Genomic DNA, 51,711 nt, shown 5'->3' with positions numbered 1-51,711 from the left:
CTACAACTCGGGGGCGCTACCCCCGAACCCCCGTCTAATCACAATGAATTCAAACAAGCCTGCACTCCGCACTTCCAAACTTATATGGTGTCTCATTATTATAATATTGATCAATCAAGTTAATTCAATTACACTAAAATAACCAACAGTATCTGTCACGACCACCCTTTATTTTTAATAAATACGGGCGATCGTGATTAAAGGAATTCAATAAGGAGACGAAGGGAACTAGGGTTACAATAACGAGTTGGACCAACAATTAATATTCAAAGAAAACGACCAAGAATTTGACATAAACTAGTAAAATCCCAAGTATTCAATATCCAAACAATTTAAGTTGCAGGCCCAATAATGATAAGTAAAAGAAATGCCACAGCGGAAACGACCAAGAGAAAGAGTGACGTCATGTGTGAAGACACAACGACACTCATAATTCAAAGATAAACAATTCATTCTCCAATTAACTTGCTCAACACCACCATACTCTCGCCGCCGCTCAACCTGCACATAAGGAAAACACTTGCAGGGCTGAGTACTATAATAATACTCAGTGGGCTCATGCCGAAAACATTTGCAATACCAAATATTATTTATCATGCCATATGTAAGTAACCATCGGGGTTTAGCTTTAGAAAGGCCCGAGGCACTCAAAATCATTTCCCATAGTAAAAGTCGACTGATCAGTCATTTTCCCATAGACGTTAGCCATATCTGCGCATACATGACAAGGAATGTGGCCACAAACCAAGTCACTAGACCGGCCAGCCCGTACGCTAGCACACGATCTACCATAGGTGTACACTAGTCCAAGTAGGGTTTGCGGCCCTACGAGGACACGAATTCGATTTAGATAATAATGGCATAAAGCCATATCAGATAGGCACGTTAAAATCAAACAAGGCATGATAAACACAATTTCATTCCCATCAATAAAACATTTAGGACATTGTCCTTATTTAAAAGAAAGCCCACCTCAAAGCGCTTAAGTCTCAACTATATCCTTTCCCTTGGAATCAAGTTTCGCGCGCAAGATATCACCTTTAAATATTGGAAATAGCACATATATCAACATGAGAAGTCAAGCAAAAGCTAAGATGCATGCACCCTAAAGCTTCAATTATTCCACCGATATGATTATGAATTCTTCCCAATTAAATCTTGATCTTTTCAATTAATTTCGCCCGCTCACGTCCCAACAAATTTTATTAACACTGCCCAGAGATTAAAACACCATGTAGTCTAATAAAAGAGTCAGTATATCAAGCCCAAGAGATTTAAAAAGAGTCGACCACTGCCTTAAAAGAATCGGCCCAAATTAATTAAGCACACCCATTCAACCAAAGAAAGAAAAATGGTTTAATTAACACAAATGAAAATACTCCCTTCCCAGACTACACGTACAGTCATCCTTCCATTTTCTTTTGTTCAACACAGATAGCCCCCTTTATTTAGAACTATCATTAACAAATGAAATAAAATAAGTGGAAACTTATTCCTATGAACTATTATGCCTACATGTAAATACCACCTGCTCCATTTAAAAGAAAACATAAATTAGATTAAAATAATGTTAAAAGGATGGTACATATATTTTTCTCAAGAAAGAAACAAGAGAGCATATATCTCCTTCCAAACCCGTCGCCTCTCTCTCTTCTGCAAATTCTCAACCAAGAACATCCCAGTTTTTTTTAAAATTTGCAACACTTGATTTGAAGATTACAGAAGCACCCACCAATTAACTCTCTCTATCTCTCCCTCGATTTCTCTTACAAGAAGACAAAACAAGATCCCAAAATTTGTCAAGCAGGATCGCGTCGTGGTTCGCTCGCTTCGTCACCGTTCAGGTGTAGTCCATATCGAGCAGCTGCTGGTCGGCTCCAATTCGCCGCCCCGCGCACACCACTGTCGTCGCACGGCGTCGCCGATTCCACCCCGATTAGCCCCCTTAAGATAAGTTCTTAAATTTTGATTAAGTTGATTGTTTTACTTCGGTTCTCAAGTTTCGATTGACGCAAAAATTGATATGCTTGATGTTTGGAGAATTAATAGAAAGGGAGAGGTTTATACCTTCGCTGAACAAATCGACTTTGACAGAAGATCGAAGCTTCAGGTTTCCCCCTTTCCTGATTTGGTTCCAAATTTCTGTCAAAAAAGGTTCTGGTGTGAATTTACCTTACGAAGAAAAACAAGGGGGAAACGTGAAAAGAATGATTACCGTGGTGAAATTAGGATTTGGTTGGGGAAAAGATGAGCTCCTTCTTCCTACTGCTCCCTCCGCCGCTTGAGGAAATTTTGAGGTGCAAGTGAGAGTGAGTGACTGTGAATTTGTGTGAGGGAAAGGGATTAGGGAATGTGTATTAATATACCGTTCAAAATGGTTCACAATTGAGAGTTGATTGTGGTTTAATTTTGGAAGAGATTTGCAGAGGAGGAACGGTTATTGAGCGTGGGAGAGGGAACGTAAAATAGGTAATTGATTCTCCAAAAAATAATAGCAATTAAAGGTTGATGGATGGTTTATTTTTGGAGCAGATTGAATAAGTGAAGGAAAAAAATACTTGTTAGTTGATTTCACAATTAATTTGGACTCTAATTGTTGCTATGGACTAATTCTCAAATTGTTGAATTATTTGCTGATTGGGAGAAGAAATACGGCAGATTTGGAGAGGAGAAACTCTGCGCTGGGATCTTCTAAATTCTTGGAATCATTTAGTAGGATTTAATTTGTTTGGGCTCAAAATCATTTGTATTTTATTTAAATTGTATAGCCCACAATTTATTTTCTATCAGACTGGATTTTTGTATTATTTATTCAATTTATCGGATCCAACACGAAATTGAGTCCAATAAATATTCCTCTCGGAAAGGAATTATTTAAATTCGCATTGTGATTTACTTCACAATTTCTAGCTCTCATAACAAATGATCAATTATTAAAAAAAACATTTAATTTCACCCCACATCAATTATTCAACGCAGTCACGTCACATATTCAACAAAGTTGACTCAGTCAACCCAAAATCATAACTACAACCAAAATTAGGTCACCAAAGGAATCACATAACAATTTCACTCGTCATTTAATTCACGACATTAAAAGAAATAAAAGCAATCGTCTTAGGGTTTGAAAATTAGGGTTCAAAAAGTGGGGCGTTACATCCTACCAACCTTAATAAAAATTTCATCCCGAAATTTGGTATCCATAAGGGAAGAGTTCAGGGTACAGTTCTTTCATCTTGTCCTCATTCTCCCATGTGGCTTCTTCGTGCCCATGATTTCTCCAAAGTACTTTCACGTAAGCAACCGGTTTATTTCTCACTTTCTGGACCGTTCGGTCCAAAATCATTTGGGGTCTCTCTTCGTAGCTCATGTCTGGGTTCAAAGCGACTTCTTTGTAGTGAATCACGTGCTTTGGGTCGAACACGTATTTCCGTAACTTCGACACATGAAAGACGTTGTGCACGTTTCCAAGGCTTGGGGGTAGCTCCAAACGGTATGCAACAGGACCCACTCCTTCAAGGATTTCATAAGGCCCAATAAATCGCGGTTTTAAATTTTCCCTTGACACCAAAACGCGTTATCCCTTTCGACGGGGATACTTTGAGGAAAACTTTGTCGCCAACTTGAAATTGCAAGTCGGTTCGCCGGGCATCAGTGTATGACTTATGTCTGTCTTGAGCTTCTTTTATCCTTTCACGAATTTGTCGAACAATTCCAACCATCTCTTCAACTGCATCGGGTCCAAGTACTCTTCTCTCACCAACTTCGTCCCAGTAGAGCGGGGATCTACACTTTCTCCCATACAAGGCTTCATACGGCGCCATGTTTATTGTTGCCTGGAAACTGTTGTTGTAGGCGAACTCAATCAGTGGTAGTGCGGACTCCCAACTTCCTCCTCGGTCGAGCACCACAGCTCTCAACATATCCTCGATGGTTTGGATCGTTCTTTCGGACTGCCCATCTGTCTGTGGGTGAAACGCTGTGCTAAAATTCAATCGAGTTCCTAGCTCACGTTGTAGGCTGATCCAAAATCTTGAAGTGAACTTCGGGTCACGTTCAGACGTGATCGTCACTGAGACTCCATGCAGTCGCACTATTTCCCTTATATAAATTTGAGCTAGCTTGTTTGATCCATAGGTTATGGGAATCGGTATGAAGTGTGCACTCTTGGTGAGTCGGTCTATAATTACCCAAATGGCGGTGTTCCCTTTAAGAGACCTTGGCAATCCCGTTACAAAATCCATGGCGATGTGCCCCCATTTCCACTCAGGAATCTCCAGCGGTTATAGCTTTCCATACGGTCGTTGATGTAGAGCCTTCACCTGTTGGCAGGCTAAGCAGCGCTCCACAAATGCCGCTATATCCCTCTTCATACCATTCCACCAAAAGGACTTCTTCAAGTCTTGATACATCTTCGTACTCCCCGGGTGAGCAGTGTAAGGAGTCTCATGTGCTTCACTCATGATTTCATTTTTGAGTCCTTCGTCACTCGGTATGCGAAGTCTCCCTTCGAAGGTGAGAGCATTGTCGGATTCCTCATGGAAATTCCCAGATTCGCCAGTTCTTACTTCGACTCGAATTTCTTCTAATTTCGCATCCATTCGCTGGGCTTCAGCAATTCTTGTTCTTAGATCAGGTGCAATCACCAAGGTGGCAATTCGGCCTTCCACCATTTCAGGTGCCCTTACCACTTCCAAACGCATCTTGCTAAATTCGCGTATCAAGCTTTCCTCTTTGGTGAGAAAAGTGGCCAGTTGGGAATGACCCTTCCGGCTCAAGGCATCTGCCACTACATTTGCCTTGCCGGGGTGGTAATTGATGCCACAGTCATAGTCCTTCACCAACCGCTGCTAGCTCCAAGTCGTGGGTTGGATAGTTCAACTCGTGTGGCTTCAATTGTCGTGATGCGTAGGCAATCACTTTGTTGCTTTGCATCAAAACACATCCAAGTCCCACTTTCGAAGCGTCAATGTAGACCACGTAGTTCATTCCAGGCTCTGGCACCGCTAAGATTGGTGCAGTGGTCAGTTTCTCCTTCAAAAGTTGAAAACTTGCCTCACACTCCGGGGTCCAATTGACTTTTACCCCCTTCTTGAGTTGTTGGGTCATTGGTCTCGCTATCTTGGAGAATCCCTCTATGAACCTTCGGTAATATCCTGCTAAACCCAGGAAACTTCGAATCTCGTTTGGTGTCGAAGGTGCCTTCCATTGTTGTACCGCCTCAACCTTGGCGGGATCCACTCGGATTCCTTCTGCCGACACAATGTGACCAAGAAAGTTGACTTCCTTCAGCCAAAACTCACACTTGCTGAATTTGGCGTATAGCTTCTCGGTCCTCAACGTCTCCAAGGTGATTCGCAGATGCTCCTCGTGCTCTTTCTCATTATTCGAGTAGACAAGTAAGTCATCTATGAAGACCAAGATGAATTTATCCAAGTATGGGTGGAATACTCGGTTCATCAAATCCATTAATACTGCAGGTGCATTTTTCAATCCGAACGGCATCACAACGAACTCATAGTGACCATATCTTGTGCGGAAAACGGTCTTCGGTATGTCCTCCCTTCGTACCCTCAATTGGTGGTATCCGGACCTCAAGTCCATCATTGAGAACACACCGGCTCCTCGGAGTTGATCGAATAGGTCATCTATCCTCGGTAGTGGATACTTGTTTTTGAGGGTCATTTTGTTCAACTCTCTATAGTCGATACACATCCTCATCGACCCATCCTTCTTCTTAAAAAAAAGTACAGGAGCGCCCCACGGTGAGACACTGGGTCTAATGAAACCCAGGTCCATAAGCTCTTGAAGTTGTATCTTGAGTTCCTCTAACTCTTTAGGCGTCATTCGGTATGGTGCCTTGGACACAGGTGCCGACTCTGGCTCTAGGTTGATTGTGAACTCCAATTGTCGATCTGGCGGTGGTCCAGGCAAGGCTTCGGGGAAAACATCTGGAAATTCTCGTACAACGGCAACATCTTCCACTTTCCTTTCTCCTTTCTCATCTCCTTGTAGATAGACAAGATAAGCAGGACGCCCTTTTCTCACCATCGTACTAGCTTGAAGCGCGGAGATGATAGTGTTAGGGTTTTGTATATTAGAAATCACCTTTCGAGTGATTGGGTACTGTAAAACTCTAATGGTTATTTTCCAATAAATGCAACAGATTATTTTTGTCATAATGTTGTTATGTTTTACATTTAATGGTTGTTTATTGTATATTTAAATGTATGAGCAAACGTAACAAAGTCTAAGTCTTTGTTTTAGTAGACCGGTTGTGGGCGTCGTCCAATTTAAGGTAACACGGTCAGTTCTAAACAAAGAAAAATAAGAATTTCACAACCTAGATAGGCCTAGACTACCTATCGCGAAAGGTTGCAATGTCAGTCCGATTATTTCTAAACCTTATTGAAATAAGATGACGTTGGTGTGGTATAGCACTGAATGGATCTAACAGCAAGACGAGTCTTTATGCTATCTACTGAAAGACGAGGTCTTGAGAATTAATTTCTTAATCAATGTACGTTAGCATTGAGCATACGATATTGAGTATCCACTACTTTGACTTACCAAAGGTGCGGGTTTTTCGTAACCCAACGATCTAGGTATATTGGGTAGTGGTGATCATTATCTAGAGGTGCTAGGATTTCTATTATGTTGAAACGTGTGCGAGAAGAGTCTCGTTTGATAACATCCACAAGAGGAGCTCGAAACGAGGTTTTATTATTCGGAACCTAGCTAGTTGGAGTTTGATTACTTTATGAATAATAAATAAGAGTTTCTTGCTAAGTCCACTATTGGAATTCGAAATATGTTAATTAATTAAGTCTATAGCAGACATTAATTAATTAATGGATGTTTCCATCTTAAGCGCGGGAAATAAATCAAATACAATTAAAGGAAACCCGGAATACTTGTAATTTCGGATTTGGAAGGCAGTGCAATATTACTTCTGTAGTGGCTGCTCGTAATATTCCAATATAAGCTTATATTAAATTATGGGTTCAATTTAATTAGTAAAAAGCTAATTGGGTGAGGCCTGCTCCAGATTCTTCCTTAGATCCCTGACTGGGCCCAATATGTGACTTATATAAATAGAAGAATAAAGGAGACAGAAAACACAACAATTTATTCATAAAATTTTCGTCCCCCTCCTTTAAGAGAATTTTCGAAAATTGTGCTCTCCTCCGTGAGCTGTGTTCTGTCTTCCATTATTCGAGTCCTAGTACGTTGGTGAGGTTTGCCCAAACAAATATCAGCGTATAGTCCGAGAGACCAGTCAGAAGATCCGAGGTCTTGTATTGAAGATCTTCACGTGGAGACGGAGCAAGCCATCATCGATTCTTGATTGAATCAACGAGGTAAATTAGCTAATTCCGTAGTAAGCATGTTTTAGGAATTTAATGTGCTAAAGCATGTTTTAATTCAAGTTATGAGCATGATACATGTGATAATTACGCGAATAGATTTTGTCTAAATAATCTGCTAAATAGATCAAATTCATGTGATCCGTTTTGTCAAGCACGCTTCCGCTGCCAGCCCCTTCAGTTGGTATCAGAGCCAGTCTTTGGCTCTGATTATTTGGATTTAAATTTCGCAAAATTCATGTATGCATGTATTATTTGATTGCGAAGCATGTTCTTGGTGTTTTGTTTAATTTATTATGCATGGTGAACTCAAGAACCATCGAATCAAGAACTTGAATTACTCGATTGTACGAGACGTGCGATCGGTAGATTAAATACCAACAGAATTTAATTAAGCCTTCAACTGCCTCAAGGCTAAGGATAATTAAAGAAAAACCATAACCCAAATATCTAAGCTATAATTATGAACTCAACGTTTGTATATGGTCTCCATCAATTGGTCTGCAATTCATGAAGCCTTTTTCTAATATTATCGCCACCTGCTCTGTGGGGACAATAATCCTAAGAAAATAGCAAGTTCATGAGGGCGGACTTCTCAAATATAAATAGTATGAACTAGAATGTAGTTTCGAATATTATCGCCACCTGCTCTGTGGGGACAATAATCCTAAGAAAATAGCAAGTTCATGAGGGCGGACTTCTCAAATATAAATAGTATGAACTAGAATGTAGTTTCGAATATTATCGCCACCTGCTCTGTGGGGACAATAATCCTAAGAAACTGCGAGATTCAGAAGTTCACACAGAATTTATGAGATAGCTTGATCTTGTTAGCAGCACATAAGCATTGTTATGGGAGTGTGTTGTAGAAATGAGACTCTATAATGCTAAAGAGATGGTCTTGCTTAGGCAACATTAGGCGGCCATGCCACTCTGTGGAATCTGGACTATTCGTCGGTGTTGTGACCAGTAAAATTGTAAGACTTTAATGCGTATTGACTTCCTCTGGAGGGTACAAAATTTTAATTTTACAGTTGTAAGATTTTGAAAAGTTTTATTGTTAATCTAATCAAACTTCTTACATAAGTTTATGACAATAGTAAAATACTCTGTTTTGCAGTGCAAATCAAATCGTCAATATGTCATTCAATCCTCTTTCCGCAATTCTCAAAGAAAATAAACTCGAGGGCCAAAATTACATAGAATGGAAACAAAATTTGGACATCGTTCTCACAGCCGATGAGTACATCTTTGTGCTCACCACCCCGCGACCTCCAGTGCCGGCGGCTACCGCTGTGGCAGGAGTCAGAGATGCACACAGACGGTGGCATAAGGCGAATGAGATGGCTAAGTGCTACATGTTGGCATCTATGTCTTCAGTACTCAAGCATCAGCATTCAGCCATGGAAACAGCCGTCGAGATCATGCAGAATCTCAAAAATCTTTTTGGTACTCAGAATCGAACGGCTAAGTCTCAAGCCTTTCGGAGTATCATGTCGAAGACAATGAAGGAAGGCTCGTCTGTGAGGGACCATGTCCTCGAGATGATGGGCCACCTCAACCAAATTGAGGTCTTGGGAGGGACAATCGATCCCGAGTCCAGGTAACTATCATCCTTCAAAGTCTTCCCCCTAGCTTCCAACAGTTCAAGCTCAACTTTGAGATGAACAAAAGGAATTACACCTTGGCGGAGCTGTTGACTGAACTTCAGTCGGCAGAGGACCTTATGGTCCAGGCTAAGGCGGCCATGATGATTTCGGCGCCTCGTTCCTCTGGCTTGAAGCCTAGAGCAGGAAAAAGGCAGGCACCGAACTCAGGACCGGCCAAGATAGCTAAGGGAAAGAAGAAGAAGAGGGCTAACAAGAAGCCTACGGGGAAGTGTTTCAAGTGTGGAGAGAAGGGGCATTGGAAGCCAGACTGTCCTAAACGGGGCAAGGCTACAGGTATGCACCAGGCTCTAGTTGTCGAGTCTTGTTTGACTTCGACATCAATTTGCACTTGGGTTATTGACACAGGAGCCACTGATCATATTTGTTTTGATCCTGACTTATTGCAGGTGACAAGACGGCTACATGATCGTGAGATCGAAGTCCAGCTGGGCGACGCTACCAAAGTGGCGGCCGTTGCAGTGGGAGACATTTATTTGCGTTTTAGTAGTGATAGATTTTTGATTTTGAAGAATGTTTTGTTGATACCTTCTTTTAGAAGAAATTTAATTTCAGTTTCTAAATTGGTTTATGATGGATATTTGATTTCTTTTAATGACAAATGCGTTATTAAGAAAGATGGTTCTTATATTTGTCGTGGTATCATGGAAAACAATCTGTACACAATCACTTCTACACAGTTTAATAATCGCAAATCAGAACTCAATACAACATCAAAAATTTCAAATAAACGAAAAGAACCTTCAAGTTCAATGAACGAAATGTACTTGTGGCACCTTAGACTTGGTCATGCCAATGAAAGGAGGATCCATTCTCTTGTTCAACAAGATCTTATCAAAGGTCTAGAGGAGGAACCTTTTCATAAGTGTGAGTCATGCTTAGAAAGCAAGATGACCAAGAGGCCTTTTAAGGCTAAGGGCAATAGGTCCAAGGAAGTACTTGAGCTCGTTCATTCCGATGTATGTGGACCAATGTCAACTGAGGCAAGAAGTGGTTTTCGATACTTCATCACATTTATTGATGACTTCTCAAAAATTGGATATGTCTACTTGATGCGTCACAAGTCAGAGTCTTTTGACAAGTTTAAAGACTTTAAGACTCTTGTGGAGAAGTATCATGGGAAGAATATCAAATGCCTACGATCTGATCGTGGAGGCGAATACCTCAGTGCCGAATTCTTGGACTACTTATCGGAAGTGGGAATTCAATCCCAACTGACTGCGCCGGGCACGCCCCAGCAGAACGGCGTGGCTGAAAGAAGGAACAGGACCTTATTAAACATGGTTTGATCGATGATGAGTTATGCACGTCTGCCTATTTCGTTTTGGGGACAGGCCTTGCTTTCCGCAAGTCACATTTTAGACAATTTACCATCAAAATCCGTACCTAAAACTCCATATGAGTTGTGGACTGGGCGTAAGCCCAATCTAGCACATCTCAAGGTTTGGGGTTGTCCGGCTCATGTATTGGAAAAGGATCCAACTAAGCTAGGATCTAGGACGGAGGTATGTTTGTTTATAGGATACCCCAAAGGAACGAAAGGTTATGAATTCTTCAGTCTCCGAGATAAGAAAGTCATTGTGAGCACTCTCGCGACATTCTTAGAGGAAGACTATGTAATGAATCATAAACCCAGCAGTGAAGTGGCTCTTGATGAGCTAACTTCAGTCACAAGTTCCATTAACCAAGAATAAGTACCAAGTGTACAAACAATTCCCGAAACTTCAACTTCTACTCAAAATATTGTAGTGCCGCGCTGCAGTGGGAGGGTCTCAAATGAGCCCGACAGATACATTGGTTTGGGAGAATCTATGGATCACTCCTCGGACAGCAATGTATTAGATCCCTGGAACTTTGCGGAGGCGCTGGCAGATATCGATCATTGCGAATGGGTAAAAGCAATGGATTCGGAACTACAATCTATGATAGACAAAGACGTCTACGATTTGTCCGTCCTACCCGAAGGTTGTACTGCCATTGGGAGCAAGTGGATATATAAACGTAAACGTGGACCCGATGGACGAGTTAAAGTCTTCAAAGCAAGACTAGTGGCCAAGGGGTATACCCAAAAGGAAGGCATCGATTATGATGAGACCTTCTCCCCAGTGGCCATGCTCAAATCGATCCGGATACTGTTGTCTATTGCAGCTTATATGGATTGGGATGTATGGCAGATGGACGTTAAGACTGCATTTCTAAACGGCAGTCTTGAGGAGACCATCTACATGGAACAACCCGAAGGATATGCCATAAAGGGCAAAGAACACATGGTTTGGAAGCTTAAGAAGGCCATTTATGGCCTCAAGCAAGCATCTAGATCGTGGAACCAATGTTTCGATCAAACTGTTTGCAAGTTTGGATTCGAAAAGTGCCCAAGTGAAAGCTGCGTGTATAAGAAAGTTGATAAGGGGAATGTGGTGTTCTTAGTTTTATATGTAGATGACATTCTTCTAATTGGAAACAATAAAAAGATGTTGTCATCAGTTCGAACATGGTTGTCAAACCAGTTCGAGATGAAGGATATAGGAGACGAGGGACACATCCTTGGGATCAAGGTTCTTCGGAATCGAGATAAGAAGATGTTGTGCTTATCTCAATAATCTTACATCGAAATAGTACTTAGTCGTTTTAGCATGCAGGACGCCAAGAAAGGTTTCTTACCTTTTAGACATGGCATCCATTTATCTCAAGAGATGTGCCCTAAAACGCCGTCTGAGATACAAGCAATGAGAAGGATTCCATATGCTTCGGCAGTTGGAAGTCTCATGTATGCTATGCTTTGTACTAGACCAGATATTTGCTTTGCTGTTGGCATGGTGGCAAGATATCAGTCGAATCCGGGCCAAGGACATTGGACTGCCGTAAAGAACATACTCAAGTACCTTAAACGGACTAAGGACTATGCTCTAGTTTACAATGCAGTCAAGCTCTGTCCTTTGGGATATACTGACTCAGACTTTCAAGCTGATCAGGACTCTGGCTCTAGGTCGATTGTGAACTCCAATTGTCGATCTGGCGGTGGTCCAGGCAAGGCTTCGCGGAAAACATCTGGAAATTCTCGTACAACGGCAACATCTTCCACTTTCCTTTCTCATCTCCTTGTAGATAGACAAGATAAGCAGGACGCCCTTTTCTCACCATCATACTAGCTTGAAGCGCGGAGATGATAGTGTTAGGGTTTTGTATACTAGAAATCACCTTTCGAGTGATTGGATACTGTAAAACTCTAATGGTTATTTTCCAATAAATGCAACAGATTATTTTTGTCATAATGTTGTTATGTTTTACATTTAATGGTTGTTTATTGCATATTTAAATGTATGAGCAAACGTAACAAAGTCTAAGTCTTTGTTTTAGTAGACCGATTGTGGGCGTCCTCCAATTTAAGGTAACACGGTCAGTTCTAAACAAAGAAAAATAAGAATTTCACAACCTAGATAGACCTAGACTACCTATCGCGAAAGGTTGCAATGTCAGTCCGATTATTTCTAAACCTTATTGAAATAAGATGACGTTGGTGTGGTATAGCACTGAATGGATCTAACAGCAAGACGAGTCTTTATGCTATCTACTGAAAGACGAGGTCTTGAGAATTAATTTCTTAATCAATGTACGTTAGCATTGAGCATACGATATTGAGTATCCACTACTTTGACTTACCAAAGGTGCGGGTTTTTCGTAACCCAACGATCCAGGTATATTGGGTAGTGGTGATCATTATCTAGAGGTGCTAGGATTGCTATTATGTTGAAACGTGTGCGAGGAGAGTCTCGTTTGATAACATCCACAAGAGGAGCTCGAAACGAGGTTTTATTATTCGGAACCTAGCTAGTTGGAGTTTGATTACACTATGAATAATAAATAAGAATTTCTTGCTAAGTCCACTCTTGGAATTCGAAATATGTTAATTAATTAAGTCTATAGCAGACATTAATTAATTAATGGATGTTTCCATCTTAAGCGCGGGAAATAAATCAAATACAATTAAAGGAAACCCGGAATACTTGTAATTTCGGATTTGGAAGGCAGTGCAATATTACATCTGTAGTGGCTGCTCGTAATATACCAATATAAGCTTATATTAAATTGTGGGTTCAATTTAATTAGTAAAAAGCTAATTGGGTGAGGCATGTTCCAGATTCTTCCTTATATAAATAGGAGAATAAAGGAGACAGAAAACACAACAATTTATTCATAAAATTTTCGTCCCCCTTCTTTAAGAGAATTTTCGAAAATTGTGCTCTCCTCCGTGAGCTGAGTTCTGTCTTCCATTATTCGAGTCCTAGTACGTTGGTGAGGTTTGCCCACACAAATATCAGCGTATAGTCCGGGACACCTGTCAGTGGATACTTGTTTTTTAGGGTCATTTTGTTCAACTCTCTATAGTCGATACACATCCTCATCGACCCATCCTTCTTCTTGACAAAAAGCACAGGAGCGCCCCACGGTGAGACACTGGGTCTAATGAAACCCAGGTCCATAAGCTCTTGAAGTTGTATCTTGAGTTCCTCTAACTCTTTAGGCGCCATTCGGTATGGTGCCTTGGACACAGGTGCCGACCCTGGCTCTAGGTCGATTGTGAACTCCAATTGTCGATCTGGCGGTGGTCCAGGCAAGGCTTCGGGGAAAACATCTGGAAATTCTCGTACAACGACAACATCTTCCACTTTCCTTTCTCCTTTCTCATCTCCTTGTAGAGAGACAAGATAAGCAGGACGCCCTTTTCTCACCATCGTACTAGCTTGAAGCGCGGAGATGATAGATGTTCGCCGGTTCATCGAGATCCCATAGTATATGGTGGGTTCCTTCCTCGGGGCTTGCAGGGATATTTGTCTCTCCTTGCAACGAATAGTAGCAAAATTCACAGCTAACCAGTCCATTCCCAAAATTATGTCAATATCCCCCACAGTTAAAGCACTTGGTAGTGTTCTGCATTCTACACTCTCCGAAATGGTACTTGGAGCACACATTGCATTGTGGTGGTCTAGGTCGGAAGTCACCCCTCTGGTTAGAGAAATTTTGTCTGCCCCTATACTGTGGTCGGTTTTGGGTGGGCTGGTACCTCTTGTTTTCATAGTGGGTCCTATTCCCATCCCACTTCCTCTTCTCCCAGGAATGATGTGGTGGAGGTAAAGCCAATGTAGTGTTTCACATCGCCCTCTCCTTGGGCATAGCTTCCTCCACGTCTAGTACGCGAGTCAACGATTCTGCGTAGGCAGGTCTCCCAAGGTTGGCCAATGTTATCCTTATCTCATGCCTTAGTCCCGAACGGAATTTCTTAGCCATCTTCTTATCGGTATCCCTTGTTCGGGTGCATGCCGAGCCATGTCTCAAGTGTGTGGTCGTATCCTGGCACTAACATGCGCCCTTGTTCGAGGTTGTAAAACTCGGCCGCCTTCGCCTTTCGGTAACTTTTTGGAATATACCCGTTGTATATCTCCGTCTTAATGTCCTCCCATGTCATTGTATTCACTTACTTAGGGGTCAGGTCCTTTGCTTGGTCCCACCAAAAGTTGGTCGAATCCGTGAGTTGGTAGGTTACACAAATCAAATGCTCTTCCTCAGTGCACTTCAAGAATTCGAAGATGCTCTCCAATACGCGTATCCAAGTCTCGGTCTTTGTTGGCTCTCCTATCCCATTGAAGATAGGAGGATTTTGCTCTAGCAAAAACTATTCAATATGTCATTTTGGCTTAGGTGGAGGAGGTGATAGTGATGGTGCTTGCAGACGTTTCTCCTTTCGATTGTTTCCCATTTTAGTTGATTCAATTTCGCCACTTGCTGGACGGTATCCTCTCATCGACGACCTTCGTTCGTATATCTTAATCTATCAGGGTGTTCGTATTTTCATTCCAATACTATCGTACAGTGATGATCTTATACGACGATCTTTAAATACTACGACTCACAACTTTCTGTTGTTATCCGTATATCCCTTGATCAACCACTTACATAAATTCTGTGCCGCATAACATGATCATTTGGTGTACACGACTTCTCTCAACTTTCAATTTCTCAAGACCTAATATCTAGGTATGGCATAACGTTCGATTCTTCGGCCGCTTGCTACAACTAAGCATAGATGCAAAAATATTCGACTCCTCGTGTTGTTGGTGTATCATCTTTTTGTATGTGTCTCTTGAAACTTATCCCTCATATGTGTTTGCAGAGATCGAGCCATTGTTTTTTTTTTAGAGTCTTGTATCAAGAATTTGGAAATCTATTTAACAGTCTTACTTGGATCAGAACGGGTTTCAACATGAGGAGCACTATTGAAATTGCCCTTGATTAAAATGGCTCCGAAAATGACTCAAGAGGAACAAGAATGAGTCACTAAAAGGAAACAGTGATGCATCACTTGCAAATTGCAGGTCAATCAAAAGTTTTAAATGCACGAAAAGAATACCATTGTCAAGGAGCTTCATAGAAAGAAATTTCTGAGAATCCAAGTAAGTACTGTCAATTAAATTCATCCATTCTAGCTACAAAAGTGGCACTCTATATTCTAAGTCAAGATTCTTGGTGTCGTTACAGCAATTAACTGTCCTTGAAGGTCACATCTTCATATTGTTTTTGGCACGCCCTAGCGGTCATTCTCATTAAAACATGGTAATAACCTTCCTGGCCTTAACGTGTCATAAGTGTTGTCGTATTTGCAACGTGTCATCGCATTAACATGTTATGCACGATTGCATTCACTTTATTTGATTGCAGGCACAATTTCTCATCGTTGTAAGGATACATCACCTAACATTTCTTCTTGTCTTGATCTCATTAGAAACTTCCTTTCGTTTTGTTCTTATCATCAGGGAAAACAATAGGCAATTATAATAATCCGTCTAGTTCGAAGTATATGTTTTAGTTTGTCCCATCACTCAAGAAAGTGATATTGTAGTTATCAATTTACAACTATGTTCGAGCACGTTCAGCCTAGCATATTTCTTAGGCACTCTATGTTTTGCAGACATAGTTCATAGTCTCATACTTCAACATATATTCGATCGTTGCTAAATTCAAGCTTCATATGGATTATACGTTTGCAACAAAGTTCAAAATTCCACATTTCACTTTCATAATGATTCTATACGATGCCTCGTATTTCAACAATCATGAATTATCATCACATAAAACGTCATTTATATATTGCGCAGTCAAATATGTTTATCCATATAAACCATTTGCCATTCCACAACATTTCATCCAGTGTATATTAATATTTAAAATAGTAACTCAATCAATCCAACCGTCCATGGAATCACATTTCATAAATCGTACAGTTCATGGACATCTGTATCACAACCACAAAATTGCAACTATGCACTCATCATGCTTTGTATTCACAGTTTCGTAATCATGCAATTTCGACCACATAGGCATAAAAAAATAAATTTCCGCTCAAGTAATAAACATGTATGTCCTTCAAGTTAAATTCGCAGTTCAAACATGTAATAACAAGTCTCCGCCTCAAGCATGCGATTCATATGCACACTTCAATATCCATAACATTCAACACCTTCAATCACATACTCCCATAGTGTCTCACTCTCGTATGACCACAACATTTTTCCAAAAGCCATAGCATTTACTTTAAATTTCCAATAGACCCAAAATTGCCATTTTCACAAGGAACCATTTTTCCATCGAATTTCAAAAATTTCAGTAATTCATTTAAAAGTCGCCAAAATATTCTTACCTCTTCTTTCGTGGTTGGGTGTGGCGAGTTGTGGTGTTGAGCCTTCGATGTTTAACACTTTAGCCAATTAATGCAAGTATAGATTTTGACTCCAAAAGACTCTTGGGTCCAGAGCGGAAAGAAACTGAGGCTCTGATACCAAACTGTCACGACCACCATTTATTTTTAATAAATACGGGCGATCGTGATTAAAGGAATTCAATAAGCAGACGAAGGGAACTAGGGTTACAATAACGAGTTGGACCAACAATTAATATTCAAAGAAAACGACCAAGAATTTGACATAAACTAGTAAAATCCCAAGTATTCAATATCCAAACAATTTAAGTTGCAGGCCCAATAATGATAAGTAAAAGAAATGCCACAGTGGAAACGACCAAGAGAAAGAGTGCCGTCATGTGTGAAGACACAACGACACTCATAATTCAAAGATAAACAATGCATTCTCCAATTAACTTGCTCAACACCACCATACTCTCGCCGCCGCTCAACCTGCACATAAGGAAAACACATGCAGGGTTGAGTACTATAATAATACTCAGTGGGCTCATGCCGAAAACATTTGCAATACCAAATATTATTTATCATGCCATATGTAAGTAACCATCGGGGTTTAGCTTTAGAAAGGCCCGAGGCACTCAAAATCATTTCCCATAGTAAAAGTCGACTGATCAGTCATTTTCCCATAGACGTTAGCCATATCTGCGCATACATGACAAGGAATGTGGCCACAAACCAAGTCACTAGACCGGCCAGCCCGTACGCTAGCACACGATCTACCATAGGTGTACACTAGTCCAAGTAGGGTTTGCGGCCCTACGAGGACCCGAATTGGATTTAGATAATAATGGCATAAAGCCATATCAGATAGGCACGTTAAAATCAAACAAGACATGATAAACTCAATTTCATTCCCATCGATAAAACATTTAGGACATTGTCCTTATTTAAAAGAAAGCCAACCTCAAAGCGCTTAAGTCTCAACTATATCCTTTCCCTTGGAATCAAGTTTCGCGCGCAAGATATCACCTTTAAATATTGGAAATAGCACATATATCAACATGAGAAGTCAAGCAAAAGCTAAGATGCCTGCACCCTAAAGCTTCAATTATTCCACCGATATGATTATGAATTCTTCCCAATTAAATCTTGATCTTTTCAATTAATTTCGCCCGCTCACGTCCCAACAAATTTTATTAACACTGCCCAGAGATTAAAACACCATGTAGTCTAATAAAAGAGTCAGTATATCAAGCCCAAGAGATTTAAAAAGAGTCGACCACTGCCTTAAAAGAATCGGCCCAAATTAATTAAGCACACCCATTCAACCAAAGAAAGAAAAATGGTTTAATTAACACAAATGAAAATACTCCCTTCCCAGACTACACGTACAGTCATCCTTCCATTTTCTTTTGTTCAACACAGATAGCCCCCTTTATTTAGAACTATCATTAACAAATGAAATAAAATAAGTGGAAACTTATTCCTATGAACTATTATGCCTACACGTAAATACCACCTGTTCCATTTAAAAGAAAACATAAATTAGATTAAAATAATGTTAAAAGGATGGTACATATATTTTTCTCAAGAAAGAAACAAGAGAGCACATATCTCCTTCCAAAACCCGTCGCCTCTCTCTCTTCTGCAAATTCTCAACCAAGAACATCCCAGTTTTTTTTTTAAATTTGCAACACTTGATTTGAAGATTACAGAAGCACCCACCAATTAACTCTCTCTATCTCTCCCTCGATTTCTCTTACAAGAAGACAAAACAAGATCCCCAAATTTGTCAAGCAGGATCGCGTCGTGGTTCGCTCACTTCGTCACCGTTCAGGTGTAGTCCATATCGAGCAGCTGCTGGTCGGCTCCAATTCGCCGCCCCGCGCACACCACTGTCGTCGCACGGCGTCGCCGATTCCACCCCGATTAGCCCCCTTAAGATAAGTTCTTAAATTTTGATTAAGTTGATTGTTTTACTTCGGTTCTCGAGTTTCGATTGACGCAAAAAGCGATATGCTTGATGTTTGGAGAATTAATAGAAAGGGAGAGGTTTATACCTTCGCTGAACAAATCGACTTTGACAGAAGATCGAAGCTTCAGGTTTCCCCCTTTCCGGATTTGGTTCCAAATTTCTGTCAAAAAAAGTTCTGGTGTGAATTTACCTTACGAAGAAAAACAAGGGGGGAAACGTGAAAAAAATGATTACCGTGGTGAAATTAGGATTTGGTTGGGGAAAAGATGAGCTCCTTCTTCCTACTGCTCCCTCCGCCGCTTGAGGAAATTTTGAGGTGCAAAGTGAGAGTGAGTGACTGCGAATTTGTGTGAGGGAAAGGGATTAGGGTATGGGTATTAATATACCGTTCAAAATGGTTCACAATTGAGAGTTGATTGTGGTTTAATTTTGGAAGAGATTTGCAGAGGAGGAGCGGTTATTGAGCGTGGGAGAGGGAACGTAAAATAGGTAATTGATTCTCAAAAAAATAATAGCAATTAAAGGTTGATGGATGGTTTATTTTTGGAGCAGATTGAATAAATAAAGGAAAAAAATCGTGTTAGTTGATTTCACAATTAATTTGGACTCTAATTGTTGCCTTGGACTAATTCTCAAATTGTAGAATTATTTGTTGATTGGGAGAAGAAATACGGCAGATTTGGAGAGGAGAAACTCTGCGCTGGGATCTTCTAAATTCTTGGAATCATTTAGTAGGATTTAATTTGTTTGGGCTCAACATCATTTGTATTTTATTTAAATTGTATAGCCCACAATTTATTTTCTATCAGACTGGATTTTTGTATTATTTATTCAATTTATCGGATCCAACACGAAATTGAGTCCAATAAATATTCCTCTCGGAAAAGAATTATTTAAATTCGCATTGTGATTTACTTCACAATTTCTAGCTCTCATAACAAATGATCAATTATTAAAAAAAACATTTAATTTCACCCCACATCAATTATTCAAAGCAGTCACGTCACATATTCAACAAAGTTGACTCAGTCAACCCAAAATCATAACTACAACCAAAATTAGGTCACCAAAGGAATCACATAACAATTCCACTCGTCATTTAATTCACGACATTAAAAGAAATAAAAGCAATAGTCTTAGGTTTGAAAATTAGGGTTCAAAAAGTGGGGTGTTACCGTATCTCTCTCTCTAAATACTTTTCTTTCGAAGATAAATACTTTTAATAATTATGTATGTTTTTTTAAAATAGAGTGGTTGCAATTTCTCCGTTTTTTGTGTCGAAATTGTTTAATTCCGTAAATTGTTTAATTTGGTGAATTTTTATTATTGTAGGATCTTCGTTGAGATGTCCTTGGGGATGTCTGCCACTGTGCAATGAGAAGTCCTTATGGCGTGACAGGATGTGTTTTTAGAAGGTGCGCGGGGACGTCCGCACCATAGCGGATGCCCTTAATAAAGTAAATAAATATTACACCGTGGGATGCTGTTGTCTATCTGGAAAATGGAAACGCTTCAAAAATCCGACAAATTTCTGTATTTTGAGGCCCCTCTTTTGCTCAGCAAAACCTTTACTCTTCGCCATATTGTCTTCACCTGTTTAATGCTATAGAGAGAGAAACAGTTCGTACATATCCAAATCTGCGTAAATGCGACAATTAATTCAAATACTCACTTTTGAACAAGAGGGGAATCTCTTTTTCTCTTGTTTTCGTTTCAATTTCGTTCCGGACCTTGGGCGCTAATCTCTTCTGGGTCCGGAGATTTAGGGTTTCTTTCTTTGCTGTTACAATTCAAGCTCGTATGTGCATTAGGGTTTAGATTTCTTTGTAAAAAGGGTGCGTATTAGTCTAATAATCCAACATGGACGGACGGAGAATAACAGCGAGCCCCAGGCCGTGCTGTGGCCGGCGAGTGGTGGCGAAGAAGCGCCCGCGCGGCGGTTTAGATGGCTTTGTCAACAGCGTGAAGAAGCTGCAGAGAAGGGAGATTTCATCGAAGCGTGACCGTGCTTTTAGCATGAGTGATGCTCAGGAGCGATTCCGCAACATTCGCTTGCAGGTTTACTTGATTTAATTCATAATGTTTGCTTCAACCTTTTATGGTTTTGGTTTTGGGCCATTTGAATAATTCAAGTGTTTGATGATTTCAGCTTTTCTGAATTATGTATTGACGCACAGAAAATTTAGGGCTTTTTATGCTTTCTCACTTGAATTGCCATGTATATGCGTTTATGTATGTAGATCTGTGTACCAGAGCGGTGGTGTTGTTTACCTTTTTGTGTGGAGAGAGTTAAACGGAAGATGCCAGTATTTTTTTCAGTTGTTGTGATAGTTTTACACGGATAGATGTTTCAATCTTTATCTAGATTGCTATTGGCCTTTTGTGATGCTAACATGCCACGACTTATAAAGGAGGCTGAGAGACATATTAGATAGTGATAGTGTGTTGTGACATTGTTTATGATTCTTTGGTCAACCTCCACATAGAGATGTTATGCACTCAATGGTTCTTGAAAGTGCGATGTCCGCGAAGCTACTTACATGAACTAATTATGCACCTAAGTTGTGAAAATGATCAAGAGGATACATAATGCAACCTATGAGCATATGACATGTTGAAGATACAATTTTTGATGATCTATGTGACACTGGTACGAGTTTGTTAGAAAATCAAGAGGATACATGATGCAACCCATGAGCATGTTGAAGATACAATTTATGTCAGTGAATGAGCGATTTGCTGTCTTTTATTTGCTGTATTACATGTTGGCAGAGTGAATGAGCAATTTGCTATCTTTTATTTGTTTAAGTTCATAAACTTTATTAATTTAGTTTATTGAGAAATTTGATTGAGGTGCAAATATGTGGGCACCTGCCATTTTTGGTTATTTCTTGCTTATGAAAATCCTCTAGTTTTGGTGTATACGATGAGCAGGTTCTTGCCATTTTTTCCTGTACATTAGCTGCTAAGTTTTTATTCCAAAATCTGATGTATGTGTAATAACATTTGTGCCAATCTGAGCACATTATAGGCAACAACTCATTTAGACCTCTTTATTTTTGTTGTTTCCCTTGTCTTCAATGGATAGAATATTGCGTATGTACATGAACTAATACCAACCTTGATCTTTTGGTTCAGGAGGAGTATGATACTCATGATCCCAAGGGATATTCTTCTTTGTCGCTACCATTTCTGAAGAAGAGGTCAAAAATTATTGAGATAGTTGCTGCCCGTGATATTGTCTTTGCACTTGCCCAATCTGGTGTCTGTGCAGCATTTAGTCGAGGTACATTTACTACTGAAATTTAAGCTCCTTGTCCATTCTCCTGGCTGTTGTAAGGGCTTATATATTTCACCCATTTGATGCAGAGACTAACCAGAGGATATGCTTCTTGAATGTTTGTCCTGATGAAGTCATTCGAAGCTTATTCTACAACAAAAATAATGATTCTTTAATCACTGTTTCAGTCTATGCTTCAGATAATTTTAGTTCCTTAAAATGCAGAACAACAAGGATCGAGTAATTCCGTCTCACCATTCGCTTGCTGTTTCTTTTATGTTTGCATCCATTACTTATTATCACATTAATGGCCCATCTTTTAGATACATACGAAGAGGCAAACCTGATGCCGGCTTCCCTCTTTTCGAATCTGAGTCATTGAAGTGGCCTGGTTTTGTTGAGTTTGATGATGTTAATGGAAAGGTTCTTACTTACTCCGCACAAGACAGGTAACTCTTAGCTGATAAGTGGATAATCATTTATTTGACACTTGTTCTGATAGCTACAACTGTCTTCTTTCAGCATATACAAGGTTTTTGACTTGAAAAACTACACGATGTTATACTCAATTTCAGATAAAAATGTTCAGGAGATTAAGATCAGGTAATGTTATAGTTTCTAAGTAAGATGTTCTTGTATATATTCATTTCCAAAAACTTATATTGGGGGATGGGGGAATGCTTCTTTTCCCCTTGGGATTTTATTGGAATACTGAATCAGACCCTTGAAACTATGGTTTTGGTCTGTAAACTGTGCTATTATAATTTTATGCATACTTGAGTAATTCTATTCGCTGAATTACTTTCTGTCACAATTGAAGGTTGTGAAAGTTCTTTTATGTTGTTTCTACTTTCTGCCCTATGATAGTGTTCTTGTGGCATTTTTATGTATGTTCAATTTTTTTGCATATTTTTTGTACAATAGTCCAGGAATCATGCTTTTGATATTTACAAAAACCCAAGGCGCTGTCCCTTTGAAGATTCTCTCTATTGAAGATGGGACTGTTTTGAAATCGTTCAACCATCTTCTTCATAGAAACAAGAAGGTTGATTTCATTGAACAGTTCAATGAAAAGCTTTTAGTCAAGCAAGAAAATGAAAATCTCCAGATTGTTGATGTAAGTGTCTGTATATTACAATTGAGACATTCTTGTCCTTTCTGAAATCTGACTTCTGTCTGTTTAGGTTCGCAATGTTGAGATAACAGAAGTTAGCCGGACCGAGTTCATGACCCCTTCCGCATTCATATTTCTGTACGAGAACCAATTATTCCTGACGTTCAGAAACCGAACAGTTGCTGTCTGGAACTTCAGAGGGGAACTTGTGACCTCGTTTGAGGATCACCTTTTATGGCATCCTGATTGCAACACTAACAACATATATATTACAAGCGATCAGGATCTCATCATTTCGTATTGCAAAGCAGATTCTGATGAACCATTATCTGATGGGATTGGTATGCTCATATCCATTCTGATTATAATTGTTCAAGTTCTCTACCTCTATTACATGGTCTATGCTTTATTAGAGAAAAAGTTTCTACACATTTAAAGAAAATGGGTCCATGTACTATCATTTGTATTGATATTAATGTTCATTCGTGCCCTTCTGTCGATGTCAAAATATTATCTGTGAAGATTTGGTTCTTGTAGTTTTAATATGAATTTTTTCTTACACTAAGCATTACAGGTTAGTTTAATATTTGTTGAATGTAATAGGAACTAAGCTAATATGAAAATCTCTAAGGAATGGTCTTACATTGGTATTGTTTCTCATTTATTTCTTGTTGACAGCGGGTTCTATCAACATCAGCAATATCTTAACTGGGAAGTGCTTGGCAAAAATAAAAGCGAGCAATAGTCTTCCGATGAATGAATGCAACTGCGGTGCAGGTTGTGGGGGAAAGAAGTGCAACTCAAGGAAGCGCATTCAAGCTTCTAGAATCAGCACTGTTGCTGAGGCCCTGGAAGATATCACTGCCCTCTTCTACGATGAAGACCGCAATGAGATCTACACTGGAAATAGGCATGGTCTTGTTCATGTATGGTCCAACTAATGGTGATGAGTTGGAGCCCATTTTCATACAGATGAACATTTGTTGCTTAATAGAATGCTAAACCATTGGTTCCTCTATCTGAGTTTTGTGAATTTCTGACCACCCCCATGAAGGGGGGGTTGTCTGTGATCATGATGCTATATATTTGTAGGCGCCATGTTTGTTGATTTACTCGATTGCGCTTTGGACCTAACTAAGATATCAGTAACATTTGGTGTGTAGATGTAAGAGACAGTGTAAGAACAGTGCTTGTTGTGCAAGATAATCTTGTTTCTCTGTAAATTGCTCCTCTTTGTTTCTGAATGAATAGTTCTTAGTCTTCTTCTTGGTTCCTGTTGTCAATGATGATGTTGCAGGCATTCTGTACAGCTAGGAGGAGTGGTTACTTATTGTTATCAATAACAACATTCTGTTAGCTTTCGTTTAGGAATAAGAGCATTAGCAATGGGGAGCGATCAATCGAGCCTGTGATCGGCTCCCGCATCGGCCCTTCATTATGGAAGAGGGGCCAATGATCGGCCCTCCCCCAAACACCCCAAAGAGTCGTTGTCTCGGCCTTGGCCGATCTCATAGGGCCTTTGATCGGTCCTCCATTGTGGAGATAAGGCCGATGATCTGCCCTTTCATCGATTTTGCTTTTTTTAATTCTTTTTTCACCCTCTATATATACTTCCATATACCATTCTTACATTTCACTCCATTCATCTCACTCTATACTTCTTTTCCTCTCTCTACAAAATGAATTCCGACAACACTTCGGAGAATTCTAGCGATGGAAGCCCATGCACGGGCGGAACCCAAATTCCACCCGGTTACCAATAATTAAAATTGAAATATACAAATATTGATGATGTTGAAATGAAATGGGTGGGATAGGCCCTTGAGATAGACCTTTTCATTACAGGGAGATAAGGCCCTTAATAATAAGTGTGGTAAAATGTTGATGTGGAAAAAAAAGAAAAAAAAGAGGATGGTCCATCCATTGCTAATGCTCTAAGTGACAATTATTGAGTGATTAACGAGCTAATTCACTCATATTAAGAGCTTACATATGTAAACGCTTAAATAACAAAAAAACTCATTTTTTTCATGAATAAGATATATCAATTCGGCTAATCCTTCTTTTCATTCTTCATCTGAGTTCTTCAAGTAGAACAATCATCTCCGGTTGTTTTCCTTACTCTGTCAATCCTAGTTTCGTACCATATGATATTAGCCTTGACGATTCTGCTCAAATGGCGGGCCAAACATGATCCATCAAAGCATCTATTCAGCGACTGGAAGAGGCTGTGCATTCTTCATCAGGCGGATTGTCCAATGCTTCCGATCAATTGAGACCAATTGGATCACCTTCGCGATCGATCTCTGAAGGAACTCCATGGCAACTTCATGACGCTATACTTCCAACACACGAAGCGTATGGCTAAGCTACAACATATCCAGGGAGATAACTCTCACGCCTCGCGCAAGCCACAAACACGTCACACTTAAATAATTTAAGGTTGGTTTCAAATTTTCCCTATAAATAATTTGAATGGGTGGTTTTTTTTGCTGTAAACACTTTTTCACGGTTGATGAAACACCACTAGAGGCACAAGTTAAATTGGTATTCATCAATTTGGATAGACGAGCAATTCTCTCCTTAATCATGGGAATGCTAGAATTTTTCTTGCCTTCTTCTCTAGATCTAGGTTCTGGTCTTCATATCTATCAATCATATATGTATCATCTTAGATTTGTCCACATAAATGGATGCACGTGAGTTTGGGAATAGGTTAGAAAATTTTAGGTAGAGTACAAACAAAGTACATGGAGAAGGTGCAAACAACGTCGATTCTTTAGAAAATCAAAATATACTCACCAAATCACATTTAATTTACGTATTTTATGTGAATTTATGTGATTTATCAAATATTCAATTATTTTACACAATAACTGAATTAACTACATAATCACGTAAATAGATCCGTTTCCGCAGTGCAATCGCAACACAAGCAATCTCCAATTAAAATGCAATGTAGAATGTAGGCAGTGAGACTGAGGAAATTAATGTGGCGGTTCACTCCGACGTCACCTCCCAAGTCTCCAACACCCACATACTTGTCGCCGAATTCCATCAACTCGTCCCACAAATGCCACATCCGACATCAAATTCAATTTCTGCTTCGTCGTGGTGGAAGACGACGACGAGCTGCTCCGTGATAACAATGATTGACAAGACAACCCGTCGTCGTTGTAATTTCCTGGATGCCTTTGTAGCGGAACTTGTCGTTGTCGGGTCCACCCTTGCCGTTCCCCTTCTTTCCTCTTGGGAAGAGGGATGATTAGGGCTAAGAAAATCTGGGATTGGGAGCGGCTGGCATTTGGGAGTGTGATATCCTTTAAATTCACAATCGTAGAGCCAATTCGTGGGTGAAACCATGTCCCATCAGAAGGCAGAAAATCGGAAGATGAAATTGAGGAGGTTGGGAAAAACGAATAATCACATGAGTTGAAACAGGCGAAGGGGAATCTATCTATTTGAGAGAGAGATAGGGTGTGTTAGCCAAAAATTGAAAAAATTCTTTTTTTTTTGTAATGCAGGTTAATGGAATTCCATTTTAATGAAGGGTTCCCAACTCAGGGAGTGACGCATGACTATTATGCGTCGTTAATAGAGAGACGCATAACCATCATGCCTCTTTATTTAGTGACGCATAAGGGTTATGCGTCATTAGGGCGTGACGCATAAGGGTTATGCCTCTTTTAACAATATAAAGAAAAAAATATTTTGTTCCGCATAATTAAATTAAAAATAAACAGATTGGAAGAACTAGAAAATTGAAACTAACAATAAAAATCAACAACAAAAAAAGGTGCTACTGAAGTACTAGAAAATAAAATTAGTTAGTTTTAATTTTAAATAATTTTGAAACTACTCAATATAAGTATGCGTCTTACATTTCTTCAAAGTAGAGACCGAAGAAGTTTACCTATAGGCACGCTTTTAATTTATGTCAGTCTTGTACATTTTCCAAAAAAATAACTCAAACAAGTTAAATTAAATAATGATTATAATAAGTATTATTTTTATTGGCATGTATATCTTCTTCTTCCTCAAGATACGGGAAACCATTTCTCTGCAACTTAAGAAATTTAAGTTTCAGCCCTTTTTATCCTCTAGTTTCCATCGATTTAATCTTCCGCATCACTATTTGGTGAGGGTTGAACTTGATTTTTCAAAATTTGTAAATTGGAAAAAAAAGGGAAAAAAAATTTTGTAGTTGCGTCGGCCAGTGTCCAGTCGCCTCGACCGCTCCGAGCGTGCCCCAACCGCCCAGAGCGCGCCCCGACGGCGCCCCACGTATCTCGCTCGGCTCACCCATGTTGGGGCGAAGCCGGCCTCGATCATGGCGACCCGCGCCCCAGTCGCGTTTTTGACAACACACTGGGAGGCCCCCATTAAAATAAATTCCATAAGTGTAGAGAATAGTTTGGTGCAACTCTTAATATTTGAAGATGGCACATAAGGGTTATGCGTCATTAAAGAGAGATGCATAACCATCATGCGTCTTTATTTAGTGAAGCATAAGGGTTATGCATCATTAGGGAGTGACGCATAATGGTTATGCGTCTTTTAACGACGCATAATGGTTGTGCGTCATTAATCAAAGACGCATAAGGGTTGTGCGTTTCATTAATAACGACGCATAAGCGTTATGCGTCACTCCCTAAGTCGGAATAAATCTATACTCTTTCATTAAAATGGAATTCCATTAGTGTCCTATAACAAAAATTGAAAGAACTCGCCAAAAATTCAGTAACTTTTTAGTTGTTAATTAATACTCCCTCTGTCCCCAAAATATATGAACTATTTCTATATTAGTGTTCCTAAAAAGTACGAAGTTTCTAATTTTGAAATAGTTCATACCCATCATTTAACTTACAACTTATACTATTACACTATACTACTAAGAATGTGAAGCCCACTCTTCAATAACACTATTCACACTACCATTTATCTCTCTTATTTTACCAATTACAATACTATAATTTAAAACTCGTGTCGAACCAAATGTAAGTATCAATTTAGTATTTACGTGTATTCTACTCTAGTCAAAATGTACTTAATAAAGGTTGACCGTCAAAATTTGACGGAGTCGGAAAAAAAGATCAAAAGTGGATCGTTTTTGTTTGTCTGGGATTCACAAATCAAAAGGTTAATATTGTGGTTCAAAATTATAAAATACCATATATTTATAACAAAAATGGACTTTAGTATATATTTTTCATTTTAGATAAATGAATACGTAATCATTAAATCATTATATTGACTATCTATAAATAACATAGAAATAGAATTCAAAATTTGATTAACTTTTTCTACTTACTTTCTTCCACATGTTTTAAACTTGCATTAAATAAAAATGAGATACGGACTGTTATCTAGCGCACTGCGCACTGACGGAAAGCTCTCATTCCTCTACTCAGACGCGAGTTAGACTCGAAGGAAGAGCATTTCAGATTTTCTATCCAACTTTATTCAATTTTTTTTACCTTTTACTACGCATTTTAAAATATATTAATGGCTTAAAAAATTTTCTACTAAAACATTTTTAAAATTTCTACGAATATAGTCTTTTCATTATTTTTTAAAGCTTAATTCCTTTTAATATAGTAGTATTATTCATCTGTTCCATGTTAATAGAGATTGTATTCCTTTTTGAGACGTTCCAATATAATAAAGTAATTTCTATATTTGTCAAAAAGCAAAACACACACTCTCTCTCATACTTTATCCTCTATCTTACTTTATTCTCTAGACTTCGCATATTAAATTTCTACTCCCTCTGTCCGTCATTAGGAATCCCTGTCACTTTTGTGCACCCATTCTGTAAAAATGATGATAAATAGTTAAATTGAAGAAATGGTAAAGTAAGAGAGAGAATAATGTTGAGAATCTCTAGGGTTTAGTTTTATGTTAATATCATATATATATATATATATATATATATATATATATAGGGGTGCATTATAATAATAACCCCAATTTGTGTGATAACGCTATAACTAAATCTCCACTACACATTTTTAAAATATGTGGTCTAGATTTAATCTAAAAAAACTATCATTTTATCAAATAAAACTATCATATTCGGATATCTTAAGGGCAAATTTGTCATTTCGTTGTAAAATTGGGCACACGATTTGAGAGGCGTCTGACTCGCGGTGGAGATTCCGCCGACGCCGAGGACGATGCCGGAGCCGACGAAGCTACTTCATGTGGACAACCGACGCCGAGGGAGGGTTGCGCGAGTAAATCTGCTTGCCAGCCTCGTCGCTGTTTTCGAGGTAGTCCTCGTCGGAGAGGATCTCCCACTCATCGTCGAAATCTATTCAACTGCGTAGAACAGAATTCAACAATTGTTTTGAAGTGATTATGATTGTGATTTTGATAGAGAAATAGCAGAAGGCAGTGGGGGATTCGATTTTGGTTTGGTGATTTGGAATCGGATGAATGAAAAACTAAAAGAGGGAATCTTGAAGGAAAATCTTTTGGTAGTTTTCTCTAAGCAAATCTGAGCTTTTCGTCAACTTTGTTGTCTGCTCAAATCTCTCCAAATCTGCTGAAACTTTTTGGTAGTTTTCTATGCAAAAGGGAATCTGGAAGGAAAATATTAAATATATATTATTTGGAAATAATATATATAATATTGCATCATCCTTCCCCTCCGATTTCTATCGACGAACAACAAGCTGAATCCCTCACTCAAACTGAAAGTTGTATTGAAAGCTAATATTATCATATAAAATTATAGTTTCAGAAGGTAAAATAATAGTTGCACTTGATAAATGATAGTTCCAGGGGATAAAATGATAGGTTACCTTAAATGATAGTTGCACTACGTATAAATAAATTTTTCTAAAATCTCAGTGTGAAATCGTATAATAGTGTTTTAAGGTTACCTTAAATGTTTGTTTTTTATTTCTCTCACACTCAAATTGCTAGTTTCGGGGATAAAATGATAGTTACGGGGGATAAAATGATAGTTTCAGTGGGTAAAATGATAGGTTCAGTGATAAAATGATATTTTTGTTTAATAATGATAGTTTTAGAATTTTGACTGATAAAATGATACTTTTGCATCATAAAATGATAGTTTGGGGGGATAAAATGATAGTTTCAAATGATAAAATGATACTTTTGAATGATAAATTGATTGTTTGAGTTCTTTGGTTGGATAAAATGATAGTTTCGAGGAATAAAATGATAGTTTCACTGGGTAAAATGATAGGTTAAGTGATAAAATGATATTTTTGTTTAATAATGGTAGTTTTAGATTTTTGGCTAATAAAATGATATTTTTGCATCATAAAATGATAGTTTGAAGGGATAAAATGATAGTTTCAAATGATAAAATGAAATTTAAAAAATAATAAGTATAAAAAAACAAACCTGATAGAAATCATTATGAATCAATTGATTATAGGAGGTGTAACTCATCGGACTTTTACCAATATTAGATACATTTATTTTTGTTTCTTCTCCTTATACCAATATTAGATACATTTATTTTTGTTTCATTTATCATTAAAAATAAAATAAAAACATCTCAGATTTATTTTTGTATAATTTTGTTTCATACTATGATTTGTCAAGAAAAAAAAAGATAAAAGGCTAATAAAGAGAAATTATGTGGGCAGGTGTGGATTTTCGCTATCATCGAAATTATGAATCTTTCTACAGATAATCGTATTTGTTACTTTATTTGCCGTGAGAGTAAATCTTTAAATTTGTGATTTATTTGCCGTGAGAGTAAATCTCGTTATGAGATGAGAGTGGTTTATTAATCAGTTGGGTGTGGCCTTATGGTTGTGGGTGTAGTTCCGCTATGCAAAGATTCAGCGGCAAGTTGCATGATGGGTTGAATTGAAGCGAGGAAAGCATTGGGGGCTAGATTATCAACTCAGAGTATCATTCTATTCGGCAAAACTATCATTCTATCCGCCAAAACTATCATTTTATGTACATACCTACAAATCAGTAAAAGTATCATTGTATCAACTTAGAGTATCATTCTATCCGCCAAAACTATCATTCTATCCGCCAAAACTATCATTTTATGTACATACCTACAAATCAGTAAAAGTATCATTGTATCAACTCAGAGTATCATTCTATCCGCCAAAACTATCATTTTATGCAGTGGGAGTGAAAGAATGGAGCGAAATTCCCCGGCGGCGGATTGCATCCGATCACTCGCTACGTGATGAATTACTTATGCGCCGCGTGCAGGTCGCGGCTGACGTTGGAGCAGGTGTTTGAGAACTAGTTTTGTTTGTTTCTGAATTGATGTGGAGTAGAAATTTAGGCATATACCGCATGCATCAATTAACGGAACATAGAGGTAGCGTGGTGAGATTGAAAATCATCAGAGATTGTAATCTTTGCAACGTGTAGGTAAGTCGAGGAGCTAGCAAAGTTTTTTAGAGCCAGAAAAACCGAAGAAGAGAGATAAGAAATAAGCGCGGTGTCTTCTCTCATCATGAGCAATAGCAATATATAATACGAATGGATTTTCACATCTAATTAAGGAAAACAATAATAACGTGTTTAGTTCGTATTTTGTGTTACAAAAATCAAAATCAGTAAAACTTAACGCAAATAATTAGATACATATTGAAAATTGTTAGAAATAGTGGGAAGAAATTCTCAAGCCGTGTACAGGCGGTACTCTAACTATTACAATCGAAAGGAAACTTGCAACAAATAGGGAAATGAAAATTACAACGAAAATAAAGCAAACCAAATTTATAAGTCGAGTCGAGGAAAGCCCTCTTTCCGCAAGACAAATTACGCCCCGGCTAGTGCTCACGGAATGGCGTATTGCCCCCAAAGATAAAACGACTTCCTCCTAGCGTGTAGAAGCACCTCAAACCCGCTAGGCACCGGCGAACTTGATAGAGTTCCGAGAACCGAGTTAGACAATGCTCCTAAAAAGCAAACTAGAATGCTTGAGAGCTAGAGAGAAGATAGAATGTTTTGTTTGTGTGTACTTCCTCTCTACAACTCTATGCCTTATATAGGCTAGAGATGGAGACATGAAAGATCCATGCATTAAGACACTACATAAAAGAATGTGGGGGTTACTCAAAGTGAAGGGCCAAAGGCCTTGCCTTTTCCAATTTCCACACGTTTTCCTACAATCCCCCACATTGGTTAGAGCGCTGCAAGCTCAAACCAACACTAGACATGTATGCATGTATGCAGACTCTTTGCTCAATTTTCGAGAAACAATATTGCATTTGGAATAGTAGCTTGGGGCTTTGAACTTTCCATAGTCAACACTATCGGGCATACCGGCGGCCTGGTGGACGTGATGCCTTGAACCATTCCTCCTTGGTGTATACCGAGACAATAATATTGACACAATATTATTTACAAACTCATCAGTTCTCACGTTTGTGTCCTTTACTGGCCATGGAACACCACTTTGGACTCATAAGTGATTCACATGTTGAAGCGGCCCACACTTCTTCACTTACATAGGTGATTCTTTTCTAGGTATCCTGCAATACCCACCTCCTCGGGGTTTCTAAGAATCATTAAAAGTCAAAACTTAGCCTCTTACCACAAGCAGGTTACAACACTCAATGCTTTCTAAAGAATGGGCGAAGATTAAAAATCTTCCGAGTGTTACAACTAGATTCATATAGCTTCGTTTTCCCATTGAACCAAGCCCATAGGATCTCCAATCGTATGGTTGGGTTACCACTATAATCATCTTTTAAGATGTGGTTTTCAGTCCCATTCTTTTTAGCAATTTATGCATTTGATCACGGTTTAAACCTTTTGTTAACGGATCCGCTAAGTTATCCACTGACCTTACATAGTCAACTGTGATAACACCACTTGTGATCAATTGTCTGACGGTATTATGTCGCCGACGAATATGTCGAGACTTACCACTGTATAAGCTACTATTTGCTCTCCCTATAGCTGCTTGGCTATCACAGTATATCACTACTGTCGGCACTGACTTCTTCCAACATGGAATACATTCTAGGAAATTTCTGAGCCACTCGACTTCTTCCCCTGCTTTATCCAATGCGATAAACTCAGATTCCATGGTGGAACGAGCAATACATGTCTGTTTCGTTGATTTCCAAGAGACAACACCACCCCCCACAGTGAACACATACCCACTTGTCGAAAATGAGTCTTTTGAATCAGAGATCCAATTTGCATCACAGTACCCTTCAAGTACTTGGGGATATCTTGTGTACTGCAGCTCAAAGTTAAGAGTATACTTCAAGTATCTCAAAACCCTACGCAGAGCTTTCCAATGTTCCTTGCTTGGGTTGTTCGTAAATCGGCTCAGCTTATTCACCGTACACGCAAAATCTGGTCGGGTGCAGTTTGTGATAAACATCAAACTCCATATGATCCTTGCATATTCTTCTTGAGCTACAGGCTCACCCGTGTGCTTACTCAAATGCACGTTGGGTTCCAATGGAGTCTTAGCTGGCTCACAATCGAACGAGTGAAATTTCTTTAGCACTTTCTCAATATAATGAGATTGTGTCAGAGCAATTCCCTCATGATTCCTTTTAATTTTGATTCCGAGAATCACATCAGCTAAACCCATATCTTTCATGTCGAAATTTCTCTTCAACATGTTTTTGGTTTCTTTGATAATGGCACTATTGCTGCCCGTAATCAACATATCATCTACATAAAGACACACAATAACAAAACCGTTATCTGTGTTCTTAATGTAAATACACTTATCGCACTCATTGATAGTGAATCCATTTGCCAACATCACGTTGTCAAATTTTAAATGCCATTGTAATGGTGCTTGCTTCAACCCATATAATGACTTTACCAGTTTGCATACTTTACGCTCTTGCCCAGGCACAACAAACCCTTCGGGTTGTTCCATATATATTTCTTCTTCCAGATCACCATTCAGAAACGCAGTTTTCACATCCATTTGGTGAATCTCAAGATTGTGCAAAGCAGCAATCGCAAGAAGCACCTGAATGGAAGTGATTCTCGTAACAGGTGAATAGGTATAAAAAAAGTCATGCCCTTCTTTCTGCTTAAAGCCTTGGACAACTAGGCGAGCTTTGTACTTATCTATAGTACCATCGGGCTTATATTTCCTTTTCAGAATCCACTTGCACCCTAAAGTCTTACAACCTTCAAGCAAGTCTACTAACACCCAAGTGTTATTTCTCATGATGGATTCAATCTCACTGTTGATAGCTTCTTGCCACCACGCTGCGTCTGGGCCAGACAAAGCTTCCGCCACTGACTTTGGTTCGTCATCCAACATAAAAGTTATGAAGTCGGGACCAAATGTCTTAGCAACTTTAACTCTTTTACCACGTCTTGGTTCAACATCCTCAGGACTTGACCTCGTCCTTTTTGGAGGATTAGAACTAGTGGATTCATCTATCATTCTTTCACTAGAACGATCCTCTTGCCTCTTACAAGGGTAAACATTCTCAAAGAATATAGCATTCCTTGACTCAATCGTTGTTCCTTCAGCCACGCCAGGCACAGCTGACCTATGGACTAGGAAACGATAGGCACTACTATTAAGTGCATGGCCAATAAAGATGCAATCGACTGTTTTAGGGCCTATTGCAACTTGTTTCGGAGGTGGCACTTCTACCTTCGCTAAACACCCCCACACTTTGAGGTATGAATACGAAGGTTTCTTCCCTTTCCACAACTCATAAGGAGTTACATCCCTATTTTTTAGTGGAATTTTGTTCAGGATATGATTCGCTGTTAACACAGCCTCACCCCACATGTTCTGGGGTAATCCTGAATTAATCAACAAAGCATTCATCATCTCTTTTAGTGTTCGATTTTTGCGTTCAGCAACACCATTTGATTGAGGAGAATATGGAGCTGTGGTTTGGTGAATTATACCACCTGCATGGCATAATTCTGCAAACGGCGCTACATACTCACCACCTCTATCACTTCGAACACACTTAATTCGACAATTAAGTTGATTTTCGGCTTCATTTTTGAAGTCTTTAAACGCTTCAATTGCCTCATCTTTACTTCTTAATAAGTAAAGGTAACAATACCTTGTGCAATCATCTATGAATGTGATGAAGTACTTTTTACCACCTCTTGTTTGCACAAATTTCAAATCACATACGTCTGTATGGATCAATTCAAGAGGTTTTGTGCTTCGCTCTACCGAATGGAACGGCAGTTTAGCCATTTTGGCTTCAACACACACTTCACATCTTTCTTGTGAGTTAAACTTATCTACTTGTAGTAAATTAAGATTTACTAATCTTTTTATAGCATTTAGATTTACATGTCCCAGTCTATTATGCCATAAATCAGAGCTTTCAAGCAAATAAGAGGATGTGTTATCTTCCTTATTGCTTATTCCTTTTCCACGGTGAATGACCGTAACGCTCAGCTCAAAAAGTCCATTCACTAGGTGGCCTTCACCTATGAACTTTCCATACTTGGTCAATAAAACCTTTTCACACTCAAATTCTAGTGAAAATCCATGATTTACTAGAAGTGAGCCTGACACCAAATTATTTCGGATGACTGGGACATGCAGTACATCCTTAAGGGTAAGAATTTTTCCGGATCCTAATTTTAGGAACACATTACCCACACCAACCACCTCAGAAGAGGCTTGGTTTCCCATGCGTACTTTTCTACCTCCAACAGATTTGTAAGTAGAAAAAACGCTTCTCTCGGAGCACACATGACATGTGGCACCCGTATCAACAAACCATTCATTTGGATTATTACCATGGTCCACGTCGGAGACCATTGCGACCACCTCGTGATCTTTTTTGTTTATAACAACACGTTCAAATAATTTGCACAATATCGTCTCCAACAATAAGTATACAATTATATCGAACCATATGTGCATTGGTATATTCAACACCACAAGCATCCCAATTATTACTACCAAGTCTAAATTGGTCTTGCTTGTCAACTGACAAACGATAAACACAATTCTCAAGAGAATTGATCTCAAGGAATTAACCATTTCGTAGCCCATGAACATTGCGACTGTTCGTTTCTTCATTCCAGCTTTGGTGCTCATGTTTCCTCCAACTTCAATTGGTATAATCCTGTCTTAGAAGAGTACACTAATTTGTCTTGCGATTGTTAGAAATAGTGGGAAGAAATTCTCAAGCCGTGTACAGGCGGTACTCTAACTATTACAATCGAAAGGAAACTTGCAACAAATAGAGGAATGAAAATTACAACGAAAATAAAGCAAACCAAATTTATAAGTCGAGTCGAGGAAAGCCCTCTTTCCGCAAGACAAATTACGCCCCGACTAGTGCTCACGGAATGGCGTATTGCCCCCAAAGATAAAACGACTTCCTCCTAGCGTGTAGAAGCACCTCAAACCCGCTAGGCACCGGCGAACTTGATGGAGTTCCGAGAACCGAGCTAGACAATGCTCTTAAAAAGCAAACTAGAATGCTTGAGAGCTAGAGAGAAGATAGAATGTTTTGTTTGTGTGTACTTCCTCTCTACAACTCTATGCCTTATATAGGCTAGAGATGGAGACATGAAAGATCCATGCATTAAGACACTACATAAAATAATGTGGGGGTTACTCAAAGTGAAGGGCCAAAGGCCTTGCCTTTTCCAATTTCCACACGTTTTCCTACAAAAATTACGAAACAAACCATTCATGAAACAAACAACGAAACTTTTACTAACAAATCCATTCCAAACCCTAAACAAGAGCAAACATTATTGCCATCACGGCGCCGATGAAAACACCGGCTCGAAGCATCTCACCGCCGCTGTGATGCGCGGGAGCAGGGGCAGGGGCAGGGGCATGGTCGCTGCCGTTTCGAACCGATGGAGAGGGACCCGCGGCGCCGTGGTCGTGGTGGTGGTTGACTGAGAGAACTCTTATCTCCACCTTCTGCCCCTTCTCGTAGTGGCCATCAGCGCCGCTGATCAAGAAAAGTATCATTCTATCAACTCAGAGTATCATTCTATCCTGCTAAACTATCATTGTATGCAACTATTATTTTATCAAAATATAAAATGATAGTTTCAGAAGGTAAAATGATAGTTGCACTTAATAAAATGATGGTTTCAGGGGATAAAATGATAGTTTCAGTGGATAAAATGATAGTTTCAAAGGATAAAATGATAGTTTCAAATGATAAAATGATACTTTTGCATAAAATGATAAAATGATAGTTCAGTGGATAAAATGATAGTTTGAAATGATAAAATGATAGTTTCAATTACAAATCATGTTTTGTCGTGTCCTCTGCTGTGTCCTTTGCAATACGATAACAAACTGATATTTAATTTTTTTTTTTTTAATTCAAACCTTGTGTGAAGTAGCAACTTTGACAAGCTCTAAACCAAGAGAGATAACAAACCTAACTGACAAACACTAACTGACAAACATGCTGAGATATAACTCATCAATTTCCCTTCCAGCAGCATGAAGCTCTAATGTCAAAAATAAAAACGCATGTAGCCAGCAAGCAAACTGCTAACTAAAATCACTAGTGAAGCCCATCAAATAATGTTTATATGGAGTGGAGTATATAATTCTTTTACAAAACCAGAAATTAAAAAACAGAATATCTCTCTTCTCTTCTTCCCTCCAAACTCTCCTTCCAAACCCTCCCCAAAATCAAAATCAACCTTCAAAAACCTCCACTTCTCGGCAAAAATGGGGAAAGACGAGGACGAAATGCGGGGGGAAATCGAGGAGCGCCTCATCAACGAGGAGTACAAGATTTGGAAGAAGAACACCCCATTCCTCTACGATCTGGTCATCACACATGATGGTTTGGCGAATTTTTGATGGTGATGAATGCAGGAAAATGCAGATCACGACACAGAGATTTACGTGGTTCGATTTACTGAGGTAAATCTACGTCCACGGGAAGAAAAGAGGGCAGAGTTGTATTGCTTGATCTGTTTTCTACAGCTTACAATACAGACTTCTATTTGATATTTTCTCTCTAGAGAGCTTCTTTTGAACTTAACCCTTTTCTATCTGATCTAAGTTCTATTTATACATTGAACCAAGATCGTGGCATGCAGCACCATTTACTAGGCAGTGGATGTCGTGGAGATCGTGGCGATCTTGCATGGGTCCACTATCCTGCATGAGTTAATGACTGCTTGACACCACTAAATAGATCGTGGGTGTAGTGGAGGTGGAAATCCTGCATGAGTCCACTATCTCCTAGTTCGGTCGAATACTGAGACCGAACTGCTGAATTATTGCTGAGCAGCTTTTGCCGATCTGAGAGTAGAGCTTGATGCCGACCTGAGAGCAGAGTTTGATTGGTTGGCTTTTACCGAGCTGTAGGCTGGGGCCGAACTCTTTGGTTGTGCCGAACTGAACTCTTTAGTCATGCCGGACTGATACTCTTTAGTCATGCCGAACTGATACTCTTTCTTGGGCTTTAGGCTGATGGGCTTTACTGCTGTTGGGCTTGTTTAGTACGTACTCCATCACTACCCCCCCCGAAAAGCGAAGTGAATCACTTCGGCATTCTGGATAAAGGTACAGGGTAAGTTGATGTTTGTCCTCGGTCTGATGAAGTGAACTCTTCTTTGACCGGACTTGGTTTGTGTCCTAATTTGGCGAGTTTTATCGCTCGGATCGGACTTTCCGTTGTCCTAATTTGGGGATCGGACTTTCCCTTGTCCTAATTCGACGAGTTTTATCGCGTGGATCGGACTTTCCCTTGTCCTAATTCAGGCAAGTTTTATCGCGTGAATCGGACTTTTGTTGCAGTTCGTTTCAGACGAAGTGCTTGATTTTTAAGCCGAATTGTGGTCTTGTATCCTCTTTAGAAGCTTGGACTTCACAATCGTTGGCTTATTGCAGTTCGTTTCAGACGAAGTGCTTGTTTCTTAAGCGGAATTGTGGTCTTGTATCCTCTTTAGAAGCTTTGACTCACAATCGTTGGCTTATTGCAGCTCGTTTTAGACGAACTGCTTGTTTAAGCTGAATTGTGGTCTTGTATCCTCTTTAGAAGCTTTGACTCACAATCGTTGGCTTATTGCAGCTCGTTTTAGACGAACTGCTTGTTTAAGCTGAATTGTGGTCTTGTATCCTCTTTAGAAGCTTTGACTCACAATCGTTGGCTTGTATATGTTCTAAGAAGGGGATCAGCCTTCGAAGAACAAGATACCTCAGTAACATTTGTAAGAGACGACACGCACAGAGACAGACAAAACACACAGACAAAACGCACAGAGACAAACAAAGACCAAGCAAACCAAATAAAGCACAAAGACCAAGCAAACCAAAAAAAGCACATTGACCGAACAGGACTCAAGACTGACTGACCGGACTGTCTCTTACAAATGGAACTTCTTGAGGTTGGAAATGTGCCATGTTCGGGGTACCTGTTCTCCTGACATGTGAGCCAATTTGTAAGACCCTTTGCCGAGGACTTCTGACACCCGATACGGACCTTCCCATGTGGGTTCGAGCTTGCCCAGCTTTTCTGCTCGGCTTACTTCGTTGTTTCTCAAGACGAGATCTCCCACTTGAAATTGCAGCTTCTTCACCCTTTGGTTGTAATACCGGGCTAGTTGCTCCTTGTACTTGGCTGCTTTTATGCATGCCAATTCTCTTCTTTCTTCGGCAAGATCTAGCTCGGCTCTCAGTCCGTCGTCATTCATTTCTGCTGAGAAGTTTAGAGTTCGGGGACTGGGTATGCCGATCTCCACCGGAATCATGGCTTCAGTGCCGTACACAAGACTGTACGGAGTTTCACCGTTGGAGGTTGTGGGTGTAGTTCGGTAGGACCATAGGACTTGAGGGAGATTTTCTACCCATTGTCCTTTGGCTTGTTCTAACCGAGCTTTTAACCCTTTCACCAGGATACGATTTGTTACCTCCGTTTGTCCGTTTGCTTGTGGATGAGAGACCGAAGTGAACCGCTGTTGAATATTCAGCTCTTGGCACCAATTCTTGAACGTCTTGTCGGTGAACTGAGTCCCGTTATCCGAGATGAGGATGTGGGGTATGCCAAATCGGCACACTATGTTCTTCCAGACGAAGTCCAATGCCTTTGAGCTCGTTATCGCAGCTAATGGTTCAGCCTCCACCCACTTCGTGAAGTAGTCCACGGCAACGATAAGGAATTTCATTTGCCGAGGAGCTTGAGGAAGTGGTCCCACTATGTCTATGCCCCATTGCATGAAAGGCCAAGGGCTTTGCATAATGTATAGATCGGTCTGCGGCATCCTTGGGACATTTGCATGAATTTGGCACTTCGTACACTTCTTGACGAGCTGCACTGCCTCTTGTACCATGGTTGGCCAATAATATCCCCATCTCAGAACTTTTTTAGCTAAAGCTCTGGCTCCGATGTGGCTACCGCACGATCCTTCATGAACTTCTCTGAGGATGTAGTCCGTCTCTTCTGGTCCTACGCACCGCAATAACGGCTGGAGGTAAGAATTTCTAAAGAGGACTCCTTCATGAAGTTCGTACCGAAGTGCTCGGCACGTGATCTTCCGAGCTTCTCTCTTATCCTCGGGCAATTGTCCTTGATCCAGATACTGCAAGATCGGCGTCATCCAGTTCGGCGAGCTGGATACTGAATGTACCTCGGCTTCATCAATGCTTCGATGCATTAATTCTTCCGCCTTTGAGCTCGGATCTGAGGCCAACTTACTTAAGGTATCTGCTCGGCTATTTTCCGCTCTGGGAATGCGGATTATCCGAAAATAGGAGAAACTTCGGCTGATGCTTTGCGCTTTGTCTAAATATTTCCTCATCCTCTCATCACGGGCTTCACTTGTACCCAACATGTGATTTACTATGACTTGTGAATCACAATGGACTTTGAGAGATTTGACGAGCAGACTTTGCGCTAACTGGAGTCCGGCCAGGAGGGCTTCGTACTCGGCTTCATTATTAGTAGTGGGGAATAGGAACCGAAGTGAGTAGGTTACCTCGTGTCCGTCGGGAGCGACAAGTAAAATACCAGCTCCACTTCCCATCTTGTTTGAAGCTCCATCTACGAATCCGCTCCAGCAGTCCGGCGGCTCTACTTCGGATTCCAAGGGCTGTGCTAGTTCGGCATTGGCAGAATTTTTCTGTTCGGCAATATTTAACCGATGAGTGATTACCTCGGGGGGCACTCCGGTCATGTCCAACGGAGACCATGCAAAGACATCTTTGTACTCCTTGAGGAGCTGAATGGTCTTTTCCCGGAGTAGAGGCGTTCCTGCGAAGCCGATCTTGACCGTTCTGGATGGATCATCTTCGTATAACTGAACGGTCATTGAGTTCGGCTCTGAAGTGACTTCGGTCATCTCGCTTGCCTTTGACTCCGGTTGCTGTGATTGCTATGCTTGATGGTGCCGAACTGATTGTTCGGCACTTTTAAGCGCAATCTGCAGACATTCTTTTGCTCTCTTTTGATCACCTCGGATGACCGCTATCCCACCTTTAGTGGGGATCTTGATGGTGAGGTGATAAGTAGAGCAAACGGCCCGAACTGTGTTGAGCCAGTCTCTCCCCAGGATGATGTTGTACGGGGACCGAGCTTTCACCACAAAGAACTCGATCATCGTATTGGAGCTTGTAGGCGCTTTTCCCACCGTGATCGGAAGGCTGATAATACCTTCAGGGCGGGTGTCCTCCTGGGCGAAACTTTTCAGAGGAAGTGGAGCCGGACTGAGCCGAGCTGGATCCACTTCCATTTTATCGAAACATTCTTTAAAAAGAATGCTGACTGACGCTCCTGTATCCACAAATACTCTGTGGATCAGTTTGTTTGCCACTCCGGCTTGAATGACAATAGCGTCTTGGTGAGGAGAGATGGTTGGGACGGGATCGGCATCTGAAAATGTAATCACTTCGTCTTTCTTCAGCCTTTTATGTGTTGGCTCCTCTTGATTGGAACCTCTGCGTTCTGCTTTTAGGGACGACTTAGTCTTCCCGGCAGGGAGAGCATCAATAGTCTGGATTACTCCATCATATTGCGGCTCGTCGTCGTCTTCGGGATCCTCATGCCTTTTCGGATCCTGAGGATTGCAGTTCGCACCTCTCTGCCTTTTGTTCTTTTTCGGCTGCTTGCTTTGGTATTTTTTTAACGTTCCTGTTTTCACAAGAACATCAATACCTGCAGCCAAATTTCGGCACTCCTCAGTATCGTGACCGTGGGCTTGATGGAAGGAGCAATATTGATCCTGAGGTCGCCGCGCGGCTGATTTCGTCATCCGCTTTGGTTTTTCGAACATATCGGAATGTAGTTCGAAAATTTCCGCTCTTGACTTGCTTAATGGTACGAACTGAGCGGGCGGCTTCTCAGGATTGAGACGTGGCCCCAATCTGCCTTGTACCGGTGCCCTTTGAATTCTTTCAAAAGGAGTTCGGCGAGGAAGCACCTGGCCGCTTTGATCGGGCTTCTTTTTCTCTTCTCGGGATGAGCTGTCTAAAGACCGTTTTCGACGGTCTGCCTCATCCGCACGGGAAAACTGGTCCGCAATGTCCCACATTTCTTGAGCTGTTTGCGGACCGCACTCCACGAGCTTTCTGTAGAGAGCTCCGGGCAGGATTCCATTTTGGAATGCCGAAATGACAAGTAGATCGTTGAGATCATCTACTTGTAGGCATTCCTTGTGGAATCTTGTCATGAAGTCGCTGATCTTTTCGTCGCGACCTTGACGTATAGAAAGCAGCTGAGCCGAAGTGATCCGGGCTTCCGCTTTCTGAAAGAACCTCCTGTGGAAAGCATCCATTAGATCTCGGTAAGATCTAATGCTGCCTTGGGGGAGGCTATCGAACCACCTTCTCGCGTTCCCGATAAGAAGCTCGGGGAACAGCTTGCACATATGGACCTCATTGAGACCCTGGTTCGCCATATTATACTGATAGCGTCCCAAGAAGTCATGAGGATCCACTAGCCCGTCATAAGTCATTGACGGTGTCCGGTAGTTCCGCGGCAAAGGAGTTCGGGTGATATCGTCCGAGAACGGAGTCTTTAATGCTCCGTACATGGCGAACCCGATATTTCTTCGGTACGGAGGAGATGGAGTTCTCCTGTGGTTCCGGTACCGAGGAGGAACAGGAACATGTCGGGGTTGAGGATTCTTTCTCCTGGAAGACACGTCACTACTGCGGTAGTGACTTTCATGTCTAGATGAGGAGGGAGAATCCGCCGTTGTCTTCTCCGGCTGTTGGCTCTTCTGCAGGAAGGTTAAGAACTCCTCCTGCTTTTCGGCCAAGAACAGCTTGACAGCTTCATTTAAATCGGGCTGCTGGGAAGACTCGGTGCGATGACTCCTGGAGTGGCTTGTTCCTTCTTCGTGAGAACCGGAGGTAGATGTCTCCCGAGGCCGTTTTTCAGACCTGCGAGCTGGACTAGCTTCCTCACGGTTATCACGAACGGTATTATGGGTGTTATGTGATCTGGTATGCATTTTTTTTTTTTTTTTTGGGTGGAAAAAGGGGTCAAAAATTCGCTTTATCACAAATTTGGTTCTCTGTTTCCCACAGACGGCGCCAGTGATGGTTTGGCGAATTTTTGATGGTGATGAATGCAGGAAAATGCAGATCACGACACAGAGATTTACGTGGTTCGATTTACTGAGGTAAATCTACGTCCACGGGAAGAAAAGAGGGCAGAGTTGTATTGCTTGATCTGTTTTCTACAGCTTACAATACAGACTTCTATTTGATATTTTCTCTCTAGAGAGCTTCTTTTGAACTTAACCCTTTTCTATCTGATCTAAGTTCTATTTATACATTGAACCAAGATCGTGGCATGCAGCACCATTTACTAGGCAGTGGATGTCGTGGAGATCGTGGCGATCTTGCATGGGTCCACTATCCTGCATGAGTTAATGACTGCTTGACACCACTAAATAGATCGTGGGTGTAGTGGAGGTGGAAATCCTGCATGAGTCCACTATCTCCTAGTTCGGTCGAATACTGAGACCGAACTGCTGAATTATTGCTGAGCAGCTTTTGCCGATCTGAGAGTAGAGCTTGATGCCGACCTGAGAGCAGAGTTTGATTGGTTGGCTTTTACCGAGCTGTAGGCTGGGGCCGAACTCTTTGGTTGTGCCGAACTGAACTCTTTAGTCATGCCGGACTGATACTCTTTAGTCATGCCGAACTGATACTCTTTCTTGGGCTTTAGGCTGATGGGCTTTACTGCTGTTGGGCTTGTTTAGTACGTACTCCATCAACACACGCCCTCGAGTGGCCCTCCCTCACCGTCGAGTGGCTGCCCGACCGCGACGAGCCTCCGGGGAAGGACTGTAAAATTATATGATAACTTGGTAACCAAAAGAGTAGTGACAGTATCATTTTTCATAGGGTGGTGTGTTTGCTAGCTTGTATGCGAACTTGGTAAAGATGCCAAGATCCCTATCACCACCAACTTGATCAACTGGAATTACTTAAAAGGGTCCGATTCAAAACGCAGACTTTTGATTGAGCAAAGTGGGATTATTAAAATGTATACAGGAATAAAACTATCATTTTATCAACTCAGAGTATCATTCTATCTGGCAAAACTATCATTATATCAACTTAGAGTATCATTCTATCAAACCAAAACTATCATTTTATTAACTCAGAGTATCATTCTATCTAACCAAAACTATCATTTCATCAACTCAGAGTATCATTCTATCAGACAAAACTATCATTTTATCAACTCAGAGTATTATTCTATCTAACCAAAACTATCATTTTATCGACTCATAGTATCATTCTACTAACCAAAATTATTATTTTATCAACTCAGAGTATCATTCTATCCGGCAAAACTATCATTTTATCAACTCAGAGTATCATTCTATCCGACAAAACTATCATTTTAGCATCACTAAAATGAAGAACATGTAGACAACTATGTATTGGATAGCTAATCAGATATACAAAAAATGTTTTTTTATGTTTAACTACTAGGCAAGATTACAGATAAAAAAGACACTAAAACCTCTTTCAAAATTTTTTTTACTGAACAAATAAAAAAGATCTCACCCATTTGAATAAAATCATCATCAAATTAATAAACTTCAGTTCTTATTATTTCTTCGGTTCTTATTCTGTAAACTTCAGTAACTTTAGAAGTCAGAGAAAAATAATGCACAGCGAGTGGGTGCTTCACCAAAGGACCCAATTCCAGCTCTTCAAACTTTTTGATGCCCTCACTCTCACATATTGCCACTTCCAAATCATACAACGTAGTAATTTTTCTAGCCGCTAAAAAGCAGTGCATGAATGCATTGATCTATAAAAAAATAACAAACAAGCATCAAATTATGAACTCTAAGCTGAAATAAAGAAGCAGGTATAAATTGATAATGTTGCAGCAAACAAAACCAAATAATTTAGTGTAATTCACAATTTATATTTCTCATAATCAAATAAATAAAAAAAGTAGCAAAGCAACAGAAGTGTCGAGTACTCTATCAACCTTAATAAATTTCAGTTGCAAATCAGTAGCACACCAAAAACAGAAAGAAAAACTATTGAAAGATCAACGGTTTGTGATTCCAATAAAAGTATAATTTGCTTACCTTCTCTTCTGTAACCATGAATTCAACATTTCTCGGCCGGCCTTCTTCCGGGGTGCGATTCTGTTCCAGATCCGGCGTCGTCGGCCGCTTCAGAAGCTTCATCAACCAGAATTCTTCCCTCAACACCATCAAATCTGGGAACACAATCGATGAGAAGAGAAATATGGAAACAAAATCGCTGAGAAAGATGAGAGAATCGAACCGAGAGAGAATGAAAGAATGAAGCGAAATTCAGAAATTAAATTAGAGAAATGACATATTTACCTCTGCGCCTTTTTTTATGAAGTAAATCTAAATTTGAATCCCAGCCACAAGATTAGAAAATATGTGTGGTCCAGATTTAGTTATAGGGTTATCGTACAAATTGGGGGTTATCATATGATCACAACTCTATATATATATATATATATATATATAGTATATGGGTCGTTTTCTACGGAGTTTATCACCTTAATCCCAAATTGAGACTGAATATATTCGGTTTCCAATTTTTTTGCTCAACCCTAACGGAGGGTCTATATATTTTGGAAAGAAAATTATGGACAGCAGAAAAAAACTGCTTTTAGAGGTGTTATTGTCATTTAATGGTGTGGCCCAAACAGCTGGTATTCTTATTTCTTCCCTTATTTAATACTCCAATCATGCTTTCAAGAAAACTATGAATCAAACTTAACAAATTTATTATCTATAAATTAACATACAAATCGTGCAAATGTGGCGAGGTAAAAAATAAAAAAAAGATAATGTACACTTAAATCATTTAAATAGAGATGCTGTCAACTAAAGATCTTGAGTGATGAATGTATATTTTATGGAAATCCATTCTTAATTCATGCCTAAAAAACAAAACCTGCAATTTATTTTAAGTAAAGAATTTAATATTAAAAGAATTGTGTTTTTGAATCTAGCGGTGTGGTGTGGTGTGGTGTGGTGTGGGGTTTCTCTTTCTTCAAACAAGAGTCTCCTTTGCTTTTCTCTCTCTACCTCAAATAAGAAAAGCGAAAGGGACGAACACAAATCTCTCTCTAGCTTAAGCTCTTGCTTCACTTCCAGTGTAAGTAACTACTCTCTCACTCCCTCGTGGTTTGCTTTTTTGCATTAAAGGTTTCAAGCTTGCATATGTTTGCGCTACTGTTCTGATTAATGTCAGGATTTAAAACTTCATTGCTGGCTTCAGATGCTGCTGCGTTAGAGTTCTATTTATATGTATTCCTTTATTTCTGTTTTTTTTGTTGATTTTTGGTAGCTGTTTCAGCATTTTGCTCTGTTTTTGGAAGCTAGATCTGATCTTGAAGGAAGGTGTGAATGATGCTTTTACATTTTCTTATGATTGAATAAGCATTAATTTTGTTACTTGTGATTAGCTTATAAATTGACATTCGGTCATGCCTTTTCAACCATTCAATTCTTATTTGAATTTATGTTTTACAGATGTGTGGCTTCTGATTATAGCGTTCCTGGATTTACGCAATCACAATCGTGCGATTTCTGACCTTGCAATGGTGGTATAATAGATGGATTGTTTGCGAGAAATTATTTGTTAGCTGAATGATGAAATTGGGTTCGTGGTGATCGAAACTTAAAAACAGATTCTGGTAACTTTTCCTTTGTTTGTTCCATTTTTAGTGTTTGTAACATTAGGCACAGAGTTTAAAGTTTTACATCTGCAAAATGTGGCTGTTGCACTACTTGCAGCTTTCTACTGTATGTATTGTGCCTTCAGCAAAGTATAGGTGAAGATGGAAGCAGTGAAAGATGCCAACATTCCAGTGGATTACATTGAGTTCCATATTTTTCCTAGCCAAAACAGGTTATACTTCATAGAAACCTTGTACTTTATTGTTTGCGATTATTTGGGTGCTGTGTTGTATTGTCTGATGTGCTGTATGGTTCCGTAGACTGCTATGTTGATTCTAAAAGCTCATAATCATTTATTAATATTTCTGAATTTTTTAAACACACCCTGATTAATGAAGAGTTTTTCCGGATACAGTTTGCTTCTTCAGACTCACTAAAATAGTTATGTTTTCAAATCATTGGTTATAATATTATGTTAGGTACTTTTATTTAGTTTTGGAAAAAGTTATCATTTTTGAGTAGTTACGAATGTGTGAGTCAAAAGAGGGTGTCGAAATTAGGACTCTTATTTCTACTGTTGGGTGATGTTTGAGTCTGTTGCCAGGGTATCTTAGTTATTGGTGTTTTAATTGGTTGTTTGTTGCTTTTTAAAGATATGAGGCATGTGTATGCTATGCTAACAAGAAAGAGAAAGTCAAATCTGGACTCTTGGAGCATCTATTGCTGCATTCAGTTGACATCAAAGCTTTGCATTCAAAAGGATCTGATGACAAGTATAAACTTTCCACACCAGAAAATTTGCACGGCAATGAATGGTTTACTAAATCCACATTGATAAGGTTTAGCAGATATTCTTCTTTTGACTATTTTCTTACAAATAAGCAACAGTTCTTGTATCCTCTTTACATGCAAACTTTATTTTCATGAAATAGGTTCCTACGTATAATTGGGTCAGAAGACATATTAGAAGTCACTAATTCCTTGAAAGATGAGATATCTCAGCTGGAGGAGGCTCGCAGTTTCCATCTTTCTTTATATGCAAAGGTAAAACTAGTTATTTCCACCGAAGTTGATATCTGTTCTCCAGTGCTAAATCTGATATTTTAATTCTTTCCACAGGGTAAAGAATATCAGTTCCAAAGTGGGCTATCTGGTAAGTGTCCTCATACCTTGATTTGAGGGCAATGTGCTTTAAGGATGTCTATTTGTAATTCACAACTGTCTTTAATAAGCAACATTTTTCTGGTTTTATTTGAATACTCAACACAAAAAGGTCTTATGCATGTATATTCTAGGAATAACCTCTTGCCTAACAAAAAGAAAACCCAGCTGAGAGCAGTCTCTATTGTTAGGGAATAGAAGCTTGCCGTCATTTATATCCAAATACAAAGTTAAGTTTCCCTTATTTTCCTCTGTCAGATGACAACTGCACGGATGACGCAGGATCTACAGCAGAAGTGAGTTGATCTTACGCCTTTTCAAGTTTGTTGCTTTGTTCAATCTAGATTGAAGATCTTTGTCGGTGTTATATTAACTGCCTATTCTGGTAATGGCTTGTGTGCAGGCTGACAACTCAAGTGCTTCCAAGTATGTCTGTTACTTGTCTGCTGCTACTTAAAGTTCCAATTACCATATCTGTACTCTGACAATTGGTGGCCTGCAGGAATGAATTGTTGCGGGCCATGGACTTGAGGCTTAATGCCCTGCGAGATGAGTTGACAACTGCTTTTGACCAAGCTGCTGGTTCTCGATACTCTGTGGAGGAGATGACTGATGTAGAAAAGTTTTCTCGACATCTTGGATCAACAGATTTGAGGTACTCTTGGCTGTTATGAGCTGGGCTGATTGTTTTCCTTGTCAAAGTTTTAACTTCTCTGCATTGCAGAAACTGTGGATCTATTTATAATGCCTATCATGTATTCATTGCAGTGATTCATTAGGAAAATATTTAGAACTGAGACATGGAGCTCAGGCTGTTGAAATTTCAGAAAATGATGGGTTAAAACCGAGAGAAAGGAGCAATCATCCAATTAAATCTCCTTGTTCAGAGCTTCCAGTAATATATGGCGTCTCACCTGCCAAAGCGGCACAGGTAGAGAGGCAAAGCTCAACAGGAAGTGATGAATCTTCTTTTTCAAGTGAGGAAGAGCAACCGTCCACGGAAAGAAGTCGGACTCTTATAAGATCTGCTTCACCTAGGAGGTCAGCATCTCCAATGCGGAGGGTACAAATTGGACGATCTGGATCTCGAAGGTCTACTGCAATAACTATTAAAAGTCTGAACTATTTTCCTTCCCGGGATAGAATGTTACCTAAAGACTCTGCAGATGATAGTGATGAAGATTGCTTGGAGCAAGGGCTCAGAAAACCAGAGAATAATGCGAAGAGAATGAGTGTACAAGATGCGATAAATCTTTTTGAAAGAAAACAGAAGGATCAAACATTGGATAGTCAGAAGGCTAGCTCCTTGTTGAGTGCATCAATTGGAGTGAACAAGTCTGTATTGAGAAGATGGAGCAGTGGAATGGGCGAAGATTCTTCACAATGTCCTCAAGATGATGTTACTGAGGATTCTGCTACTGAGATTCTAAATAATGTAGAAAGCAAGGAAGTAATATATAGTTCCCAAAAGTCCAAAGCAGAGCAGGTAGTTGCTTCAGAAGACTTCCCTTTTGAGCATTGTGAATCAGATGCAAAGTTGAATTCACCTGAAAAAGAAACATGCACTCCTATGGTTATGCAAGAGGATACTTGTCCGACTGAATCAACTGACATTAATGAAAAAATAGTCACCTCAGCAGAGTGGAGCCGTCAAAAGGAAGCAGAACTAAATGAACTGCTGATGAAGATGATGGAAACCAAACCTGTGAAAACTCGTACTGCTGTGCCAGCTGGTAGCAAAAGACAAAGCTTGCCGTCTGAGAAGAGAGGTGGATTTTATGATCACTACAAGGAGAAGAGGGATGAGAAACTTCGGGGAGAAGCTACAAAAAAAAGAGAAGGAAAAGACAAACACCTTAAAGGGATGCAACAAAATATTGATACAAAAAAATCACAACTGAGCCCAGCAAATGGTGATATTGGTAGAAAACATAATGTGAAGAAGCTCCAGAAACCACAAATTATTGCATCTCCACCAGTAAATCCCAAGGTAGAAAACCCTAGAGCTGGGGCTGTTAAGAAAGTATCTACAAAAGCTTCTTCATTGCCTGCCACTCGTAAATCATGGCCATCGATTCCATCTCCCGCAGCTAGAGGGCAATCCCCTGGAACTAGAGGGCCATCTCCTGCTAAAACCCAGAGTCTGCAATCAGCTTCTGGTGCTGTGCCAACTCGTAGAAGGCCACAGCAAACAGTGCCGGCTTCTCAGGTTAGCTCAAAAGTAGAGACATCTCGAATACAAGCAAAATCTGTAACGCCGAATCAAAATGACTGCAAGAAGACCCTGAAACCTGCCATTGAACAAAAGCAATCTGTGACTAAGTCTAAGAAAACTGTCAAAAGCAACGTTCAAACTGCCACAGAAGAAAATCTTGTTTCCTCTGCGAAACCTAATTTATATAACAAGGTGACAAAGAAGAACAGTGTAGTTCCATTGGAATCAAAGCCTTTTCTTCGTAAAGGCTCTAAAAATACCTCCAGTGTTAATCCAACTGTGAAGAAAAAAGCATCTCCTCCAGAACCATTGAGGAAGGCTGGGTATCTGATGCTGGCCGATGACAAACCAACAGTTTCTAAGTCATCTGATTTAGCTGGTCAGCATGAAGAAAGGGAAAACGAAGACTTTAAAGTTCACACTTGCACAGAATCTGGGACCAGCACAAAGAGTCCCCCACAATGTAACGTCAAGGAAGATTTAGGTGAGGTTAACCCTACCACTGGTGATAGCACCGCCAGAGTAGAAGAGCCTAAATTGAAAGCTGATGCTGAGGCTGAGGCTGAGGCTGAGGCTGAAGAAGAATTGACCATCTCACCAACAGCTTGGGTGGAAATAGAGGAGCAAGATCACTCCATGAACTCTGTTGAATACAGTAACCAAAAAGGGGTTTCACCAGCTTATAAGGCGCCTATTGAAGCGTCAAGTCCTCGAATTCGTCATTCCCTATCACAGATGCTTCTTGAGGAGAGCAGTGAACCTGATTCCAGTGAATGGGGGATTGCTGAAAATCCTCCAGCAATGGTCTACCACAAAGATGCACCCAAAGGGTTAAAGAGGCTGTTAAAATTTGCCCGCAAGAGTAAAACTGATGCGAACTCAACAGGTTGGTCTAGCCCATCTGTCTTTTCTGAAGGAGAGGACGATTCTGATGATTCCAGATTCACAAGCAAGAGAAGTGCTGAAAATCTGTTGAGGATAGCAACCCATCATTCAAAGAACAATGGGCACCAGAAGAACTTCTCTGATTATGAACAACATGGTAATGGTGTTAAAGCTTAAATTCTTGTTGTGAAGTCTTTGAGAATAGAACATAACCTGCCACTCCTTCATATTTTAAAGCAATATGCTATAACTACACATTCATGATTTGTTGCTGAAGTAGTTTATCCT

General features: G+C 39.9%; 2 protein-coding genes and 3 long non-coding RNA genes across 6 annotated transcripts in view; 3 read left to right on the top strand and 2 right to left on the bottom strand.

The window, feature by feature from the left end:
* Positions 1-245: 245 nt before the first annotated feature.
* Positions 246-2,861, bottom strand: LOC121810275. Its single transcript, XR_006052432.1, has 3 exons — positions 2,068-2,861; positions 973-1,038; positions 246-501 (listed from the first exon to the last, which is right to left on the bottom strand). It is a non-coding gene; the product is annotated as an uncharacterized LOC121810275 (long non-coding RNA).
* Positions 2,862-16,553: 13,692 nt separating this feature from the next.
* On the bottom strand, positions 16,554-18,863 carry LOC121741590. Its single transcript, XR_006037907.1, has 3 exons — positions 18,788-18,863; positions 17,691-17,756; positions 16,554-17,219 (listed from the first exon to the last, which is right to left on the bottom strand). It is a non-coding gene; the product is annotated as an uncharacterized LOC121741590 (long non-coding RNA).
* Positions 18,864-19,072: 209 nt separating this feature from the next.
* On the top strand, positions 19,073-19,537 carry LOC121741591. The gene is made up of 2 exons (XR_006037908.1): positions 19,073-19,191; positions 19,346-19,537. It is a non-coding gene; the product is annotated as an uncharacterized LOC121741591 (long non-coding RNA).
* A 558-nt stretch (positions 19,538-20,095) lies between these two features.
* LOC121741589 lies at positions 20,096-24,319 on the top strand. The gene is made up of 8 exons (XM_042134427.1): positions 20,096-20,760; positions 21,841-21,988; positions 22,072-22,222; positions 22,306-22,431; positions 22,505-22,585; positions 22,907-23,099; positions 23,167-23,437; positions 23,775-24,319. Exons 1-8 carry the CDS (start codon positions 20,563-20,565, stop codon positions 24,035-24,037), a joined length of 1,431 nt encoding a protein of 476 aa, XP_041990361.1. The 5' UTR covers positions 20,096-20,562; the 3' UTR covers positions 24,038-24,319.
* A 22,176-nt stretch (positions 24,320-46,495) lies between these two features.
* Positions 46,496-51,711, top strand: part of LOC121741565 — a 5,841-nt gene continuing 625 nt past the window's right edge. Inside the window, exons 1-11 of one of the 2 annotated variants that reach the window (XM_042134399.1) lie at positions 46,528-46,638; positions 46,840-46,883; positions 47,016-47,179; positions 47,280-47,394; positions 47,816-48,001; positions 48,095-48,206; positions 48,282-48,315; positions 48,582-48,619; positions 48,727-48,749; positions 48,826-48,978; positions 49,092-51,580. In XM_042134399.1, the coding sequence (XP_041990333.1) occupies positions 47,324-47,394; positions 47,816-48,001; positions 48,095-48,206; positions 48,282-48,315; positions 48,582-48,619; positions 48,727-48,749; positions 48,826-48,978; positions 49,092-51,580 (3,106 nt within the window). In that variant the 5' untranslated portion in view covers positions 46,528-46,638; positions 46,840-46,883; positions 47,016-47,179; positions 47,280-47,323. Of the gene's footprint in view, positions 46,639-46,839; positions 46,884-47,015; positions 47,180-47,279; positions 47,395-47,815; positions 48,002-48,094; positions 48,207-48,281; positions 48,316-48,581; positions 48,620-48,726; positions 48,750-48,825; positions 48,979-49,091; positions 51,581-51,711 lie in introns of both variants that reach the window. The other variant, XM_042134398.1, reaches the window with a different exon arrangement.

This window comes from Salvia splendens, chromosome 7 (genome assembly GCF_004379255.2).
Source record: "Salvia splendens isolate huo1 chromosome 7, SspV2, whole genome shotgun sequence".
Classification (NCBI taxonomy): Eukaryota; Viridiplantae; Streptophyta; class Magnoliopsida; order Lamiales; family Lamiaceae; genus Salvia; species Salvia splendens.
Note: the sequence above shows the minus strand (reverse complement) of the source record. Positions and strands in the feature narration are given on the sequence as shown.

Excerpts from the sequence above, each read along its gene's own strand:
- LOC121741589 (XM_042134427.1), top strand. The coding sequence starts at position 20,563 with ATGGACGGACGGAGAATAACAGCGAGCCCCAGGCCGTGCTGTGGCCGG. Across the intron at positions 22,586-22,906 it reads GTTCAGGAGATTAAGATCAG|TCCAGGAATCATGCTTTTGA; the intron begins GTAATGTTATAG and ends TTTGTACAATAG. Across the intron at positions 23,438-23,774 it reads ACCATTATCTGATGGGATTG|CGGGTTCTATCAACATCAGC; the intron begins GTATGCTCATAT and ends TCTTGTTGACAG.